Below are 72089 nucleotides of genomic sequence, written 5' to 3'. Positions count from 1 at the left end.
ACAGGCAAGGCTCTGGATTAGTGCTGCCCCGTAGAAATAACAGTGATGATGGAAATGTTCTATAATTGCACTGTTTTCAGGGCATCTTCCACTCCCATGTAACTAGTGAGCGCCTGAAACATGACCAGTGTGGCTGAGGATCAGACATTTTATTTTCTTAAATTAATTCATAATTAAAATTAAATAACTACAGGTAGCCAGTGGCTAGAGGACCAGAGGACCTCTCTTTGTAAGCAAGATGAGCAAAACAAATGTTTTGCTGACTGCAGTCTACATCCTGAAGCACAGGACAAAGTAAATGGCTGTTGTTTTAAGTCACTGAACTTTGGAGTCATTTGTTTATCAGTTGGTTATCATCGGTTTATCAGTCAATAACCGATCCCCCATCTACAAGTACATAATTTTAAAATCTGACATTGTAGAAAAATTTATGTCTAATAATTATGTTACTTCAATATAAAAATCACCACTTATTCCATTTTTAGATTCTAATTTGAAATCCTATAAATTCTTACATAAAGGAATTTATTTCCATCCTCCTGAAACTTTACATGCTCTCCTGAAAGTCAAATGGCACCCACTCTTTGGTCAAACAAAATACATTTGGTCCAGAAAGCAGCAATGGAATCTAGGCAAGAAACTTATGATCAGAGCATATTCATTATTGAGAAAGCATTAGGACCGCATAGTCATAATCCCAGACCCATCTCTCATAGCTTCACACTCCAAGTTTAACATCTTGGAATCAAGTGCTAAAGTGAAAATAAAATGAATATAACTGTGAAATGAGATCATATACAAGGTAAATAATTAAAGCATAAAATTCAGGTGGAAGACTGCCCAGCAGCTTCTGTATAGGACTAAGTCATCTGAGCAGGGTTGCCTGCAGATCTCTGTTCTCTCCCGGCTCCCAGGGGGTCAGCTACTGATGTTAAGCGAGAGACCCATTCAAGGCACAGAGACCGTTCTTCCTACAGAATCCTCTCAGGACCACTGCACAGCAAGTGGAATGAAGCAGACTGCCCCTGCGGCAACCAATCCTCAGGAAGGGCTGGCACAGAACATTTAACAGAAGGCTTTCTGTATTCGTCTGTTCTCATGCTGCTAATAACAACATACCCAAGACTGGGTAACTTACAAAGGAAAAAGGTTTAATCGACTCACAGTTCCACATGGCTGTGGAGGCCTCACAATCATGGCAGATGGCAAGGAAGAGCAAAGGCACATTTTACACAGCAGCAGGCAAGAGGGCATGTGTGGAGGGACTCCTCTTTATAAAACCATCAGATCTCATGAGACTTATTTACTATCACGAGAAAAGCACAGACGACCCCACCCCCATGATTCAATCACTTCCCATCGGGTTTCTCTCACAACACATGGGGATTATGGGAGCTACAATTCAAAGTGAGATTTGGATGGGGCCAGAGCGAAACCATATCACCCTCCATCCATCAGCCCATCCTAAGCTGAGCTGAGGGAGCAGTCCCCAGGGTCAAGAGCCACAGGAACTGGGAGGCACCTGGCCTGTGGGTGGGGCACCTGCTCTGAGCCTCAGTTTCCCCATTCATAAGGTGGGAGGAGGCCTCATGCCTGCTCATCCATAGGTTTGCCTTCGGGTTGAAAAGGGAAAGTGAGCAAATGCTTGAAAGTACAGTGTGTTTCTGCTTTTTGAGATCCCAATCCAAGGCAAGCCCCAAAGGGCAGGACCAGGACCAATGTCAGGAAGCCACAGGCAAATTGAGTGTGTGTGACTCAACATGAGGAAGAACTGCCTTTCCCATTGTCTCATGGATAGAAGGAATAATGTTTTCTCTGTCAGGGGAGGCACTGAAGACACTGGTGAGGATCAGCCTGGCCCTTATAGTTAGATAAAACATAAAAATAATTCTTACAGAGAATTTGAAACTTGACTTTGGGCACTCTCCAGGGACACTTTGGTCGTAGAGGTAGTCGGTCTTCAACTCAGACATAAACATCTTCTTGAGTGTCTTCATGGCTCTTAGGGGATAATATCAGTCACAGACATCAGATAGGGCCACAGGCTGTGGCGCACAGCTCGAGGGTGCATGCGTATGGTGCCCCCTAGAGTTGTTCTAGCCACAACTATCAACAATAATAATTACATCCAAGGGCACAGCTCTGAACCCACATTTCAAACATGCACTGTAGTGCCGCCTAACAGGATGCCAGAGAGGGACTCTCACATCTGAGGAGAACTGGATCAGGCATTCTTGGACCTCTTTCATCTCTAGGAGTCGGTGCTTGCACGATCACTCACACGTGGAGCCTGGAGCCTCACTGTGACTCACAGGTTCACCTTCTGATGATGCATGTGGAACTGGCAGGTGTTCTTGATCAGGGAGAGGAACCTGATTTTCCCAGCAGCGCTAAGCTGTGAGCAGTGACAGCTTTTCTAATGTTCTCAGATAGCATATCTTTCCTGGCATTTGCCTCTGAAGAAGGGCTTGGAAAGGAGCAGTAACATCCCAAGCACCTGCCGAGGCCTGAGTCAGTCTGGCTGACCACCTGAGGCTGTGGATAACACACGCATCACTCAGAGCAGAAAGGCATGGCTGTGTGTCATAGCTAATTGAGGCTAAGAGAGAACATGCAAGTTTCAACAATGGAGCTATGTAAATTGGAAAATACCTCTGGCTTTCCCATTAATTATTCTCTTTGCATTTCATGGAATGTGGTAGGTGAAAAATCCATGTGATCATTGAGCCACAGTGCTGGAAGAGATTGCCCAGCCCATGCTGGCCAAAATCAAATATAGTCATGAGCTGAGTAATGACATTTGGGTCAATAACAGACCATATTTACAATGCTACAGCCTAAGTGCATAATAGGTGGTACCACTAGGTTTATGTAAGTATACTTTGTGACATTCTCACAATGACAAAATTGCCTAACAAGGTATTTCTTGGAATGTATCCCCATCATTAAACAACCCACAACTGTACTACTGTATGCACAGCTACCTGTGTGTGAGCTAATCATTCAGCAAGAGCTGTCCAAATACGTTTCAGAACTAAGCCTCTTCTCCATGACAGATGGTGCAAAACTTCAAAACTTTAATTACTGCAATAATTAAAAATGTAATAGCCCCATTTCCCATTGCATAGATTATCAAAGATTTCAATGCCTCACCTTTTTATAGTATAGCCACAAGTTCAATTAATCAAATTAATTTAATTTAAATTTTATTTCTTTAAATTTAATTGAAAGAAAATTAAACAATTTTCTTTTGTTTGTGAAATATGTTTTCTTGTGAAAAAGGAAAAGACTATTGTGAGTAAATACTCTTCCAGATAAGACTTCAGAAAGAAGAGTAATTTTTCCACAGACTCCCATATTGAACTAGGAGTAAATAAAAATAATTGTACTGCTTTAGATAGAAATAATACAAATACAATTTTGGGGGTAGATGTTTGTATAAATGTGCAGACAATATTTATTCAGAGTTGAAAGGAAGCAAAAATGATTCTGCGGTTGTGCTGGCCGTCCTGCCCATGCTCCGCACAATGCTGTTCAGCAGCGGCTGGTGTTCTTTCTATTGACATCAAAGTTATTCTCATGAAATTGTTCTCAAACTTTAGCTATTTAAACTGAACAATTAAATGACTTTTATGATTTTGTTGGACTAGCGATGTTCAATTATCTCACTGTCAAAAACTCATATTCTTTCATACATTTCATTTAAAATTTTTTCAGTTTATTTGAAGAAGTGAAATCATTCTTTAATTCTGAAAAAAAACCTCACAATCCATGTTGACTTTTTATGTGATTCGTTGAGTAAAGCCTTTATACTTCTAACTAGTTTTAAAAATATCTTCAGCTATGGAATTATGTAAATTGAAAAAAAGGTAGCACTTTTATACTTAAACCTGTTGAAGGTATTAAAGAAATAATTGAGGAATAATATATCACTCTAAGTATCAACAATAGTAGTAAAAGGGACAATATTACCTATAAACAGAAAAAGAAATTTTGACACAAAGTGGATAATTATTATGGCATTTGCTGAGCCTACCTTTGAAATGGATTTCACACCTTAAGAATTCTTTACTTTTTTATGGATGTGACTAATACTCTTCCAGCCTGGAAACAAGGAGACCATCACATGCAATGTTGAAGATAAAGTGAATAAAAGTCGACATGGATGCTTTCTTTTTGGCAGTGGGCAACATTTTTAAAAGTTGAATAAGAGATGCAATGTAATCTCAAAGAATGGAAAAGCAACTTATGTCATAGAAAGTGATATTACACTCCTCAACAAATCAAATCTGAAGAGCAGTTTTCAGAATTGGTAACTTTATGCCAGTGCATGGACAGCATACAGTTCATAAAGCTAATATTGATCATTTTCTTAGTAATGCATAGTCATTAGGCAAAAAAAAAAAAAAAAAAGGAGACAAAGGTGGACTTGATTGCCTCAGAAGATACACTTCAATGGAATGGAAAACACACTGTTTCTGCAAGGAATTTTATGAGTGAATTATGCAAAAAAAAAAAAAAAGGAATTGATAAGGGAAGCCAAATCATGAGGAAGATGTAATTAAAAAGGTAACAAACATTTATAATTTATTTCAGATAGATAAAAGTAATTGTGAGTATAAATGTGTCCCATGCAATATATGTTTAATCTTAATGAATGCCTGCATAAGCAATGCTCCTTTCCCAGCTCCTCAGGCTTACCTGCTGCCCTTTGCTCTCTTTCTGGTGGGTCTGCCTGGGACGCTCCACCTGCGAAGAGCTTCAGAATGCCCTCTCTGGTCTCTTTCAAGTATTTGCTCCAGTCTCATCTTCCTATGAGAACGAATCAGATCATTTCTAGCAAATGTGCCTCCCTCCAGCCCAGCCTCACTCATGGACTAAACCTCTTATCCGGCTCTATGTTTTCATCTTACCCTTTCTTTTCCTTTTTACTCATCTGTTCTAAATACCATGTAATTCCTTCATGCATTACTCTGATGATTTGGGGGCATTTTTCCCTTGTTAGAATCTAAACTATAAAAAGTGGGGATGACTTTTGTTCAATAATGTGTCCCATGTGTTGGAGGCTCCTCCAACAAGGGCTTTTATAAAACAGGTTCTCAGTAAAAATGTGTTCGAGAACACATTGATGTAACAGGTAAGATATAAATGCAAGATCCCAAGCTTTAACATCAGCCCACAATTGAGTGGGTTCATGTGGGTGTGCAGAAAAGGAAACCCACAGTGCCAAGACTCTGACATGCTGCATCACTGCCAGCAGCGACGGGAGACACCGACTGATACGGTTTGGCTGTGTGTCCCCACTCAAATCTCATCTCTAATTGTAATCCTCACATGTTGAGGGAGGGAGGTGATTAGATCATGGGAGTGTTTTCCCCCATGCTGTTCTCGTGATAGCGAGTGAAGTCTCATGAGATCTGATAGTTTTAAAAGTGGCCGTTTTCTTTCTGCGTTCTCACTTCTCTCTCCTGCAGCCTTGTGAAGAAGGTGGCTGCTTCCCCTTCCGCCATTGCCGTGCCTGTAAGTTTTCTGAGGCCTGCCCAGCCATGCAGAACTGTGAGTCAATTGCAACTCTTTCCTTTATAAATTACCCAGTCTTGGTAATATGTGCACAATGAACTAATACATTTTATAAATGTATAAACTTATGCATTTATGAATCGCCCACCTTGATAGGTGTGAGAATGGACTAATACACTGACAATAGCGATGCCAGGGCTCAGGGTCTTTCTGTTACTCAGTAAAGATGAAGCACGGTTGCTGAACACTCATGCACCACACATAAGGTCAACTTCAGCATCTCCTTTCATGAAGTGTGTGCTGTGGACCTTTCTCTCTCACTTTCTCCCACTCTTCAGAGCGTAGGAGTGCCTGAATGTTTTAGAGTAACAAGTGAAGAATGTATTAGGTGAGGGAAAAAGTTTCTTTCCTGTAATTGTTCAGGAATCTACTTCCTGGGTCAGAGGGAATATGCATTTTTGTAATACTGGGTTTTTTTCTTTGTTTTATTATAATAAAAATGAAAACATTAATTGATTGAATCACAAAGAACTCTCAAACACTTGCCCATGTCAAGAAACAAAGTTGAGTTATACCATTTTCTTTCAAATTTTGCAGAAACTTTAATTCCTTAAGAAATTAAATAATATTCTGGTTTCTGACCAAGCAGAGGAAACATAAATGTCAGTCCTCCCCCAGAAAAGCAGATTTGGCTTTAATTTGGTGTGCTAATGGCAAAAATCCCATGAGCAAACCTGTTTTTTCTTTGCCCTTTTAGAGCAATCAAAACTCAAAACAACAGCAGACTTAAATCTTGATGACCTATATCCCAGCCCAACCCCTAACCATTGACATGCTGCATCCAAATCTGTCCTTTCTTTTCATGTGTCCAGGAAGAAGATTCCAAGAGAAGACCAGATGTCAGATAGAGAGATTTATGAGAACTATCGAGAGAGAGCTATGATCACCAGTCTCTTAATAATTCACAAATTAATTGCAAGCCTAAAATGTATTTATCTCGACTTGCCTATCAGGCAACTGTGCAAATAGAGATAATGGAAAACAAAGTGGGTTATACTAGTTTCCAAGAAAATACCACACTTTTCCCTTCTAGCCCTGATGACCTGTGAGTGCTGAAAAGAAACCCACAGCAGTGTGGACAGAAGAAGTTCAGAAAGAAGGCCAAGCAGGGAAGCACAGACAGGAGGACAAGGTGTGGCAGTTGGGACAATAAACCCTAAGACTGGGTCAAAGCAAACTAATCCCTCCTCACACATGCACATAGACTCCACGTTGGCAGAAGAAGCAGGTAGGAATCCGATTTCTAGTCAAGTTGCTGAGCAAAGCTGGAGGAAGATGGTGGCAGATCCTGATAAGAAGCTGGAAGGAGCTGGACAAGGCTGAGCAGCCACCCAGGAGGCCTTGCAGGAGCAGAGTCCCTTACAGTCATGCTGTAAGCAAGTCCAGGAATAACTGGCCCTGCTGTCCTCCCATCACCAAGAGTAGGCCATTACTTTTGTAAACATATCATAGACCCACCCACATCTTTCCAGTCCTGGTCTGGGCCCTTGCATTCTCTTGTATGAGCAATTAACAGCCTTTGAATGGAGCCCCTAACTTCAAGGGCCCCCAACTTCAGATATCCCCTCCCTGCTGTTTCCAGTGTCCATCCTTCCTATGCACAGCTACTAAAGCCATTCTTAAGGTTGACCTATGTCAGAGCCCAGATTCCTGACAGTCCTGTAGACTCCACAGGCCTGGGGAGGGGCCCAAGAACTGGCATTTCCAAAAGGTTCCCAGTTGAGGCTGATGTTGCTGGACTGGTGACCACATTTTCAGGAGGACTGAGCAGCCAAGAGACCAAACCATCAGCACAGAGTTCAGAGAAAAGATTGAGGTCCTCAGGATGCACATACCCAAAACCCAATCCTAGAGCTGACAGCAAGGTCAATGTCCTAACAGGAGCAATAGCAGGATCGATGGAACATAGGGTCCACCCCAAACCAATCCATTTGTTGAGAAAATAAATGAAAGAGGGATTTTCTGAAATGAATTGGTGGTAAATAAAGGTAATCCTATTTCTGATGGAGAGCATGCGAGTCCATTGGGAGAGCAAGTCCCTTGCTGGAGCCCAAGGTCCAGGAAGACCCAGCTCAATGGCTCCTGGGCTCTGAGGATCCCTCCTGCCACTTATTCTTCATCATGATGTGTTGATGTTTTTCTGCCTCCTTAGACTTTGAGTGTGAGTGAGCAGAAACCATTTTGCATTCACTGCAGAAGAGGAAGATGATGTAAAGATGGATGAGCCCAGTCACCAGGGGACCATGGGTGTCAGGCTGGCAGCTATGAGCCAGAGTGCTTCACTAGCTCAGCAAATATTTACGTAGTTCCTACAGTGTGCCAGCTGCCTTTATCCTAAGTGCCGGGAGTACAACAGTGAACACAGCAAAGTCTGCACCCCAGTTGGGAGGAACTCAAGATCACATGTAAAAGAAAGCATGACAGCAGATAGGACATAGAGAGGAAGTGGATGGGATGGGGCCTTGATGGACGCTCAGACATGAGGACAGACACCTCCTTGACTGACACAGAAAGAAGGCTGAGCTCATCTGCAATAAAAACACCAAGAAAGAAAATACGAAGGTCACAGAAGGATTATAAGTTTGCATCTGTCCGTCTGAGGTAGCAGCAGAGCCACTGAGTCCAGGACCAGGACTTGGTGTCCCTGAGCTGGAGAGTGAGCAGTGAGGGACAGAGTCAGCCTGCTGCCACCATCCCACCCTGACAGAGAGTGCCGCTCCATGGAAACAAAGGGTATGTATGTGCTTGACCCCAGGTGGGAAGAGGCAGAATCAAGCAGCTTAAAAAGTCCTTGGGAGCAGAATTCCTGCACTTGGCTCCTGTCCCAGAGTTACTTCTAAGCTGGGCCACTTTCACCAGGTGCATGAATCCACATCAGGAGACCAGGGGATTCCCCATAAAGAGTATGCTAAACATATTTCTCTAGCTGACACCCAGAGCTTTCTCCAAATAGCCAGCATCTCTATGTCAGGAACTGCTGGGCTTCAGCATCAGTGGGGATTCAAGTTCTGGGCTCGCTGCATCCTGGCATCACACCCAAGCCCCACCCGCACCCACCTCATCTCAGCTGCCCAGCGCTCACTACCTTGGCTGACTCAATCCCTCTTCCAGAGACAATGCATCCCTTAATGAGACAGCCAGGTGGGGAGGGGTCCCCAGAGAAACTCCAACCAGTCTGTGCACTAGGGAGGAGCCACAGAAGTGCTGTGCTATCTGCAGCAGGGAGAAGCCTGGCCCCTCCTCTTCATGGGTGAAACCTGGGATTCAGTCTGTGAGGTGGGAAGCGCACAGGCAGAAAGCACACCGTCTCGCTTCGCTAAGAGTATCTGTTTCCCCCCGTTTTTTTCCTTTTTGCCCAATAAATCCCATTTTTCTCACTCTTCAAATCATCTACGAGCCTCAATGTTCCTGGCTGTGTGACAAAGACCCTGTCTTTAGCTGAGCTAAGGAAGTCTCGCAACATTAGCATTCCCTCCAAATGTGCCTGTGGATTTGTACATTCTGTTTCTCTTGCCATGATATCCCTTGTGCCTAACTCTGCCTGGCAGGGAGTGAGTGTTTAATAAATAGATAAGAAAAAAATTTTACAGGAAGGGAGAGGGGAAGGAGGGATGACAAGCTCACTAGCATTCAAATAAAGTCACAGCAAGGACTTGGTGGGGTGTTGTGAGGATCCAAGCCCATTGGATAAATGGATACAAGATACGAATGTTCCCTTCCAGCCTCGTTTGTTACATCTTTGACTTAAGCCCTAGGTGTTGAGCATTTTTCTGGCACTCTCTCTGGAGAATTGCCTGCAGATTTGGTTGCATGGCAGATTCAGCAGACTTCACACACTGAGCTCTGTGCCAGGACCTGGCTGTTTTCTGGCTCAATCCTCTCAGCACCCCTAGAAGTGGGGTTTGGTATTCCTGCTGTGAAGATGAGGAAACAAGACTCAGAATTTAGGAGATGGCCCCAACCTGGCAGCTAGTGGCACCCAGTCCTGAGCTCCTTCCTGCCCTCTGGGCCCAGAACTCCTTTGGTGCCTGTGGTGTGACTGTGATTGCCTTGTGAGGTGGGGCTTACTATGTAGAAAGAGCCAAAAGTATTCAGCGAGAGATCTATGGTCCAGCATGGTGACTATACTTAATAACAGCATACTGTGCATTTCAACATTACTGAAAGAGTAGATTTGAAAAGCTTTCACCACAAATAAATGTTGACTACGTAAGCTAATGTATATGCTAATTAGCTGAATTTAGCACTTCCACAATGTGTACATATTTCAAAACATTATTTCGTACACCATATATTTATACAATTTTACTTGTCAAATACAAATAAGTAATAAGAACAAAAGTTTTAAGAACCGTCGTAAAATGAAATCAAGCCATTTCTGCTACCGGACAGACTCGCCTTCCACGCTCCATGCCTCTTCTTTACTCCTGACTAAAACTAACTCCCTGGACTCAAACCTTGGCTCCTGCGACCTTCACCGTACCCTGCCCATCTGCCCTTGGTGGCCCCTTCAACAGCAGGGTCTAGGCCATCAGACCCTCGGCCTTCCTACTGTGACCTCTGCCTGCCAACTTGTCCTGATGTCTCCCAAAGTGAAAATGCTCATGGGCCGAATTTGGCCCCAGTCCAGGGCCTCAGCTTGGCAGCATGAGCAGGGCCAGAGCTCTGGGTGCCCGAGTCATGCGTCATCCACAAGCAAGGGCACTGCTCATGCTCCCGTTGCCAGTGGGCAAGCCAGGGCAGGACTCGATGTTATTTGTCCCATTAATCATGATCTTGGAGAAAAAAAAAAATCTTGAGATGGCTATTTCAGCACACCACGTAGTAACTGAATGTTAGTCACATCAATCCATTTTCAGACAACAAAGGAGGCAAATTTGAAGAAGCAGAGTAAGTACTTTGCACCATGTGGCTGTTGTTCACAGATAGCCAGATGTTAATTAAAGAAGGAAAAGACTGAAATCACTCTATTACTCTGATTAATCCTTCACTCCTGTTTGCAGATTAAATGGTCAATACATTCTATCACTGCATTGATTCAAACTATGGGTCCAGGGACCCTCTTCCTCAAGCCTTCTAGACAGGATTTTAGTCATCTAAATTGTAACTGAATTTAGTTTGTCTTGTATCTGTATTTGTTCTTTCTTCACTCTTGGCAACCAACATAGACCTTGTTCTTAAGGAGTGAGAGGGGGCAGAACCTTTTTTTTTTTTTTTTCTCTTAGTCAACATTGTATTCCCTCAGGTATCAAACACATAAAGTGAACACAAAGGGATAGTACAGATTTTGGAATTAATTTTTCAAGTAGTGTTGATAATGGAGTGTTGACACTTGGTGAATTTAGTTCTTCTCTATTGCAGCAGACAAATCTAAGAAGGAGTGGAGTCCTCATCCACGTCGTGGAAGTCTCATCAGTGATTTCATGCCAAGTCAAGGCCAATGCAGAGGAAGTAACTGTGGACCAGCAATGAGAGATTTGGCTTGTATCCCTGTGCCATCCTGACTCCCCTGTGACTTTCCCCGTCTGTAAATGGACTGGCAGTCACGATGGTTATTTGAGCAGAACCCTTGCAATGTGGCGTGCTTTGGAGAAAAGAATCAGCATGTGCTAAGAGCCGCTGAGGAGCAATGATAGCACTGCTCCCATTCCAGATGAGGACACTGAGGAAAAGAGTGACTGCTGTTCCTCTTGCTGGTGCACCGTTCTCCAATGACACTGGTGGAGAGTCAAGGAGTGAACTGTGAGAGGAAGCAATTGTATTGGAAAAATATCACCTAACCAGAAGAATTCCCCAGAAGCCCAATGTGATAGTCAACTGCATGTGTCAAATGTGCTGTGCCACAGAGCCCAGATATGGGATTAAATATTATTCTGTGAGTGTCAGTGAGAGTGTTTTGGATGAGATTAATATTTAAGTTAATAGGCTGCAGGTAAAATAGACTGCCCTTCCTAATGTGGGTGAGCCTCATCCAATCAGTTGAAGTTCTCAGTAGAAAAAATAAAATAAAATAAAAATAAGACTGACTTCTCTTGACCAAGAGCAAGTTCCCCAGCAGATAGCCCTCAGGAGTTGAACCATAATATGGAGGTCTTCCCTGGCTCTTCAGCCTGCTGGCCTACCTTACGGATTTTGGACTTGCCAGCCTTTGTGATCATGTGAGTCAATTCCTTAAAATAAATTTGTTTATGTGCACACACACATGCACACACAAACAATTGGTTCTGTTTCTCTGCTGAAGCCTGACTAACACACCCAGCCAGTGATTTTAAGGTTTTCTAGACCTGATCAAATGTACTGATATTCCATAATGTCAGGCAGAAGCGGCTGACAATATTCCAGGCTGGAAATTGCCTCTCTGAGGTGCAAATGGTTCCCAATCCCCTCGCCAAAGGCAAGCACTAGGTTAAAGACTGTTACATTCAGTGCTTACTAATTAGTTGCTGTCAAAACCCTGGCCTCATACCCCAATCAATGAGGTTGAACATCCTACCGTAACCCCAGACAGTTGGGCTGTGACCAAAACCTATCCCCACGGGAGCCTGTAAGACACAAATGAGGAAACCTCAGCCTGCTCCACTTATGTTCCCAACGGGGCACACAGGAAGGGCAGCCCCACCACAGGGCTTAAAACTGGCCCTTAGACCTGCATCCTACCCAGGGAACCTCTCCTTTATTATTGCCCCTCAAAACTTGATGCCAGTTTCTCCAATGTTTGATTCAAGTATTAGAAAATGCTTCTGAATATCCATTGAAAGAGATAAAGGCAATAATAACTCTTCATTAAGCATCTACTATATTCACAGCACTGTTATATCCATGGGACAATAATGTAATAAACCTTCATGCTGAACTTTCCCATGCATCTTACTATTTGCTATTAACAACCATCTTGTGAGAAAAAGAATATAAGCGCATGTTGTAGATAATGAAAATGAGTTTTAGAGGGTTCAAATTGAGTTGTGCAATGTGAGGCATGTGGAATTTGGATCCAGGTGGGCGGTTCATCCTAACCTTGGGAGTTTTACTACCATGAATCTGTCTTAGAGGAGGAAGCATCACTGACTTCCCTTGCATATTCATGGACTCAAATTCATCATTGCTTGGTCCCCAGACACCTCCACCTCTATATTGGCCTGCAGCTTAGGGGAATTTTTTTTTTTTTTTTTTTTTTTTTTTTTGACAAAGTTTCACCCTTGTCTCCCAGGTTGGAATGCAATGGTGCTATCTGGGCTCACTGCAACCTCCGCCTCCTGGGTTCAAGCAGTTCTCCAGCATCAGCCTCCCATGTAGCTGGTATTACAGAGACCTGCAACCACGCCCAGCTAATTTTTGTATTTTTAGTAGAGATGAGGTTTCACCACATTGGCCAGGCTGGTCTCGATCTCCTGACCTCAGGTGATCCATCCGCCTCGGCCTCCAAAAGTGCTGGGATTACAGGTGTGAGCCACTACACCTGGCCAAGGGAGATTTTTATATGACCATTTGGAGGAAAATTCTGTAAGCAATATAATTTTTATTTTTAAAAATTACATTTCCCTTATAATTTATAAGAAATATGTCAGTCAGGAGAAAGAGGCAGAGAAAAACCAATCTAAGTAATTACTGGTCTTCTCAAGTGTCAATCCACAGTCAAAATTAAGCCTGCTCCATCTTTGTTGCCACACTCGTAATCTATGAAATATTTGTCACTGCATATGCACTTTGCACAGTTGAATTTATCATGAGTGAAGTGTTTCATTTGCTTTCTCAATAAGCTAGCATTCTACATTTCTGCAAGGGTAAGTATGCAAGTTTTGCATGTTAAAATATATACAGACGTCTCATTAGTAACTTCAAAATATTCTCAGGGCAGTTTCTGAGGCAGGAAAACATTTCTCAAGGGTCTGCTAGGTGCCAGGTGCTGGGATGGGGCCTTCACAGTAACAGACCAGGGGCTTCTTCACAAGGCCTTTTGTTTGGCAAGGTAGGGAAATAAGTAACAAATAAACAAGAAACTGCAGGACTATTATGATTGGAATGAAGAAAGCAGCCATCTCAGGTAGTCCTTCAAGGCTCCTTTAGATCAGGGGAAAAGAAATATCCCTTAAGGAGATGGCATTTGGGCTGAAATATGAATGTGAGAAGGAGCCAACAATTCACACTGCAGACATGCTACGAAGAGCCTTAGGCAGAGGGACAGGTGCAAAGGCCCAGAGTCAGGGATGCACTGGGGGCAGGACGGAGGTCAGTACAGCAGGGATGCCATGGTTCCCTAGGGGGATGCATAATTCCTTTTATAACTAAAATATAATGAAACTATACAATAAGGTTTAACCTCACAAGCAAGTGCTCCAAGTCATAGCCAAGACAACATCAGATTACATCAAGTGGAAACTTGATTTGTGGGATTCCAGATGAAAAAGAACCTTAAGATTTTATAAAGAAAAGGAGTAAAAGTCAAATTAATAGGGGAAAAAATGGGGAGACAGTTCAGAAAGCACAGATGCACGTTAGGACTTGCGGGAATCATTTGAGAAAAGATACAAAATATACAGCTTTGCGCCCCACTTAAAGCAGTAAACAAATTCATTCCATACTTGGTTATACTAATTTCTATTTTACCCTAATCCTCAACAATGCTAAGGGAAAAGTCCAAAACAGCAGAGCATAATGCTCTCCGGAGATGGAAAGCCATTCTTAGGCAATCATGATAAGGAACACGTGCTTGTCGTCATTCATCGCAGCAGAGGAATCTCTGAGGAAGTGTCGTAATTGGTGGTAGAAACCTGAACAGAACCCCCAAAAGTTTTGTTTAAATTATTTTTAGTAGATAAATAATAATTACATATATTTATGATGTCCAGCATGATGTCTTGATATGTGTACACACTGCTGAATGATTAAATGAAGCAAGTTAGCACATCCATCACCTCGCATACTTATGTACTCTTGTGGTGAGAGCATTTACAATCCACGCTCTTAGTTTTTTTCAAATATACAATATATTGTTATCAACTGTAGTCCCCATGCTCTGTAAAAAATCTCCTGAACTTATTTCCATCTAACTGAAATTGTATTTCCTTTGATCAACATCTGCCCCACCCTTCCCCACTCCTCCCCACTCCCCCCGGCCCTTAGCAACCAGCATTCTACTCTCTGCTCCTGTGATTTCAACTTTTTAAGATTCTACATATCAGTGAGATCGTATAGTATTTGCCTTTCTGTATCTGGCTTATTTCACTTGGCATAATGTTTGCCAGATTTATCCAGGTTGTCACAAATGACGGGATTTCCTGCTTTTTTTAAAACTGAATAGTATTCCATTGTGTCTATAAACCACATTTTCTTTATCCGTTCACTCAGTGATGGACATTTATGTTGCTTCCATATCTTGGCTACTGTGAATAGTGTTGCAATGAACACAGGCATGTAGCTATCTCTTTGACATACTGATTTCATTTCCTTTGGGTATGTGAAATTCTATGCATGTATCTTTCTAGTGAGCAGGTCTCAAACCTGTCTCAAAAATTAATTAGCTAATTAAAAGCAGAATAAACTACAATGCTGACCCCTATTTTATTTTGATCAAAATAAGAGATGTCAACCCAATGTTTTAATAAGTGAACTCTTCAAGATCTTCCCTGACAAATATTACTATTTGCTTCTAAGCAATTTCCTTTTGCCCATGAGTTGTAGTCTATGCTCTGTCACCACATTTCAGAAGTTGATGAACCTAGCAAACTCTGTCATCAAGACATGGTCCATGTTCCATCTTTCCAAGGAAGCTGTGAGAATGGAGCCATCTGTGCACTCTTCATGGAAACTGTAGCCATTTGCAATGGCTGCCTGGGGAGAGCAAGTTCAGTGAGTCAGGAGGTTCCAATTTTGCTCTACCTGTTTCAAGTTATCTAGTAAACTGCACTTGCCTCTGCTCATAAATTTCAGCAATCCCATTTTGGCTCCCAGATTTCCTGCAGAAGGGGTTATAATGATGTTATATGATTTAGTGATCTGACAAAAGCTTTGTCCCCACAGCTACAAATCTTAGGCAATCATCTGTTCCAATGTAATGCTAACCTTATGGGTCCCCTGAGTGCAATTTTCATGGCTACCAGAGACTCCCTTAACTGTTGTCTAGTTACATGTTTCGAGAAGCATGTCTTTGGTAATTTTTTTTTTTTTTTTTTTGAGATGGAGTCTCGCTCTGTCACCCAGGCTGGAGTGCAGTGGCCTTTGGTAATTTTTAATATAAACATTGCAGATATATCATGCTAATTGATACATATCTGCACCCTGACCCAAGGAGGAAAAATTGGCAAACTTCTAGACAAATTGGAGAAATTTTCATAAGATGAGCTTGTTTTAAAGCAATATCTGCATTATACATTTCTGAGACTATGTATTTTCAAATGAAATGTTTAAATTGTGGGGTATTTTTTCTTCTTCACTGGAGAAGAAACTGTCATTTTTGGAGAACAGTCTATTCCACTTAACTATTTTGGAAAATCTTAATTATGTTAATTAGTCTAAAAACATCATGTGTGCATGTGTTTGTGCACATAAGTGTGTATGTTTTTTAAGGAATAATGTTATGTTTTGCAGAAAGCAAGGCAGAGAAGAATGATCATCCTTAGCAATGAATCCCTGGAAACATTACAGGTTGACATTTTCATTGCAGTGTATTCATGGTTCATGGAACTATCAAACTGCAAAGTACTCACATGTCATTTATTTGAACAAGCCTAAGCATAGGTGTCCAAAGTCCCTTAAGTGACACCCACAGAGACATGCTCCTGTGCCTGATTGACTTTGCTAACAGTGAAGAAATATCTATCTCTTGGGTTTAATACACAGTGAATCTTACTGGCCACCCCTAACCAGAGGCTGGAGGGCAGGGGACCCAGAAATAACACTGGTAGAGGTCAGCCTGATAGGGAGCACAGTAGGGCAGAAAGGGGGGCAGAGGAGGTCCTTGGGGCCAGTGGGGAACATCTGGCACACACCGAATGTTCCTCTAGTCATGGGATGGCAAGAATTAAACAGTTCTTTGTAGTTCTCATTCAGAACTCTTAATCTCATGAAAAGGGATCAAGACCTAGATGAGAAAAGTGACCTCCCCAGGACGCCCAGAAAGGTAGCTGTGGGTTGTCAGCAAGAAAGTTTTCAGACTCCTGGTACACAACTCTTTATTCTGCTAGGTGGACTTGTCAGCTCCTCTCAGGGCAGAGATGATAGTCTGGTTGTGGAAGAGAACAGTGAAGTATCCCCCACCTGGAGTCGACCCTGAATTCTAGCTTGAGGAATCTTGCGAGTTGTCTCCTTGGGATAGTCACAGACCACCCCTGCATGCCTGAGATAAGCGGTCTCGACCTGAGGGGCAAGAAAGCAAATAGTGCTCCAGAACAAGTGAGCTCTTTTTACGAAGCCGAAGTTAACATTCTTGTAATCCTTTTTGGCTTGGAAATGGAAAAAAAAAAATACAATCAGGAAAATGAGAATTAGATTTGCAAATGATATTTTTATAAAAATAAGATAATGCAAAAATCTCATTTTAAAATTTGTTTAAAATGTATCCATTATGTTTTAATGATAACTCAGAGTTATCCCTGAAGAGGCAATAGGAGGAGGCAGAGAAATGCCCCAACTTTTGAACTTGGTATGATGTACATGGATGGCAAAGTTACCCAGAAACATGTGTCCTAAGCAGAAGGAAAGGTCACTGGTTTATACAAACTAAACATCCTAAGTAGAATGTCCCGAGGAAGAGTGCACAAAGCGGTCATCTCGTAACTGCGAGCCACTACTCTAGGGTCCTCTAAGGGCCTCTGACATCAGTTTTTGGCCTTAACTTCCCCCTGGCTACGATTGAGACAGGATGATCTTGTGGTGTAAGAACCCTCTGAGGCTGAATCCCTGCCAGGTGATTCAGGGCCATGCAGAAAGCACTACCCTGCTTAGTAGAAATTCCTTCCCCAGAATCCTCGTTGGCTTGCCCTCAGGATCTTAGTTTACTTTGTTTTACTCAAAGGTGATATCACCCAAAAGGTGGGGAAGGCATTACACATTCTCTCCCCACTCCATTTGGAAATCCCCTAACAAGCATTACTAAAGCCCAGCCCTGCTTACCTGGTGAAATCTCATTAATCTCTTGCCCAGGGCACTGCAATTCCAGTGACTGGTCCACGTGGAGAATTGCTAAAGGAGGTTTCCATGTGCATTTCAGCTGCCTTTGTAGAGACAGCTCAGCAGGTGATGCCGCCAGGCTGCCCTCAGGAGAGGCAGGTGCTTCACAGCTTCTGCTCTGCAGGCTCGACATCAACATGTGACACTGCGGGAGGAGCGGGCACCTCACCCTCCACAGTGCGTGGCTAGAACAGTCATCCAGCCCACACAGCACTTTCTGTTCCACAACCAGCCCAAACTGCCTTTGCAATGCATTGGAAAAGCCACCCTTCCTCCAGCCAGTAGCTGCTATCTGCTGCAACACAGTTGTCAGAAACACGTAGATCTACAAGGCCTGTTTGTGAAGAGAGCCCCACGATTTGACACCCTGAGTGGTGGGTGGACCAGGGAACATGACACCCCTTCACAGTTGTGGGACCTCAGTGTCAGAAGCACCAAATGATGTGTCTCACTTTGCACTACCTAAAATGAGTTAGGTTTAGTTCCGTGGGCTAAAAATGGAAGTGAGAAAGGAAAAACCAAGACTTAACACCACAGCCAGCTGATAATGGCCCGAATGTTCAGGAGAAATGACAATGTTTTAAGAGAAGAGCCATCTAAAATGTACTAAGAACAAGCAACCCTTGCTTATGAAAAAGTGGTTAATAAAAGTGTGAACTGGCAAAAGGAAAAGATGATTGTAGCTAAATCTCCAATGTGACGCACACCTATTGGGTGCTGTTATATCTGGGAGTATTAGAAAGAGACAGAATTAGTCTTCCACAGATCAGTGTTAGGAGGTTTGTCAATAAAATGTCTCTCACCCAAGATTGTCAGGGACTAAAGTCATAATGTCTAACATCATTAATTGTCAGAAAAACACAAATGCCACCATACACCTTATGGAGTGGCTAACATTTAGAGCACTTACCACACTAAATGTTGGTGAAAATCTGGTGGGAACATAAAAGAGTCCATCTCTTTTGCACAAGGCTGACCATTTTCAGTAAAGTTCAGCACATACTTACCATGTGACCTGGCAATTTGATTCTTGACTATTTGCACAAGTGAAATGAAAAAGATGTCTTCAGAAAGTCTTGCACAGAAATATTCAAAACAAACTTATTCAAAATAGCAAAAGATGAAAACCAAAGACATACCATGCCTATATGTATCCTTAGAAGGGTTTTGTTTTGTTTTGTTTGTTTGTTGCTAAAGTCTCCAAGTTTTTCTTCCCCCTAACACAGACAGATACACAGGAGTACCTGCTTTTCCTTTTAGATTTTCACCTGACTTTTAGGGTCACATGTATGTGAGCTCAATATGCTTTTCTTAGAGCCATTGGAATTTGCAAGAAGAGTATGTCTACTGGCATTAAAACGAAAGTATTGCCCAAAATGTCAATAAAAATTTTCCAGGAAAGTTCAAAACTTATTTTTAATACACACACTCACATGCACACACACACACACACGCCCATACACACAAACACACAGATTTTCACACAAATAATTGTCTATACCGAAGCCTTATTATTGGGTTCCCATATTTAGGTTAAAAAACTGAAAACAACCCTAAAACAAGCACGTGTGTCCACAGTTTTTTATGTGTCTACACAGTTCAATATTATTCAGCAATAAAAAGAAAGCCGCTACTGATACACACATGAATGTGGGTGGGTCTCTAAAACAAGGCTGAGGGAAAGAAGCCGTGAAGTCTTTTCTACATGTATGCATTGGTTGGTTGGTTGGTTGGTCGGTCGGTCGGTTGGTTGGTTGGTTGGTTGGTTGGTTGGTTGGTTGTTGGTGCTGACAGGAAGCATGTTGTTCTGGATCCAAGACAGACCTAATGATTCACAGAGCATCTTGTGTCAGCTCCCCCATGCAGCCCCTCCCCATGGGGCAATGCAAGAAGAGCAGTGGACACCTATGCATGTGGTTTGGTTTGTACTACAGGAAGGAGTTCCAAATCATAAATCTCGCAGCTTATGTGGGTGGCTGGTACAGCTGCCTGACTCCCCTCTGGAGGAAAGAGAGAAACCTGTCTTTTTTTGACATAAACAGATCCTCTCGGGTGGGAAGGAGAAGCCTTCAGGTCCATTGCCCTTTGGAATGTAAGCTAATGGCTGCACAGCAGATGAACCATAGTGTCTCTGGAATAACTCCCCATCTCTAACTTCTTAGACATGGTTACCATCAATCATCCTTCAGCCCAGGTGGCCAGGACCTTTTGCTCAAAAGCCCAGATCACACAAAAACTTGAAAATATTCATGGAGTGTTGTTTTTTTTGACAGAAACCAGACATTAAAAACTCCATATGGTATAATTTTGTGTTAGGAAATACAAAACATCGAAGTGAATGTGTAGTGATAGAATGCAATCAGCAGCTTTCTGGGGCTGGGACAAGTTGGGTGATTGACGGCAAAGCAGAAATTTCTGAGATGATGGGAATGCTCTATGTCTTAATTTTGGTCATAGTTTCACCACTGTCATATTTGTCAAGGCTTGTCAAACTGAACACTTAAAAGCAGAGCATTTACAGTCACGCTGGAATCCTCAGCAACATTGTTGATAAGCCCAGCTTGGACAGATTCCTTTGAGCTGTTTACATGGAGACTGCTGGGCAGCTTCCAGCCACACTGGTCAATGCTCCTACTTCTATACCCCTCTTTTCTTTCTTCGACTTACATACAAATAGTCAAGTACTGCATAATAATATTTTAGTCCATTATGGACTATATTATAGTGGCCCCAGAAGATGATAATACTGAATTTTTACGGTACTCTTTCCATGTTTAGATAAACAAATGTTTCCCATTGTGTTACAATTGCCTAGAATGTTCAGTATAGTCACATGCTGTACAGGTTCGTGGCCTAGGAGCAATAGGCTATACCATATAGCCCAGGTGTGTAGTAGGCTTTACCATCTAGGTTTGTATAAGTATACCCTGTCATGTTTGCACAATAACAAAATGGCTTAATGACACATTCCCCAGAATGCACATCAGTTTGTTAAGAGATGCGTGACTGTGTATGACTTGTGTACTTGGTTTCACTATATGCACGATATGTAAGTCAAATGTTCCTATAAAGTGAGGGTACCAAAAACTGGAGCCTCTCATTTTCCATTTCTTATACTCTCAAGTCTCACACCTAGCATATCATATGCTCTTTGAAATGATAATAATAATAATAATAGAATCTCATGTTTGAAAACACTGCCACTGGAGGATGGCTCCCCACTCTCAATCACTATATTAACAACATAAGAATGAGTCCAGTTTAGGGAGTTAAGGCTCTGCATCATGGTGTTACATAGCTAAGGCTTCATTGAGCTCTTCCTTTACGTTGGTGTGTAGAATACTCAGAAGTAATACAGCTTCTGTTTTCCTTTTTTTCTTTTTGCCATATGATATTAAAATTGATAGGAAAAGTGCAGCTTCTCTAAAGCTGCAACATGGAGTTACAGAGGAATGTTTAGTGCTTTTTTTTTTTTTTTTTTTTTTTTTTTGTCTTTCCAATAGCCACTGTTGCTAAAGAATGGAAATTAAGCCATATCCTTTAGCAACAGAGTGATACAGCTGAGCAAAATATTTTTAAAATAAATGTTTCTCTTACATTATAAAGATGACATGTTGTTGTTTGGGAACATTTAGAAGATACAGAAAAAGTAGAAGGGAAAAAATATCAGACTACACTTAAACTCTTGAAAATTGGTTTCTGCCAAAAGGCCCATAATTCTTTTAAATGCCTTTTCCTCACCCCAGTGATTGCTTCATTTCTCTGCTGTTTAGACTCCTCTATCTCATGAGCCCAGAAAAAACTCACTGCTCTTTGTGTTAGAAATCAACATGATTTAGAACTGTTGAATTAGAATCTGGTTATCCCATATTCCATGGAAATGACACATATTATAGGTTGAATCCACCTGGATAATTTCCTGTAATTCCTTAGTCTGGAAACCTCTTGTTAACCCCAGCCACCTCCCACTCATTTTCACACCCATCATCACAAGCTTTTCTTGTTAACAGAATTTCCAAGTTGCACCCACCTGTCCACACACATGCACAGAATTCCTTCTCCTAAAATGGCCCTATTTTAAGGAATCTAAAATATTCCTCAAAAAAATCATGAGAAAAATAAATTCCTTCTTCTACAATGGAAATAGGGGAGAATCAAATATTTACAAATCTTGTCTTTGTGGATTTACAGTAGGGAATGTAAGGCACAAGCACAAAAGCACCGAGCTGAGGCAGAAAGTAATGGTTAGCTTATAGAGTAAGCAGAAAAAACGATTCTGAAAACACTATACATGTACACTACAACTGAACAATTAAGTAAAGGAATGGCAGGTGGTAAGAGCCAGGTTTCTCACTGTCGGAGAGGCAACAAGCAAGAGAAGAGGCTCTAATGACCCATATGGTAATGGATTAGACTTGGAAACATCACCGTGAACTCATGTTTATCTTGATATAGAGATAGGCACACATAGAAATGTGTACACACACAGGTTGGTATGCATATGTATTTTCTTGCTCTGTCAGGTGAAAGTGCCTGCAAGCAACTATACCCCAGGCCCAGCAAGCACAGACATCTTGCACCCAGATCTTGGTGTCCAACATCATTCTCTGATGAAAGAAGCCAGGGGTTCTCAGAAAAATTGCTGATTCTAGGACTGGAACAGGAAATAGACAAGATGATCCTGAAGCATCTTACTGTGCCAAAAAGTGAGGAAGTGCTGAAAATAAAACCCAAAACAAACAAACATGACGGGGGCATGTCAAAGGAACACAGAAACCAACTGGAAAAGGTCTCAGTGGCCAAAACTGAAACAATTTGAAAAACAAAATAAAGTAACATTGGATGATAATTCAAAATGTGAAATAAATAAACATGAGTCCATACTGATCAAAATAAAACACTGAATAAATAAATAAATGGGGGTGAAGAGACAAATGTCCTAGGCGGGAGCATTCCAAATAATTTATGTAGAAACTCTGGCCTCTAGAAGATGGAGTAAACTCCTCACCCCTTAAGTGTTGATTGTTCATAGTGTCTTCCATCCAAAGAGTACAGTATGAAAAGAAAAAGAGTAACTTGACAGTGGAGAAACCTCACCAACATAACCTCAACCAGAGATCAGGGTCAACAGCAACAGGGCGAAGTCATGCTGACTGTGCTTACCCTTGACAGGACGTGATGAAAATGGTCCTCTATCTCTGTGGCCTTCCTCCCAAGAACCTATAACTCCAGTCTGTTGATGAGAAAGATGTTAGACAAATAACAGTTAGGAGACATTACACAAAACACCTAACAAGTACTCCTCAAACTGTCAAGATCATCAAAAGCAACAAAATTCTGAGAAACTGTCACAGCTCAGAGGAGCTGGAGGAGATACAACGACTAAATGCCATGCAATATCCACAATGGGATCTTGGATCAGAAAACGAACATAAGGTAAAAATTAAGGAAATCTGAATAAAGTACAGACTTTAGTTAATAACAGTGTTGCAGTGTTGATTCATTAATTGTGACACATGTACCATACTAATATAAGGTGTTAAACAGGTATATGGGAACTCTCTGTACTATCTTTGCAATTTTTCTATAAAATAGAATGAACCTAATGCCTATCAATCAATGATATACATATATATATATATACACACACACACACACACACACACAATGGAATACTATGCAGCCATAAAAAGGAATGAATTAACGGCATTTGCAGTGACCTGGATGAGATTGGAGACTATTATTCTACATGAAATAACTCAGGAATGGAAAACCAAACATTGTATGTTATCACTGATATGTGAGAGCTAAGCTGTGAGGACACAAAGGCATAAGAATAAAACAATGGACTTTGGGGATTTGGAGGGGAAGAGTAGGAGGAGAGTGAGGGATAAAAGACTACAAATGTGGTGCAGTGTATACTGCTCATGTGATGGGTGCGCCAAAATCTCACAAATCACCACTAAGTAACTTATTCATATAACCAAATACCACCTGTACCCCAACAACTTATGGAAATTTTTTTAAATTATAAATTAAAATTAGAAATCATAAAATTTATAATTATAAATTAAAATTACATAAATTAAATTAATATAAATTATAACATGATTGTTATAAAGAAACAAATTTTTCCACAAAATGAGATTATTCTAAAATGGAAAGTCTATTTAAAAACAAGTAAATAGAAAGAAAGATGGAGATTCAGAGGGAAGAGAAGTGAAGAAGCATTTTTATGTCTATCGATATGCATTTGATCTTCATGGCAAGAGTGCTGTTCCTATTTTAACTATGAAAAAACAGTAAAATTCAGCTACTTATCCAGTGTCACAGAGCAAATTCCAGTTGATATAAATATTTGGATGTTTATTCTGTACTGTTTGGTATACTTTTCTATATCTGGATTTCCTTACCAATAAAAGCACTCACTGCTGACTTAAAAGAATGACAGCAGAAAAATTATGGGAGGAATAAAAGATATCAAATCTCCATTCGCAATACATTCCTATAACTTGCCTGGTACTTGAGAGCTTTCAAGATGCTTGCACCAAAAGAAACTATCAACAGAGTAAACAGGCAACCTACTGAATGGAAGAAAACTTTTGCAGATTACGCATCCAACAAATATCTAATATCCAGAATCTATAACAAACTTTAACAAGTCAACACACACACAAAAACAAACCTCATTATAAAATGGGCAAAGGACATGAACAAACACTTCTCAAAAGAAGACGTACACTCAGCCAACAAGCAGATGAAAAAATACTCAACATAATTAATCATTAGAGAAACGCAAATTAAAAACCACAATGAGATACCATCTCACACCAGTCAGAATGGCTACCATTAAAAATTCAAAGAACAACAGATTCTGGTAAGGTTGCAGAGAACAGGGCTCACTTGTACACTGCTAGTGGGAAAGTAAATAGTTCAGCCACTGTGGAAAGCAGTTTGGAGATTTCTCAATGAACTTGAGACAGAAATACCCTTCAGCCTAGCCAACCAATTATAGGGTATATACCCAAAGAGATACAGATCATTCCACTGAGAAGACCTATGCGTGCATATGTTGATCACAGCACTATTTACAATTGCAAAGACATGGAATCAACCTAGATGCCCATCAGTAGTGTGAATAAAGAAAATGAGGTACATATATACCATGGAATACTACACAGCTATAAAATAACAAAATTATGTTCTTTCAGGGTAATGGCTGCAAGTCTAAGCAAATTAAGACAGAAACAGAAAACCAAACACCACATATTCTCACTTGTAAGTGGGAACTAAACATAGAGCACACATGGACACAAAGAAGGGAACAATAGACACCAGACATACTATTCTAGGTGGTGAAAATTTTCTGCATCTTGGCTATGCAATTGTATTCATTTCTCAAAACTCATTAAAATATGCACTTAAAAGTTGGTTTTTTAAAGTATAAATTCCTAAACCTCACCAAAACATATTTGCAATAAACATCTCCCCGTGCCTTGCCCCACAGACACGATATCATGCTGTTATAATAATAGTGTATATACAATTTTTTGAGAACTCTCTTCCCACTGGATATACTTTTTGAATAGCTTTCCCTGTTGCTGCACTATTGTGAGTCTGAAATGCTGCCATTCAGGATGGTCCTAGGCTCCACCCGCTGGAGGAAAAACAGCTAATCCAATGAGATCCAACATGTGATAAGACCAGCATCCTGAGTGTGCTTTCTGGTGTTGTGAAAGTAATTGACGTGCCACCAATCCCAAACTCACATTTTCTCCGTGAGCTATCTGGGGGATGCAATCGTGTCAGAGAGCTGGGAGGCATCAGAAGTGAGGCTGGCACAGACCCCTCTGAGCAGGCCAGGGATGCGTCTCTCCTCCCCTTCTCTCAGACACTCCCTAGTGTGAAGCTGCTGACTCCATGCCATGTGTACTTTTAGAAGTGAAATGCCCCAGCCCACTTCACTCTCGGCACCTATGGATTGGAGTGAACACTGAAGTTAGCAGACATCTGAATAAGAATTGAAAAGAAATCCAAATAGAAAAACCACATTCCCTTCCAGTCAAGTTAAAGCCATAATTTTAAATTAATCACTCACATTCTGTTCAGAGATTATTTTCTTGGTCTATGGCATAGTCTCCCAGGATATTCATAACTGGTAATAAAAATTATGAGGGCAATTAAAAATACCAAGACTCAGGTTCCCCACAATGAGCCAACCAAATGGACCATCATCCATCCCGAGGGCAACCATTAGGTGCCTTCTCTGATGGCCTCTTCCAGAGGGCTTCTCCAATTACAAAAGTCTGTGACTTGGGATGACATAATCTCCTAAAACCCCAAATCTTCTGCAGATTCCTCTAACTCCAGTAACCCCCAAAGCAGGGCAAACTAAATGGATAGTCCATTTCCTTCCCAGGGGATAGAGTCAGAGTCATTAAAAGTGGTCTTTAATGCGAGAAATTGAAAAGGAGTTGGGAAAGTGATAATAACTTCTCCAAGACCAGAAGAATGTCATTAAAGACATGGGAAAGCAGTGAGAACTCTGCTCACTTTGGGCAGTTACTGCTTGATGTTGAAAACATAAAGGAGTTCATGGGGAATGAGACAAAGCTTTCATGCTATGAGGAGTGACTTCCAGGGTAAGCAAGGTCCTGAAGGAGATGTACTCTAGGGCAGGTGAAGGAGTGGCCACTTCAAACAAAAACAACAGCATAAAAGGGGCATAGAGGGGAGAAGCGGTACTACAGGTAGGGAGGAGGGGAGAGGGTCACACCTGGGGCAGACCACAAACATTGGCAGAAAGAGGAGGGGGACAGAATAGAGCAGCCCAGAACCATGGGTGCCTTTCTTCCCATTGTGCAATTTTTTGTTTGTGTGTTTTTGTTTCTGAGACAGAGTCTCACTCTGTTGCCCAAGGTGGAGTGCAGTGGTGGTGCTATCTCGGCTCACTGCAACATCCATCCCCCAGGTGCAAGCAATTCTCCTGCTTCAGCCTCCCCTACTGAGTAGCTGAGATTACAGACGCCTGCCGCTGTGCCCCACTAATTTTTTTTTTTTTTTTTTTTTTTTTTTTTTTTGAGACGGAGTCTTACGCTGTTGCCCAGGCTGGAGTGCAGTGGCGCGATCTCGGCTCACTGCAAGCTCCGCCTCCCGGGTTCCCGCCATTCTCCTGCCTCAGCCTCCTGTGTAGCTGGGACTACAGGCGCCCGCCACCGCGCCCGGCTAATTTTTTGTATTTTTTTAGTAGAGACGGGGTTTCACTGTGGTCTCGATCTCCTGACCTTGTGATCCGCCCGCCTCGGCCTCCCAAAGTGCTGGGATTACAGGCTTGAGCCACCGCGCCCGGCCTACTAATTTTTATATTTCTAGTAGAGATGGAGTTTCACCATCTTGGCCAGGCTAGTCTTGAACTCCTGACCTTGTGATTCCTCCACCTCGGTCTCCCAAAGTGCATTTTTTGATGCTGAATAAAACTGAAAACTGTGCCCCAGTGGAAGGCTGTCATCCCACACACCTTACACTCATGAAGTTTCTCCCCAGTGCAAACTCTGATGCAGAACCTAGTTGATTTTTCAACTGGATGCTTTCCCACATTCCTGGCATTCATGAAATTCTCCCCCAGTGTGTGTTCTTTGCTGCACTGTGAAGCAAGAGACACAGGGAGCCTTTGCCAGCATTCCCCACGTTCACAGACATTTTCCCAGCACAGAATCTCGGGTGCTAAAGAAATACCCACCTCGGGCAGAAGGCCCTGCATGCTCTTTACATTCATAACGTTTCTCTCCCTGTAGACTCTGTGATGCTGAATCGGGACAAAGGAAGACTAAAACTACACCCACATCCTTTACATTTGTAGGGCTTCTCCTTGGCATGAATGCACACTCATGCACCGAAAAGCATGTTCATATTCCTTACATTCAAAGGGTTTCTCCCCAGTGTGGGTTCTCTGATGCTAAATAAGTTTTTCATTATATCTGAAGGTTTTCCCAAAGTCCTTACATTTCTAGGGCTTCTCTCCATTATGAAGTTTCTGATGTTGGAGGAGGGATTTTCTTCCCTCCTTTCTTTCCTCCTTCCCAATGCTCGATGAAGACATTGTCCACATGCTTGATATGAGTAGGGCTTTTTCCCAGTGTGGATTTTCTGGCACCATGACCATTTCAACCCATATCTGAAACCTTTCCCATCTTCTTTCCACTGTAGAGCTTCTCACGAGCAGGGATCCTGTGGTGCCCGTGAAGATCTGAATGTCAGTTGAAATATTTGCTACATGTATGGAATATCTGCATCCTAGCAATGCTCTGAATTGCAATGAGGTGTGTGCTGACTTCACTTTTTCCCAATTTCTTGGCTATCTCCTCTTTAGAGGGTGGAGGGTTATAATCTTGGGCTGTCAAAACCCTAAATTCTCTGCTCTTTAATTTTGTTTTCTTCCCCGTGTCGTACAGCTGCAGCTTCTCTGAACCGTCCCTGAGGTCAGAGTCCTGGGGAACATCAGCAATGCTGCCCTGGACATCTGACACTCAGGCTCCTCTGGAATGTTCAGCTTTGGACCTGGTTCCCACTCCCGGTCTTGGTTTTTCCACCTATGCAGCATCTCTCAGAGCCTCTTCATCCATGGGTGCCCAAGGATCAATGCTGTTTTTGTTTGTTTGTTTGTTTGTTTGTTTGTTTTTGTCTTTAGTTTTCTAAAGTTCAAGTAAGATATGTTTTGCTTTGTAATTATTTAGGCTTATCTTGTTTGGAGAACACTCAGCTTTTTTAAAGTGTTGCTTTATGTTCTTTGTCAAATCAGAGACATTTTCAGCCTTTGTTTCTTTAGGCAGTTTCTCAGCCCCACGCTTTTAGTCCCCTCCTTCTGGGACTCTGATGGTACAAATGTTAGATCTGTGTTACTGTCTCACAATTTCCTCACTGTTGTTCATATTAGGTAATTATACTGCTATATCTTCAAGTTCACTGATTCTTTCTTTTATAGTCATCCTGTTAACAAGCATATCCAGCAAGTTTTAAATTGCAATCATTGTATTTTTCAATTCTATCATTTCCTTTCAGTTCTCTTTCACAGTTTCTTTTCTTTGATTCCACTTCTACTTTTTAATTTGTTTCAGGAGTACTTGTAATCGCCTGATACAATCTTTAGCAAAAAGAGCAAAGCTGAAGCTGAAGACATCATACTACCAGACTTCGAAATACACTGTTGGGGTTCAGAAAAAAGTAGCCCAAAATGAAAGCCTCAGAATCAGCCTCAGAAACAAAAGTTTTTCTTTGACTTTTCATGCCTTCCTGTCTCTCAGTCCCATTCTTCCCTGAGGCTTGCCATAGAAACTAGAATTCCCATTTGCTAATGTGACTCATAGAAACCAGAATCTCTTTTCCCTAAAGACAGTCATAAAACCTAAACATAGTACTCTAATTTTTTCTCCACCTTGCTATGTAAAAGCTGGCCACAGAAAAAAGTTACCTGATCTACCTTGCTTGGCTATGGGTCATAAGACCCCCCATTCCAGAGAGGATCCTGCTCTGCACCCAGAAGGAAGGAATGCCGCTCAGAGAGGCTAAGAGGAATACTGGCAGACAGGCCTTGCTGGGTTTCCCCACTCCATCTATTAGCATTACATCATGCCCTTTTTGTCCACTCGTATTTCTTCAAAACTGTTCACACTTTGTTGAACCTAAGCACAAAAGTGGACAATTTCCCCTGAATCTTCATTCTGAAGAGGTCTTCATTCTGAAGGTCTCTGTTTACACATGTTAAATAAATGTGTATGCCTTTATTAATACACGTTTTGCAAGTTGATTTGTCAATGAATTTTCTGAGGGCATAGGGGGAAATCTCCCCTTGGTCCCTGCAATACTGCAAAGCTGTCATGGCCAAAACAATATGACACCTGCACAAAAACAGACACATAGACCAACAGAGTGGAATAGAGAGCCCAGAAAGGAATCCACACATCTAGAGCTAACTGATTTTTAACAAAGGTGAGGAAAAGGCAGTCTCTTTAATAAATGCCGCTGAAAAAACTGGATATCCACATGCAAAAGAATGAAAAAAATCAACTCAAAATAGATTAAAGACTTAAATGTAAGACCCCGAACTATGAAAGAACTAGAAGAAAATACAGGGCAGATGTCCATGACGTTGGTACAGGCAAATAATTTTTGGCTAAGACCTCAAAGGCATAAGCAACAAAAGCAAAAATAGACAAATAGAATTACATCAAATTGAAACACTTCTGAGGTAGGAGAATGGCGAGAACCTGGGAGGCAGAGTTTGCAGAGAGCCGAGATTGCGCCACTACACTCCAGCCTGGGCAACAGAGCAAGACTCCGTCTCAAAAAATAATAATAATAAAAATAATAAGAAAATAAAAAATAAAATAAAAAGCTTCTGGACATCAAAAAAATCAACAAAGTAAAGCAATTACTCACAAAATGGGAAAAAATGTTTACAAACTATAGAAGTAGATTATTTCAATAACCCTATCACTAAAAGGAAAATTGTGCTAAGAATTTTTTAATGAAATCTTAATTTAATCAAGATTTGACTTTCAAAACGAAATCTCTAAACCCAGACAATTTCACTGGAAAATTATACCAAAGTTTTAAAGAATTATTAGCAATGATTCTACACAATCTATTCAGGAAAATTGAAGAAAGGAGGTTCATTTGCCAGTTCATTTTATGAAGCTAGTATTATCATGATGCCAAAACTAAACAAAGACAAAACAAAAAAGGAAAAAAGAAGGCCAATATCCCTCACGAATATAGACGCAAAATTCCTTAACAAAATACTAACAAATAGAATTCTGTAATACATAAAAAGAAGTATACACTATAACTACGTGGCGTTTACTCCAGGGTTGCAAAGCTAGTTCAATATTCAAAAATCAATCAACACAATGCACCATATCAACAGGCAAAAATGGAACAATTACATGATCTTAGCAACCAAAGCAGAAGAAACATCTGAAAAAAAAAATTCAACACTTACTCATAGTGAAAGCTCTCAGAAAAATAAGAGTGCAGGTGAACTTCCTCATCTTGATAGGGACCAGCTGCACAAAACCTATAGCTCACATTATACCTAATGACGACAGACTGGATGTGTCCTAACGTCAGTAACTACATAAGAATGTCTCCTCTCATCACTCTTAGCCAACATAGTGCTAGGCATTCTCACTAGTGGAATGTAAAATATTTAGATGTAAATCTAACAAGACGTGTGTGTGACAGACATAACACATTTATGAGCTGGAAGACTCAACACAGTAAAGTTGTAAATTTAAATACTGATTTAATGAAATTGCTATTAAAATCTTAGCAGGAATTTTGTTGATATAGACAAGATTATACTGAAACTCATAAGGGAAGGCAAATAGAATAGCTAAAATAATTTTGAAAAAGAAATAAAATGGGGTAAACAAGTCCATTCAATATTAAGGATTATTATATAGCTATAGTAATCAGGACTATTTGATGCTGGTAGAAGGACAGACAGAGATTTAAAAAACAGAACAGAAATAAACATAAATAGGCCCAACTGATTTTTGACAAAGGTATATAAATAATTCAACAGAGCAAAGATAGCCTTTTCAACAAATGATGCTGGTGCAATTGAATATCAATAGGCAAAAGTAAATGAACAAATGTCAAGTTAGAGCTAAGTCTTATACTTTATATAAAAATTAATTAATGATGAATCACAGACTTATATGTAAAAAGTAAAACTATAACTTGTTTATAAAAACATTCAGAGAAAAATGGAGGCATCTTTGCTTCTATCTAGGAGGAGCTGAATGAGTGAATTACCTAAGCTTCCGTCTAGGAGGAGGTCTGTTAAACGTCATGTAAATACGGGAGACGATACATCGATGATAACTGAAACCAATGAAACAGACAACAACAACAGAGAAAATCATGAAGCCAAAATCTGGTTATTTGAAAAGATCAGTAAGTTGGCACAATTCAAGTCAGATTAATTCAATAAAAAGGACAGAAAACAAATTTAAGAATAAAAAAGAGGATACACTCACAGTTCTACAGACAGAAAAAAAATTAAGAGGATATAATTAATAAGATTTTGTCAATAAAACTGGCATTTTAATAAAATAGCAACTTCAGTGAGAGATATAAATTACCAAAATTGACTCCCAAAAATAGAGAATATGAGTGACTCTGTATTAATGAAATTTAATTTAATTAAGATCTGCTCACAAAGAAAATTCCAGATCTCAATGGCTTACCTGATGAAATCAACCAAACACTTACCAAGAAGTCACAGCAATTTTACACAAATTTCTCCATAAAATGTAAGAGAAAAGAATATTTCCCAGCTTACTGCAAAAGCTCAGCATTAGGCTGATACCAACACCAAACGAAGATATCGTAAGAAATGAAAGTTAGAGACCAGTCACTCTCATGAAAAAAGTCACAGTAAAATTCTTTGTGAAATATTAACCTATCCTCAGATACACCAGGCCCTGTGCCTGGTCTGTATTTTGAATGGGAGGATGGGGGACATGGAAAAAGAAAAAAGTATCAGCAAATAGAATTTATCAAATTATGAAAAGATATTGCATCATGGCCTAAAGACATTTAACCAATGAATACAAGGTCTAACAATGAAATTCACCATTTTAAAAAATAAAGGAGAAAAGTCTTATGATCATTACTACAGATGTGTGTATGTGTGTAATATAACATAACACATACATAAATATATGATACATACATGCACATATACATGAGCAATGATTCTATCTATTTACAGATAGGTAAGTTTTTCATAGATACCCTTTATCAAGTTAAGGAAGTTTCTTTCTATTCCTAGTTAGCCAAGATTTTTTAAAATCATGGATATGTGCTAACTTTTATCCATATCTATCTATCTCTCTATCTAACTACTTATCTATTCATCTATCCATCCATATATCCAAATATAGATGCCTTCCCCTAAAATTAGGGACAGAGGAGGCAGAATGTCTACTCACTGCTTCTATTAAATTGATGACCCAGGACAATAAGGCAGGACCAATTAATAAACGTTATATATATTAGAAAGGAAGAATCAAACTGTGTCTTTTAACAAATTACATGTTCAAATTCATAGAGAATGCTAAGGTATCTGCAAAAAAAAAGCTACTAGAGTTAACATATGAGTTTAGCGAGGACACAGGATTCAAAGTCAATACACAAAACTCAAATAAATATATGCACATTTATTTACATAATATGCATATATTTGGAAAGAACAACTGCATTTGAAGTTTAAAAACTAATGCCATCAAACACACCATATAAAATAATGCAATTTATTTCATAGAAATTAATTTAGCAAAATATGTGCATGGTATAAAACCTGACTCAGAGCGATGAAAGAAACAAAGAGATATACCATATTTATGCATTGGAAGGCTCGGTATTATTAAGATATCGTATTTTACTAATTGATCTGGAGATTCAAAACGATCCAAAGTAAAATTCCAGGAGTCTTTTTGTCGTTGTCATTGCTGAGAAACTGACAATTTGATCCTAAAATTAGATGGAAATGTAAAGGATATAAAATAACCAAAATAATTTTGAAAAGTTAGAACAAAGTTGCAAAGATTATATGTTTTCAAGACTGTTGGGAATATCAAATGGTACTACATTGTGAAAGACAATTTTGCTGTCTGTTATAAAGTTAAACATTTACTTACTACATAATCCGGAAACTTTATTCCTAGGTATTTACCCAAGAGAAATGAAAACATATATCCACATAAAATTTGCACACAAAAGTTCATAGCAGCTTTTTTCATCATGGCTCCAAACAGGGAACAACCTAAATGTTCAACAATAGGTGAATGGGTAAACAAATTGTGGTACAGTCACACAGTAGAACACTAGCAACTGTACAAAAAAAGTTATGCTAGAACTATTAAGGTCTGAATGTTTATGTTCCCCTAAAATTCATATGTTGAAATCCTAACTTCCAATGTGATGGTCTTAAAATATACAGTCTTTGGGAATGATTAGGTCACAAAGGTGGAGTCCTCCTGAATGGGACTAGTGCTCTTACAAAAGAAGCCCCAGAGAGTTCCTTCATCCCTTCCACCCTATGGGACACAGAGAGACTGCGTCGTCTGTGAACCAGGAACCCAACCTTCACCTGATGCTGAATCTGCCAATGCCTTGATCTTGGACTTCTAGCCTCTAGAACTGTGAGAAATAAGTTTCTGTTATTTATCAACCACCCAATTTTTAGTATTTGTGTTATAGCAGCTCAAATAGGTTAAAACAGGAGCACACACAACATGAATAAATCTCAGAACATCATGCTGACAAAGCAAAAAGCCAGACACAAATGTGTGCATGCTGTATAATTCCATTCTTGTTAAAACGGTAGGGGGAATGTAATCTACGGTGACAAGAAAGAGATCAGCAGTTGCCTGGTGATGGAATTCTGGGGGATTGACTGAGATGGGGGAAAGTGAACTTTTGGGGTCTTGGAGATATTTTTTATCCTCTATGTTGTGGTAGCTACACAGGTTTATGAATTTATTAAAACTCATCCAAATGTACACTTAAATATACTTTATCATATGTCTATTATACATTATATGTAGATGCAGGAGCTTCTCAAAGTAAACTGATATGGTTTGGCCATGTCTTCACCCAAATCTCATGTTGAATTATAGCTCCCACAATTCCCATGTGTCATGGAAGGGACCCAGTGGGAGGTAATTGAATTATGGGAGCGGGTCTTTCCCATGCTATTCATGACAGTGAACAAGTCTCACAATATCTCATGGTTTCATAAAGCGAAGTTCCCCTGCACAAGCTCTCTCTTGCCTGCTACCATGTAAGACATCCCTTGCTCTTCCACCATGATTGTGAGGCCTCCATAGTCATGTGGAACTGTGAGTCAATTAAACTTCTTTCCTTTATATATTGCCCAGTCTTGGGTATGTCTTCATTAGCAGTGTGAGAACAGACTATTACACAAAGGTTGAATTAGTGTGTGTGTGTGTGTGTGTGTGTGTGTGTGTGTGTCTGTGTAATGGAAATCAATATTAAGAAAGATGGGTCAATGATCCCAATGCATGTCATGGGCACAAACTTTCACTTTCATCTTGTGTTTGTAGTAGGGTGCACATGGGGTAGATCCCTAACCAGGAGACTTTCCACACACCAAAGAACATCCTGACAATTTGCAAGTAGCCTCGGTGGAGGGCTCTTGAAGAAACAGGAGGGCAGGTGCTCTGGGCTGACAAAGGGAAGAGCCATTTGGGCAACACAGGGTGCCTGTGCACACAGGAGAGGCCTGTGACTGGGGCTTCTTGGAGAGGAGTCTTGTTCCCAAAGCTATAGGCAGCCTTGCTCCAGCCCCTGACCTACCTCCTGCTGCCAGAGAGAAAGTCTGTGGGGCCAGAGACGTCCACACTGTGCCTGTGCCCCCTCCCTCCTAGAACACACTCTGGGTTCTGAGACCCCAGACACCTTCGCCAGTATGGACTGTACCCCTGTGTTTGCCCTGGGTGGCACAGGAAGTGGGGTTGGGGGCCTCCAGGAGCACTTGCCAGGCCCCAGTGGTACAGGATGGAGCTGTCTGGGGAGAGGAAGTCCAGAGCTGGGGCTGTGGCCATTGGTTCTTTTCTCCCTTTTGGCAAATCTTACGGTGGGGCAGCGGGGAAGGTTCCTTTTCCCTGTTTTCTCTGCCCAGGTGTGTGTGTTTCAGAATAGAGAGGTCAATACATATTTTTAAATAAGTTAAAAATATGTAGCTAGACAGACAAGTAGAAGGGTGGATAAACTAAACAAGCAAAACTGCTCCAGAGAGAAGAAAACGCCAGAGGTGCATGGTGGCTGACTCTGGACAGAGCTCCCTGATCTGTATGATTCCTGTCTTCCCCATGACACTGGCCCGGCTCAACCCTCTCCCATCCCACATGAAGGGATCTGGTGTCTTTTGTGTCCTCACTAAGCAGACGGGTCCTGTCAGTCACACTAGGATAAACCATAATTCAAGAGGAATATCTCATGGTTTCTCAGTCATGGCTTCTCAGCCTTTTGGCTAAGACCAAGGGTCAAGTGGCGTACCTGCTGGTGGGAGCTTGTTTCCTTCACAGGATGCAGTCCCACAGCTCACGTGGGGGCCTGGGAAGATGTTTCAGAAGTGAGTCCAGCTGGGAGACTTTGTGACTGGATGGGAATAACTCACAGCAGCTGGCGATGACTGAGCTTCCTGTCCCAGAGATGCCAGCCGTCGGACAGCAAGCAGAGCCTGGCTCTCCTGGGCACCTCATCATGGGAGCTTGGGGCTGACCTGTTGTGTAACAGGCACTGCTTTTTGTAGTGGCCACAGGTGCTGTTACCACGAAAAATACCAAATATTAGAAGAATATGAAATGTCTGGAACTAAATCGTCACAGAGGAGGAGGAGGAGGGGGAGAAGCAGGAGGAGGGAGAGAAGGAGGAGGAGGGAGAGAAGGAGGAGGAGGGAGACAGAGTAGGTGATTCCTTGCAGAACTTCCCCCTCTCTGCTCACTTTTGTAGTCATTGCTGTGATCCCAGTAAGGCAGGATCCTGTAAAATATTGACAATCGTTTCAAATCTTCCCCAAGGAAAAAGAATGAATGGCAATCTTACTGCTTTTAAACCAACTTGGTGTAGTTGAGTTGTGAGCCAACATGCTAACTTTGAAGGGGCCTCCAAAGCTTTTGACGAGCCTAAATGGAAAATCCATCTTCCTCCCAGGCGGAGGCTATGCCGCAGCAGTTCTGTATGTAAACCCAATTACCACGGAAAGAGCATTTTTGTGGCGTATCGACTAAGAAAATGATCAGGCTGCTCTTTCTTGTGGTATTGGAACTGAGGACAAGGAAGTCTTCCCAGCCCAATCCTCTTAAGCCAGCAGAATGATTCTAGAGGAAGAGAAATCTAAGACTCGGCTCAAGTCAAACACAGTCAGACAGCAGGGACAGCCTGGGGTAGGATTTAAAGAAAGAATCAAGGGAAATATAGCATTTTCCACCACAAAAATATTTAGGACGTAGCTATTTGATACCCTGACTGTTCTAAAGTTACTTTTTTCAGGAGGACATTAAAGCATGATATGTTATCAAATTGTTTTGTAAAGTGTGTTGCACTCTCAGAGAATATTATAATATTAGCTTACAAATTGTCACAGAGCAGTCATCACACACTTAAATTCTTTTTGCCTTTCTTCAAAGTTTTAGCCAGAGGAAGAACACTTCAAACATTTCACTTCACAGCCTTTCTTCTGTCTTTTCATTTGTTTGCATCTCAGCTTACTTAGAATGTTTAACATCTTGCAATCATAAACCTGAACATAACCAGTGTGTAAAAGTCTCAGCCACTGACCCAGTGTGGAGAGCAAGTGAACTGTGCAGCCAGCTGTGGCCCCAGCCCATGCTGCCTTCATGCTTCAGGTACCTCCAGACCGCACTACAGTGCTGACACAGTGTCCCAGCTCTGCGCTGCTTTCTCAGGCTGCAGCCACAGGGGGAGAATGAACACACAAACATGTGGATGGAAATCTCCTGTTTGAAAGCCTTGCTCTTCATGCAACGTTCAACATTCCTGTGGACTCTGGGATAATTAACCCCCTAGGAATAGTTCTCTGCACTCTCTAACACCCGGACTCCATACTGCTCAAGCTCACAGCAGGACTCATTGTGCCAGAATGTGCTTCCCTCTTTCTGGGCACCTGCAGGGATGAAACACATTTTCTTCATCCCATTCACACTGAACCAAATCCGTTTCTTCTTCCTGCTCAGCACACATGGCTTGGCTCAACCGCATGGCCCAGCCTCCCCAGCAGCTCAGAATGGCCAGGCCACCAAGTCCTGGCAGGCCCAGAACTCCTCATCAGTGTGATGGGTTCACTCCACACTGGCCCATACAAAGTTCCCAGGTGATCCTCCATGCCTTTTCCTTTCTGAGTGACAGAAACACCCAGGCAGTGGGTAAGCCACACATTGGAAATGAGACAGCAGCTATCACCACAGGCCTCTGAGCAACCACATGAGGAATGACTGCCTCCCAAAATGCTAGCCTTGGACTAAGAGACAAACATACTTTTTGGATTTTAAGCAACTGAAAACCTCAGATCCATCCATGAACCTCAGATCCACACTGTTGAAACACAAGAAACAGAGGGACATGCGGAGCAGGATGTCATTTACATAAAACTCAACAACACAAAAGGCAAAACAATGTTGTGCTTAAAGACCCGTGCGTATGTGATCAAACTAAAATATCAAGGAAAGATCAACCCAGAATGTAGGGAGGGAGTAAGGAAAGTAATTGGGAAGAACTATAGATGGGCTCCTAAAAACTCTGCTAAGGCTCTGCTTCTGAAACTAGACATTGGGTCCATTGGTTTTCATCTTATTATTATTCCATAAATGACACCAGTAGGTTTTACATACATTTTCATGTCTATTACATATAAAATAAATTAAAATAAAATAAAAGAGAAGATAAAAAAGAATTCAGTGGGATTTCCCCCACCCCTAGGATGAAAGCAGGGCTCCTCAGCATGATCCCTAGGACTTCTGATGACCCCCCTCCTTGTCATCCTCCCATGGGACTGTCCATCTTGGAGCATCCTAGTCTCTGCACTTAGTTCCCTTGGGAAAGCCCTTCCTTCTCATATACATTTGGTGAACTCTCGCTAGACTTTGGGATAACTTCAAGATGGAGCCACTTCAGCAGGTGCCGACCCTTCCTGGTGCTCTGCAGGAGCAGGTACCTGTGCTTATTGTGGCCAGAGCCCTGAGACCCCTCATGCAGCCTCTGCCTGATCCTGCCTGGGAGCTGAGACCTCAAGGTTTCAGGACTCCATCTCGTCCATTTCTACAAGTAAAGCTGTCAACAGGAAGTCATGTGAGCTTTCCTCAGTGAACACTTAAGGGGAAAAAAAACAAAGAGGGAGAGAAAAGGGGAGTAGGGAGGGAAAGAGAGAGAAGGAGAGAGGAAAGAGTGATTAAAGGTGAATCATTGAATATAAATCTTAGCAACACATAGTATTTTATCTGCATAACATTTATAATTAAAAATTATCTATGTAGGAAACATGCAGATGCCAAACACCAGGACCATTCTTTTCAATAAATATATTTCTGTATGATTTCTCTGTTAACCATGGTAATACATTAATATGTTATGTTTAAAACTTTGCTTTCACACTTATTATTTCCTTACCTTTTAGACCACTAATTAGCGGAGCATCTGGTAATTATATTCACACTCGCATCATTCAATGATTCTTCAAAGCAACTGGTACACATTCATGTTGGCCAGTGTCCAGAGTTGAAGGAGAGGTGGACATCTGTAGAACTCCTGGTGCCAGAAGGGAATATAATTGAATTAACATGTTTCCTTTCTCCCAGTTTCAAAGGTGCATTGTTGACTACTAATTTTTCCTGTGTTTTTTGAAGGTTATGTCTGCTTAAAATTGGAGGAGTTGATACAATGCAGAACTGTCTTAATTTTGATAATGAATAAAGTATTAAATAACAGAAGGGATTAATACAAGTCAAAGAGCAGCATGGGATCTGAGCCAAATCCACAAATTCATCTCCCTACTTTACACATGAGGAACAATGTGGCCCAGCAAACATCTCGCCAGCATCACCAAGCTCCTTTCTAATAGAGTGCGGACCAATTGTCTCTCAAGTCACAGTTTAATGCCAACTCCTTTCTACCGTTCTACCTTAAATAACAATGCTGTGAATAATAAAAAATAATAATTAGCAGGTAGAGAATGCAGAGTGCCAGGGGCAGATTTTAGTGTCTAAGGCATGTGAATTCATGGGACAATCCTGCTGACCTGGTATGGAACACATTCATAATGTCCATGTTACAGTTGTGGGAACAGAGGCATAGGGTGCATCAGTGCATTGACCCAAATCCTACTGCTGGCAGGAGGCACAATCAGAATTGAACTCAGGTCTATGTGGGAGCCAGACTGAACTCTTTCCTATGCAGGAACATAGTGCCTCCCTTACTGATACCATGCACCTAGGCAAAGCCTCACTTCGTCAGGGTGGCTTTCTCTGGGCTTCTGTAACCAGACTTTTTTTTTTTTTTTTTTTTTTTTTTTTTGGTTGTGGGATGTTTTCAAAAATAGGTCAGAGCAAGAGGTTCAGACTTCTACGTGCAAACAAACAAATAAACAAGTGCTGATTCCATCTAGAAACCTCAAGCTAAAAGCAACATCATCTCTAAGGAATCCACTTTATAGGCATAAGGGAAAATGTGTCATCAGATAGCAGCAATGAAAAGATGCAGCTGAAAAGGCCAGCCACACCTGTCATCTCTGCTTGCAAATAGATGTGCACATTTAAGATAAAAATAGGCCTCCAGAACCAAGTTTTTAATGGCTGTACATTTGAGGGCTAAGGAGAATCATTTGCATCTACCAGAGCCTGGCATAGTGGCAGAAACAGGAATGAATAATGGAATTGATGGAATGAATAAGTGAATGAATGAGGGTTGGAAAGAACCACAAAGACCATGTTATTTAATCCCTGCTTATGTGTTCTATTCCTGCCCCTGAGGTTTCTAACAAGTACCATAAATCTTGGCTTGAACTCTTCCAGGAACAGGGAGTTAGCTATTATCCAGTGCAATGAAATTATTGTTAGAAATTTAAAATTGATGTAAAAGCCTCTCCCCAGCTCTTTCTCCCTTCTTCCCTCTCATGCATACTGACTCCTTACAGAGTAAGTTTGGCATGTAAATGACATGGAGGCAATGGAATTATAAAGACAGAGGAAATGCTAGCTTTTCTTACCAGCATTAGAAGTCTTGGGTAAACACAGAAATAATAGGTGCAGGTCAACTAACTAACCAGTCTAATTAGTCAGGGCATGTTGTGAAAGTCCACACAGCCTCCATGGCAGGGTAAAGAGAGACACTTACCTTTTGCAGCTACAAGGTATCTTGTACTTGCACTGAAAGTCAGACCTGGGATTTAATTGCAACGATAGCATTGGTACAAACAGGTCTGGATGCATGCTGTTGGCAGATATCCTATGCCAAGGTCTTCCTACTAGGAAAAGAGTTGGACCCCTCGGTCTAAGACAGGGACATTAGGTGGTTGACACTAAAAATCTTTCTAATTTTATGTTGATGTAAATGTTTATGTATTATAATGTATGGATATTAACTATCCAATTAAATGTGTTTTGGTAAATGTGTACACATGTATAACCCATGCTCCTATCAAGATATAGAATATCTGTCTTCTCAGAAGGTTCTCACATGTCCTCTTCCAATCAATTCCCACCTCTCATAGGCAACAAATCTTCTGGTGTCTATTACCATAACTCTTTTTGTCTGTTCTTAATATGCATACAAACAGAATTATAAAGTTTCTGGCTTCTTTTACTCAGTGTGTTTTTGAGAATTATTCATGCCGTCGCATGTATGAGTAGTTCATTTCTTTTTATTGTGGAGTAGCATCCTATGGGATGGACATACCACAGTCACTTACCAATTTTCCTGTGCAACATTTGGTTTCATCAGGTTCGGGGTCATTACAAACAAAGCTCTTGGAATGTTCTTGTACAATTATTTTTGAGAAAATGCATTTGAATTTTTCTTAGTAGAAATATCTAGGAGTAGAAGCACTAGACCACAGAATTATATTTATAACTTTACAAGAAACCACCAGACCTTTTCTCAAAGTGGTTGTTCTATTTTATGTTCTCATCTACAATGTAAGGGAGATCCAGTTGCTCCATATCCTAAATCTGGCTTGCCAGACTTTTTAATTTTAGTCATTCTAAGGATGTAAGGTAGTATCCCACAGTGGTTTTAATGTACATTCCTCTGATGACTAATGATGCCAAACACATTTTCATGCAACTTACTAATCATTCACATGTCTCCCTCTTAAGTGACCATTCAAATTTTGTCTATTTTACATTAGACTGTTTGTTTTCCTATTCCTGAGTTGTAGAAGGTATTAATATATTCTGGACACACATCTTTGATATGTGTGTTGTGAAGGCTTTCTCACAGTTTGTGACTTGGATATTCATTTTATTAATTGTGTCTTTTGAAAACAGATACTTTTAAATTCAATGAAGTCTAATTTATCAGATTTTTTCTTCTAGGGTTTGTAATTTGGTGTTTTATCTAAGAAATCTTTGCTTACCTCAGGATCATAAAGATTTTTCTATTTTTTTTCTAAAATTTATTTAGTTTTAGTTTTTTACATTTAGGTGGATAACTGACTTCAAGTTCACTTTTCTACTGTGGTGTAAGACAAAAACATACTGAGGTATGTTTTTCATACAAATATCCAGTTGTTGCAGCACCATCTATTGAAAAGAATATTCTTATCCAAATGAATGACTGTGCCACTTGTGTTGTAAATCAGTTGGCCTTATGTGTGAGTCTATGTCTAGATTATCTATTCTGTTCTATTACCACATATGTCTATCTTTATGTCAATACTACACTTGATATCCACATCTATATATCTATGTCTGTATTTCTGTCCCCCATTCTCTCTCCCTACCTCTCTCTCTCGACACACACATGCGCGCGCGCGCGCACACACACACACACCCCCCTTGTGTCTATATATTTAAAATAAATTTTTCTTTTTTGTTTGTTTGTTTGTTTGAGAGAGCATTTGTTTATAGACAGAAGCTCTCTAGAGCACAGGGCTATAAACCCACCCATGTTGGTGGGGAGGAAGGCCCAAGAGAACAGGGGAACGAGGATTTATTTTGTAAATTGTTATCTGTGCAATATGAGATGGATTATCAGTCCATAACACTGTAAACCTCAGTAAAATCTGTTATTTTGACTAGTAACTTCTTTTTATGGACTGACCAGGGAATGTTTTACCAGGCAGACTTGCACAGATCAGGCAGAGAAACTGAAGAAAGAGAGAAAATAACAGTAGCAGAGGATCCTACAAATAAATTAGCACAGTTGAGATGAGGAGTTGGAGCTTCCCCAACCATGAAATTTATGTTTTAGGGATCTGACTGAGCTCTCCCAGGCCAGAAGACCAGAGAGATTCAGGCATCTGGATGGTGCCTGAATATTAGTATACATGTTACAAAGCACTTTTGCATAGAGTTTCTCAGCTGATTCTCATAAAAAACTTAGGTGAGCTAGGCTGGGTAAGCATTTTCACTCATGTGCAGAGGATGGAACCTGGGAGATCACCATCAGACCATGCTGCTCAGGTTTCAACAAAAATTACCAGGCATGTGTAAAGGCCAGAAAAGAGACAATGCAAGCATCAGAACCAGAGTAAGAAGTGGCAGAGATTTTTGGAATGATCGGATGGGAATTAAACTATTATGAATGTGTTAAGGACTACAATGAGAAAGTAGAATGTGCAAGATCTGAGACATAATGTAAGTAAAGACATGGAAACTCTTAAGAGTCAAAAGGAAATGCTACAAGTCAAAATAAATCATGGAACAGAAATGAAGAGTGCCTTTGATGAGTTCATCAGTCTAGACTTGGCTGAAGAAAGATTTAGTGGTTGCGAAAATGTCAATGGAAACTTCACAAACTGAAATGCAAAGAGAAAAAAGAGATTAAAGAAAAATAAAAAAGAACAAAACATTCAAGAAGCATGCAAAAATAGCAGAAGAAGTAATATGTAGCCAGTTGAAATGCTGAAAGTAGAAGAGAGAGAGGAGGACAAGACATATTTGAAGAAATAATGCCCGAATTTTTCAAAATTAATGACAGACACCAAATAAAGACCATATGCAACAAGCCCACAGGTTACATCATACTCCATCATAATGGAGACAAGTGGAAAGCTTTTCCTCTAAGAGAGTGAACAAGACAAGGGTGCCTTCTTTCACCACTTCTATTCAACATAGTACTGGAAGTCCCTGCCAGAGCAATTAGGCAAGAGAAAGAAAACAGGCATCCAAATCAGAAAGGAAGAAGTTAAATTCTTTCTGTTTGCAGATGGCATGATCTTATATATGGAAAACTCTAAAACTTCACCAAAAAACTGTTGGAACTAATATATGACTTCAGTAAATTTGCAGGATACAAAATCACCACTCAAAACTCAGTAGTGTTTCTAAATACTAACAATGAACCATCTGAAAAAGAAATCAAGAAAACAGTTCTATTTACAATAGCTGCAAATCAATACTTAGGCATAAATTTTATCAAGAATATGAAAGGTCTTCACACTAAAAACTAAAAAACATTTATTAAAAAATTGAAGACAAAAATAACTGGAAGATATCCTGTGCTCATGGATTGTAAAAATTATTATTAAAATGTTCATACCATGCCAGCCCAAGTGATCTATAGATTCAATGCCATCCCTATCAAAATTTCAATGACATTTGATATTGTTTAAGGAAATAGAAAGAAAATCCTAAAAATTGTATGAAATCACAGAAAACTCTAATTATCCAAAGCAAAAAAAAAAAAAAAAAAAAAAAAAAAACAGCTGAAGGCATCACACCTACTACCTACTAATCTCAAAATCTACTCCAAGGCTATAGTAATCAAACAGCATGATAATGGCATAAAAACAATACACACAGATAAATGGAACAGGATAAATACCCCAGATATAAATCTATACATTTATAGTCAATTGATTTTTGGCAAGATTACCAAGAACACCCAATGGGAAAAGGACAGTCTCTTCAATAAATGGCATAGGAAAAACGGCATACCCACATGCAAAAGAATAAAACTAGACTCTCATCTCATACTATACACAATAATCAACTCACATGGACTAAAGACTTAAATATAAGAGCAGAAACTGTAAAACTATTAGAAGAAAACATAAGGAGGAAAAGCTCCATGATATTGGTCTGGACAATAATACTTTTTGGCTATGAACCCAAAAGTACAGACAACAAAAGCAAAAACAGACAAGTGGGACTACATCAAACTAAAAAATTTCTTCACAGCAGAGGAATCAATAGAGTAAAGAGACAAAATGTTTAGGTTAATATCCAAAACATACAAGGAACTTAAGCTACTCAACAGCAAGGAAATAAACAACCCCCTTAGAAAATGGTCAAAGGATCCAAATAGACATTTCTCAAAAGAAGACATACAAACAGCCAAGAGATCTATGAAAAAATGTTCAACATCACTAATCGTCAGGGAGATGAAAATCAAAACCACAATGAGATTATCACCTTACATCTATTAGAATGGCTACTATAAGAAAGATGAAAGACAAGAGTACTGGAGAGGATGGGGGAAAAAAAGGAACCCTTGCACACTGTTGGTGGGAATATAAATTAGTAGAGCATTTGTGGAAAACAGTATGAAGGTTCCTCAAAAAAACTAAAAGTTGAACTACCATATGACATAGCAATTCCACTACTGAATGTATAGCCAAAGGAAATGAAATCAGTATGTTGCAGCAATATTAGCACTCCCATGTTCATCGCAGCATTATTGAAGATGGCCAAGATATGGAATCAACCCAAATGTCCACAAACGGATGCTTAAGACACACACACAAAAAATGTAGTCTATACGTATAATGGAATACTATTCAGCCCCTAACAAGAAGGAAATCCTGTCATTTGTGATAACATGGATGAACCTGAGGGACATTTTGTTAAGTAAAATAATCCAGGCACAGAAAGACAATCCACATAATCTCATTCATATGTGGAATCTAAAAAAGTGGAACTCACAGAAGTAGAGAGTAGAATGGTAGTTATCCTAGGCTGAGGAAGGAGAAGATGGGGAGATGGTGGTCAGAAAACACAAAATTTCAGTTGGGAGGGGAGGAATAAATAAGTTCAAGAGATCTGTTGTAAATTATGGTGACTTCAGTTAACAACAATATACTATATATGCAAAAATTACTAAGACAGTACATTTTAAAAGTTCTCACCATATAAAAAATGACAAGCATGTGAGGTAATGCATATATTTAATAGTTTGATTTAGCCTTTCCATGAGGTATAGATACATCAAAACATGTTGTACACTATAAATATGTACAAATTTTTTCTTGTCAATTAAATAAATATTTTTAAATGACAGACATCAAATCAGAGACACAGAAAGTTCAAAAACGCCAAACAAAGTAAATACCAAAAAGTCTACACTTAGGCATATGATTTTCAACTGTAGAAATCCAAAGGCAAAGAGAAACTCTTTAAAGAAGACATTAAAAAGTAAATTTTATGTATACAGAGACAAGGATAAGAATTACAGTATGCAAGCAAGAAGAAAGAAAGTGGAATAAAATATTTAAAATGTTGAAAGAAATAAAGAAAAAAACACCAACTTAGAATTCCATATCCAGTGAAATTATCTTGCAAAAGTAAACAAGAAATAAACTGTCATAAAACAAACCTGAACAAAAGTAGCAAAAATAGAAACCATATAAGGTATGTTCACAGGCCCAAACTGAATTAAATTAAAAATCAGTAACAGAAATATTCCTGGAAATTTTGCAAATGTTTTAAGATTAAACAACACACTCCTAAAGAGGACATGGAAAAAAAGATATCTCAAGAGAATTAATCCAGCATCCCACTTAGGGAATTAGCAACAGGAGAACCTTTTGAGACGGGTTCTTGTCTGTCACCAGGCTAGAGTGCAGTGGTGCAGTAAGGGCTCACTGCAGCCTCAAACTCCTAGACTCAAGCAATCCTCCCACTTCAGTCTTCTGAGTGCCTGGGATTATAGGAATGCACCACCATGTTCAGCAAATTTTTTATTTTATTTCTTTGTAGAGACAGAGTTCAACAGAGTTCCTGTTGTTTTCTATATCCTCACTAACATTTTGTATTGTCATTTTTTTAAATTTTAACTATTCTAATACTTTCTCTGTTTAATGGTCACTGAGTGTGGTTTTAATGAGTGACCACTATATTGCCCAGGCTGGTCTTCAACTCTTGGCCTCAAGCAACCCTCTAACCTCAGCCCTTCAAAGTACTGGGATTACAGGCTTGAGTCACCACACGGAGCCAGGGGATCATTTTAAGCTTAAAGAAGCAAAGGGGAAACAATACTAAAAATTAGAGTATAAATAAGTGAAATTGAAAACAAAGCAATGGAGAAAATCAACAAAACTGAAGGTGGTAATTTGAAAGGATAATTAAATTGATGAACCCCTAGCCATGCCAATGAAGAGAAGATATAAATTACCAACATCAAAAATGAAAGAAAGATCATCACTAATGACTTTATGGAGATTAAAGTAATAATCAGGAATACTCTGCACAACTCTATACCTACAAACCTGATCATCTAAATTAAACAGACCAATTCCTTGAAAGATGCAAAGTATCGAAATTCACAAAAGGAGAAATAGATTATCTGAATACAACTGTATCTATTTAAAAAATTAAATAAAAAATTTAACACTTTCTGAAAAGGAAACCATCAATGGTTACACTGGCAAATTTTACCAAGAAATTAAAAAGGAAATAATATCAATTCTCCACAACATCTTCCAGAAAATAGAAACAGAGAGAATATTCCTAACTCATTCTCTGAGGCCATCATTACCCTAATACCAAAACCAGACAGACACATCAAAAGAAACAAAAACTACAGACTAATATCCCTTAAAAGATAGGTGCAAAAATTCCCCCCAAAATTCATACCAAATCCAGCAATATAGGAAAAAATTATATTCCATTGCTTAGTGGGATTTATTCTAGGTATGCAAGGTTGGTTCCGCATTCAAATACTAGTCAATGTAATCTACTACGTAAACACAGTTTAAAAATTATATGTCGGCCAGGCGCGGTGGCTCAAGCCTGTAATCCCAGCACTTTGGGAGGCCGAGACGGGCGGATCACGAGGTCAGGAGATCGAGACCATCCTGGCTAACACGGTGAAACCCCGTCTCTACTAAAAAATACAAAAAACTAGCCGGGCGCGGTTGTGGGCGCCTGTAGTCCCAGCTACTCGGGAGGCTGAGGCAGAGAACGGGCGTGAACCTGGGAGGCGGAGCTTGCAGTGAGCTGAGATCTGGCCACTGCACTCCAGCCTGGGCGACAGAGCGGGACTCCGTCTCAAAAAAAAAAAAAAAAAAAAATTATATGTCATACCAGTTGACCAGAAAAATAATTGAACGAAATCCAACTCCCATTCATGATAAAACTCTCAAAAAAAGAAACTAGAAGAATAAGGAGAACTTTCTCATTTTGATAAGGAATATCTACAAAACCCTGCAGCTAACACACTTAGTGGTAAAAACTCAGGACACTTTCCACCTGAAAACAGACACAAGACAGGATGTCCTTTCTTACCACTCCCATTCAACATCATATTGTAAGAGCTAGCTAGCTCATAGCAAATAAGAACAGAAAGTAAAATAAAGGAATAAAAGTTGAAAAGCAAGACATGAAATGGTTTTTTTTGTAGGTATCATGAATTTCAATGTACCCACTCTCACTGCTCTTACTCAACATCCGACTGGAAGTCCTAGCAATAGGATAAGAAAAGGAAATAAAAGGCATACAAATCAAAATAGGAAAAAATAAAATTGTTCCTATTTTCAGATGACTTGATTGTCTACCTATGAAATCCCAAGAATCAACCAAAAACCCTCTAGAACTAATAAGCAACTTCAGTAAGGTTGTAGAATAAAAACCATCACACAAAAAATCAATTGCATGTGTATACACAAACAACAAACATATGGAAACCAAAATTAAGAAGCAAATATCATTTGCTGTAGCTCAAGAAAAAAGAAAGAGAAGGGAAATAACTAGAAGTCCAACAAAGCAAGTACAGGACCTGTATGTTGAAAGTTACAAAATACTGATAAAAGATGTTAAAGAAAATTTAATAAATATAGAAACATACCAGGAGCATGGGTTAAGAGAGTCAATATACCAAAGATGTCAGTTCTGCCCAAAAGGACCTACAGGTTTAATACACTCTTATAAAAAATCCCAGTGATAGTTCTTGTAGATATAGACAAACTTATTGTAAAACATAAATGAAAGCCAAAGGAACTAAAATAGCTAAAGCAATTTTGGAAAAAAAGAAAAAGAATGGGCTGGGCGCGGTGGCTCATGCCTGTAATCCCAGCACTTTGGGAGGCCGAGGCAGGCGGATCACAAGGTCAGGAGGTCGAGACCATCCTGACCAACATGGTGAAACCCCGTCTCTACTAAAAATACAAAAAATTAGCCGGGCGTGGTGGCCGGCGCCTGTGGTCCCAGCTACTCGGGAGGTTGAGGCAGGAGAATGGCGTGAACCCGGGAGGCGGAGCTTGCAGTGAGCCGAGATCGCGCCACCGCACCCCTGCCTGGGCGACACAGCGAGACTCCGTCTCACAAAAAAAAAAGAAAAAGAAAAAGAATGAAGTAGCAGGATGTTAAGATTTACTGTATTGCCACAATGATTAAGACATTACAGGCCGGGCGCGGTGGCTCAAGCCTGTAATCCCAGCACTTTGGGAGGCCGAGATGGGCGGATCACGAGGTCAGGAGATCGAGACCATCCTGGCTAACCCCGTGAAACCCCGTCTCTACTTAAAAAAAAAAAAAAAAAAAAACTAGCCGGGCGAGGTGGCGGGCGCCTGTAGTCCCAGCTACTCGGGAGGCTGAGGCAGGAGAATGGCGTAAACCCGGGAGGCGGAGCTTGCAGTGAGCTGAGATCCGGCCACTACGCTCCAGCCTGGGGGACAGAGCGAGACTCCGTCTCAAAAAAAAAAAAATAAATAAATAAAAAATAAATAAAAAATTAAAAATTAAAAATTAAAAAAAAAAAAGACATTACAGCATTGTTGGAGACAGTCACTGATGTGACTGTCAATGGAACACACTAATGAACTTATAAACAGATGATAACTGGGTTTTGACAAACAGACAAAAGTAATTTAATACAAGAAGGGTCTTTTCGATAAATGGTGCTGGAAAAAGTGGAAATCCATAGGCAAAATAAACAAGTAAGTAGATGATAGATAGATAGAGAGATAGAAAGATAGATAGATAGATAGATAGATAGATAGATAGATAGATAGATAGATAGAGGATAAATAGATAAGAGACAGACAGATAACCTCAACATAAATCTCACACCATCCTATGTACAAAAATTAAAAATATGTCATGAAATTAAGTATAAAATATAAAACCATAAAATGTTCAGACCTTTGTGACAGTTCTAGGACTTGACACCAAAAGCACAATTCATAAAAAAAATTGATTAGACTTCACTAAAATTTGACAAATTAGATTTCATCAAATTTAAAAATTTGGGGTAGGATAGGGGAGTAATGAGGATGATTCATGGGTACAAAAAATAGAAAGAATTGATAAGACCTACTTTTCGATAGTACAACAGGATGACTATAGTCAATAACAACTTAACTGTATATTCTAAATAACTTAAAGAGTGTAATTGGTGGTGTGAACCTGTAGTCTCAGTTATTAGGAAGGCTGAGGTGGAAGGATCACCTGAGCCTGCAAGGTGGAGATAGTGCCACTGCACTCCAGCCAGGGTGACACAGTGAGACTCTGTCTCAAAAAAAAAAAAAAAGAGAGCGAGAGAGAGAGACAGAATGTAATTGGATTGTTTGTAACTCAAAGGATAAATGCTTGAGGGGATGGAAACCCCATTCTCCATGGTGTGCTTATTTCACATTGCATACCTGTATCAAAATATGAACCCCATAAATATACAAACCTACCTACTATGTACCCACAAAAATTAAAAATCTAAAAATTTAAATTTGAAAACTTTGGCACCAGGAAAGAAAGAGGAGAAAAAGACAGGGTAGCGACTAGGAGACCATATTTGCAAGCCACATATTTAAAAAAGCTCTTAATCACTTTATGGATAAAAGGAGCTCTTAAAATTCAACAGTAAAAAAAAAAATACAGTCCATGTAAAAAGTGGGAAAAAGACATGAAGAGATACTGCATCAAAGAGTAAATACAGATGGCAAATAGGAGTTTATGTCTAGTTGTAACTAGTTCAAAATGTAACTAGTTCAAAATAGCCTTTAGGGAAATGCAAATTTCTGATAGTGAGAAATCTCTATCAGAATGGCTGAAATTTAAAAAAAAAAAAAAAAATCTTAATAGCACCAAATGCTGGTGAGGATGTGGAGAAATTAGACCTCCTAGGAAAGGCACTACATTCCCAAAAATAATAGTCTCTAAACAAGCTATCTGCCTTTGTACAAATTCCAACAAAGTAAAACATTATTTTTTCCTTTGCCAGCGCCTGACACACAAGCTTGATATGATCTCAGGCAATCATAGAACTCCTCTTACTTTTATTAAAAAGAGCAAAGAGATGAAAATCCTACACACATCATAAGATAGGAGTTCAAGGAGAAAATGAACAAATTCCCCCTTATAAAACAGACTTACTTGAAGAAACAGGAGAAAACTAGAGAAAGGCTTAACATTTTATTGAGATTTGGTGAAAACAAAACTATTGGACCATGAATTAATTTTTTTTAATGTTAGTGAAAACAAGCAAATTTCTCAAATGAAGTTGAGGTAGTAAAGAGCAGGTTAGGATATAGAGAAAAAGAAAGGAAATGCCAGATTACTAAATACACCAGAACAAAGAGAAAAAGTATAAACATTATAAGATAAATAAGTGTATAAAGAATAATACAGGGTGATCAGAAAGCCAACACAATTTATACAGGAATTTCAACTAAACAAACAAAAATACATAGTTAAGAAACAGTAATCAAATTACAAATATGGGAAAATAATCTCTCAATTGAAAATACCAGATTCAAAGGACCCGTCATATTCTAGATGGAATTAACGGGGAGTAGCCAAACCTAGATGTTCTTTAATTAAATATCCCAATGTTAAGGTTAAGTGAAACTTGGCAAGTCCTTGGAATATACAAATGCATTGATTCACTGGTCATTGAAAGTGACCTGCAAAGGAAAGTAACTGTATCAACACCATCATCCTCAAACATCAGACATCAAACGTCAGTGTCAAACATCCTCAAATGTGAAAGATCAAGGAGCAATACTTGAAGAATTTTGAAGCAAAAATACTTTTTAAATTTTCTTAAATTTCAATAGTTTCGGGGGCACAGGTGGTTTTTGGTTACACGGGTAAGTTATTTAGCGGTGATTTCTGGGATTTTTTAGTGCACCCATCACCTAAGCAGTGCAGTCTTTTTTCCAATGTGTAGTCTTTTATCCCTCATCCTCCCTCCCAACCTTCTCTCCTCAGTCCCCAAAGTCTATTACCTCATTCTTATGCCTTTGCATCCTCATAGCTTAGTTCCCACTTATAAGTGAGAACATACGGTATTTGGTTTTCCATTTCTGCTTACTTCACTTAGACTAATGACCTCCAGTTCCATCCAAGCTGAAGCAAAAATATTCTGATAAGTATTCTTAAATTACTTATTTGAGCCCAACAGGAAGACAGTTTTAGATATGCAGAAAAACTGAAATTATGTGTGCCAGTGTTTCACCCTGAAAAGAAAATTCTCAAACAAATTATCCAGCTGATGGTGAAACAAACTAAAATAATGAATTCAAAAAGATATTTTATAAAAATGGATAGTAATAAGCAAAACACAAAGTTCTACACAAATCAAAATGTTCTAACACAAGTAAATGGTCACAAATATGAAAAACACTTCTTGAAAGAGAAGACGCATGGTACACAATTTAATTAATTATTATAGTATTTGAGATAAATGCTACATAAATGCTACATAGAAAAATTTACAGAGTGACCAAAGTTGTGTTTAGAGAAAAATTGATCACTTTACTCCTTTTTTGGACTAACAAACAAGAGTAACTTTAAATGAATGAACTAAAAATTTTAATTTAGAATTTTTTTTAATTCACTAAAGAAATAAGAATTTTAAAACTAAACTAAAATAGTAATTAGTTAGAAAATGGAAAATAGATAAATCAATAGATCTAAGAACAAACTTGTTCAAAAGCACAAAAGTAATACAAAACAATACTATATCACAAAATAGCATGAGAACAATGGAAAACATACAAGTGTATAACATTGAGAAGTGAATAAGCAGACAACCAAAAAACCCAAAGAATATTACATACATGCATAGATCTCTACAATATAGTGCTGAAATATCAATTTTCTGATAACAAATAAAATTCTACATTCTCTTAGTACAATTTCCCACCTAGCTCGCTGTGAAGTAATATCCCAGGTGGACAAGAAGTGAGCTCCGTGGAAACCTTGGCAGACATGAGAGAACCCAGAGCAAATCAACATGAGTGTCTTTTCGAGGGCTGGGTAACTCTTACGTGAAGTGACCTGGAAAAATTGGGTCCTGCTGGAGCTGGCAGAGTTCCTGGAGTATTTGGGGCCTTTTCTGCTTTTCCCTCCATGGGGGAAAACATTATATTACTCCCCACTTTAGTGGGTTGAAATGTGACAACCACCCCCCACCCCAACCCCAGCAAAGACGACATGTCCATGACCTAACCCCTGCAATCTCAGAATGTGACCTTATTTGGAAAAAGAGTATTTGTAGATGTCGTTAAAGATCTCAGAAAAGGATCATGTGAGATTACACAGATGGTTCCTAAATCCAATGACTTGTGTCCTTATAAGAGAAAAAAAGGGAGATTTGAGACACAAGAATAAGGCCATGGGAAGACAAAGGCAGAGATTGAGGATGTGTCTACAAGCCAAGGAACCCAAAGGTTGCTGGCAGCCACTACAAAGTGGGAAGAAGCAAGGACGGATTTTCCCCTAGAGCCCCAGGAGCATGGCCCTACTAACAAGTTGATCTTAGACTTCTGGCCTCTAGAACCATGAGAGAATAAAGTTTCGTTGTTGCAAGCCTCCAGTTTGTATAATAGTAATTTGTTACAACAGTCCAAGAAAATTCACACACTGCCCAAAGCCAGAGGGCCCTGAAAATACCTCCCACAATGGCATGGGTATGCCCACATCTCTTGCATGGACTTCCTATGTCCATGGCTCATAGATGTCCTGAGCCAAATATGCACAAAGGACTGTGCAACCAAACAACTGGAGTGGAGGACACTAATGCCAAATGAAGCCTGCAGAGCAAGACTGGTGAGGGATATCCACATTTCCCTAAGGCCCAAGGGTACAGGGTCCCAAGGAGCCACCTGGAAAAGTGAAGCATCTACGTCAATTGCAGGGAAGCGTCTCACGGGAGTCAGGGAGGAAGAGGCCACGTATTTGGTATCTGAAGGGTTGTCCACATGGGGCGTCTGAGGCACAGACCCACCCAGTCCTCTGCACAACAGTGATGCAGAGCGGGCAGGCAGTCTGCAGAGGAGGGGCGCAGCCCTGGGCAGAGGCGCGCAGCCCTGGGCAGAGGCTCCTTGCTTCCTCAGGCTGGATGTAAACCTCTCTCTTCTTTCTCATTACTTTTATAGGAATCATGGGGAGAAGCTTAGTCTCACAGGACACAGCAGAAAAATGACTTCAAGTGGACAGTGCCTGGTAACAACAATACTTGCACTGGGATAACCATTTGCCTAAGAAATACAGTTCTCAACGGAAAGCCACTGAAAAATTAACAGACAGCACTGACTTCACCAGATTGCATTATTAGAGCTATTTGCTGCTGCGTTGGAACGCAAGTGGGAGGGAGAAGTTCGCATGGTTATAAAAGCAAAGTGATTTTCATCTTTTCTTGGCAGTGTATGTTCACACCTGCTACACTAATAGGCTTTAACATCTTGTTGAAATAGATACGTTTTCAGGGGAACAAACTTCCAAAATGTATTCAGAAAAAATATAGAAAACCCGTGACCAAAACTTCCAAAAATGTATTCAGAAAAATACAGAAAACAAGTGACCATGAAAGAAATTATACAATTTCCTCCCCCCCAAAAAAAAGAAAAAGAAAAAAAAAAGCTCTAGAGGCTCAATGATCGCACAGTGAACTTTAGCAGGACTACTGAGAACAGGTAATTTAAGAGATTCCAATTGTTCTCCTGCAGCACAAAAGTTGAATAATTTTCAAATAAACAGGAAAAAGGATCTCCCAGGAGAAAACCAGGCAATGGAATACGAACAGACAATTCACAAAAGAAGAAATTCAGATGTTCCATAACAATAGGAAAACAGATAAAAGACGAGTCATGATATTCCCATGTTGAAATGCATCCGTTCACAATAGGAGAGCCTTAATGTGGATGAATGTGCAGTCCTCATGGAGGGTTAAACACTAAGGACAGGACAGGAGAAGCATACATGAGCAGATCTACACCTGACACCCTCTGGGGATAGACTCTGTTGCAGGTATTGAATGGGCTCGCCCCTCTCAGAACTCAGGGGAGGAGCCTGCTGCTGCCACAATCAGCTTCCAGCGCCTCCTCCTGAGAGACCATTGCTGGCAGACTTGCTCCTGGGAACCTGACCCCACAGCTCATCCCAGGAGGAGGAAGATGCTCTAAATCTCACGATTCAACACTGCAATAATAAAGGCCCTAGAAAGGAAAGTTTTCACTCAGGAAACAAAGATGCAGCCGAGCTCGGGAGGGAATGCCCTTTACGCTCACAGGTGGATGGAGCTGACTGACTACAGGATTCAGGATCAGGCCAGGAGCTCCCTGGGGGAGGGGATGGCAGCGTCTCTGTGAGTGACAAAGAGGCACAATCATCCAGTTGCCTTCAAAGAGGGCAGGGAGAGCCAGCATGGCCACAAAGGGACAGCAGCCATCTCAGGGGCCACGTGTTCATCACACCGGTTCCCTCTGGTGCAGCTATAGTGGCCTTCTCCCAGACAAAGGGTCACTTGCCAACTTCATTCCTGCCTCGGGGACTTGACCACTTCCTTTCTCTGGGAACCTGTCTTCCCCACCCCTCGCAAGGATTACTCCCCACTTCACTGGGCTCTCTGCCGAAAGAGCCTTTCTCCACCCACTGGCCCTCCCTTGTGTCCTGTTAGCTGGTCTCCACAGTAAGGAGCCTGGCCAGACACTTATTCAGGTGTCTCGTTTCTGCGTCCCACCACAAAGGAGAAGGTCACTGGAGGCAGGAATCTGGGGATTGGGGCTATGCTCCAGCACCTCCTACACGAAGTTACTTGATACATATTTGTCAAATAAATCGATCAGTGAGTCCTTTAAAATGTGTTATAAGCACTTGGTGGCTGAAAATAATGTCCTGAAAATAATGCTCTAAAATAATATTATCTACTAATAGTTATACAACAAACATGGTTAAGAAATGCAGTGATTTTGTCAGCTCACATTCGCTAGTGGGAACATATACACACCTCACACAATTTATGCTGGGGGTGGGGGCTATATTTACAGCACTGGATTTTACATGGAGGAGTTGTAGAATGAAGGGCTTACTTCTCAGTTGCTGGCCAGGTGACTCCAGTGAGACTCTCAGCTCCCTGAGCCTCCTCACCTCTGTCATTTTTCATAGGGATAATAAGACCCAGATGAGATGAGGGCTGTGAGGCACCTAGGCATGGTGCCTGGCCAGTCTCTGCTCACTGTCAAGCTCAGTCCCCACAGACTAGTGGAATAGCCTTTGGGGATGCTGTAAGCTGCCCTTTGTCCTGCAGCTCAGCTTCCCAGGACCCTCTCAGTGTTCTGATTTGTTCATATGATATTTGTTCTTGTCTTCAGATTGCAGCTTCCAGATTGACCCTGTGCTTCTTGGGCTTCTGCATATTTGCCCTTGGAACCCTCAGAGATGCCATCCACAGCCCCAAATAAGAGCACTTTCAAGGCCCTCTCCCTCCAGGATCCCAATGGCAGTGGGGTTGGATACACTCCTCCCCTCTCCCTTGAGCATTCTTTTCCTCTTAAGCAGCATTTTCCACTGTGGGATCAATACTTCCATACACTCAACTGAGGCTAGCCTTCTCCCTGCACCAGCTGTACCCATTGCTCTCTGAACCATCCATTCTACCCTTGGAAATTGCAAAGAAAAAATTAGAAGGCAATGACTGCATTGCCTCACAAATTATCCTTCCAGACTAGACGTCTTCATGCCCTCCCAATGTTCTTCCAGTAGTAGGACTTTCAGACTGCTTGTCATAGTATCCAGTAAAGCAGGTTTGTGTTCACTAGTTGTCTTCTGAAATAATTGGTCTTTTAAAAAAATCAACATGGTCTGAATTTCTCTGCACATCTGAGGTCAGTCTAAGGACACTGATGACCCCACTGACTATCAGCGTCCGCATAAGAGGAGGGCTTAGCTTTGCTGTGGTGAGTGGTCCCCAGTCAAACCTGAGAAACGATGTGTACAGAACGCAGGACATGGGAGCTATTCTGTGAATATTTAGGAACACAGTAGCTCAGATATACAGGAAAGTGACTCTCTATGCACCTGATCCACTACCTTAGATTTGCTGTTTTGCAGAAATTTGCATTTTCTTCTATACACATTTATGCCGTACTTTTATATCTGAGGAAAGATGCTAGGCACGGGGTGATAATAAGGTTATTTGAAGATTAATAACTCTTTTGTGCAAAGGAAAAGGAAAGAGATTAAATGACTTGAGAAAAGTGCATAAAATTATACCTTACTTAAACCTTTAATCATACATTCAATGATTTAATCTCTGCCTGAAAAGAGGTTGTTTATTCTGACTCTCAGATTTTGTTCCTGAAGAAAGTACAAGGAGAGAGAGATTACATGTACTCCTCAACATTTCAAGATTCATTCTTAATTTGTTACTTTAATGGGTTGTACATATATATGGGAGAAATTCAGAACTACATAGCAGCCAGCACTGAGTTAAGTTTTTTCCATATCCTGGTCCTCAGCTTCTCAGGACAACATCTGGAAGCATCAATGACTGTCCGCTTTCTCTGTGTCCTTCAAGATATAGTCTAAGCAGAGACAAACAAGTAACAGTGCCCTTTCTGTTTTTAGGTCTCAAGCTAAATATTAGTACCTTATTGTGGCCTGTTTTTTGTTTGTTTAAAATCTTGGTGAAGATTCCATATCATTCCATAATAACTGCTTCACACTTTTTTCCCTGCTGCATAATACTATATAACATTATTAATGGCTGTTCCATTGCTTATTTAACTCCATGAAATTGACAGCAATGGTGCACTAGTATTCTTATGCATTTGTCATTTCAGACATGGGTTAAAAGTTTCTACAGGATAATCCTCAAAGGTAAAATTGTGGCAAAATAGGGATCAAGTTACTCTCCATAGATAATTTATCAACTTATACATAAATTTTTAGAGGATCTAATTTATTTTTTCTGAATATTCTTTTTCTCTACCAATTTCTTAGGTTTAGAAAAAGAAACAGTTTTTCTTGCTGTTTTGAGATTGAGCCAATTGTCAAGTACTTAAATGTTTCTGTGTGTTTTCTGCAAGCTGTCTGCTCCTGCTCATTGCACATGTGTCTGGAAGGTTTGTTTTTTCCTTTTCCAGGGGACCTTTTAATGTCTAGGAAATGCATTATTTGTCTGCAATAAGAAGTGCAAATGTATTTTCTGCATTTGTATGTGCCTTTGGGCTTTTTCTTTTACCTGTCAAGAAAACTTTTATTTTTTGTGTAGTCAAATTTATAAAATTCTTCTAGAATGGCTTGTAGGTGAATACATGCTATCTTCACTGCACAATTTTTAAACACAGTGTTTTTACATTGTTTACTTCTCGTACTCTTAGACCATAACTTGATATTTAAATTTTATTTTGTCACAAGACTAAGTGTCAACTCCTTTTTCCAACAGGCCACACGGTGGTCTCAATGTCATTTATGGAAAATCTCTTATTTCCCCACTGATAGTCCACACCATATATTTCTGTTTGTGTTGTTTATTTTGGACTTTATTCCATTCCATTGTTCAGACTACTTCTTCATGCATTTCTACCACACTGATTTAATTAAGTAACTTGATAATATGTTTTAATACTGGCGTGAAGTCAGTACTCTTTTTCTACTCCATTTTTCAAGGTATTTCTGAATATTCTTACTTATTCACTAAGCATGAAGTTTAGGACTAACTTACCCAGTTTAAAAAAAGTGGGGGAGGAGGGCAAACTAAGTGTATTATTGTGATCACAATAAGTATTTTGTCATATTAAATGTATAAGTTACCAAGGAAAATCTTAGGGATATTTAAACTCTTATATTCAAGGGCAGCTACACCATTCCAGTGTTGCTTTCTGTTCCTTCATATGGACATTACAACCTTATTTTTTTATTTTTTCTAGCTATTTAAAATGTGTTTTCTATTATAAATGAAATACATCCTTTTATACATTTTCTAACTAATGCATTTTATGCAGGAGAGATATGATATTATATATTAGTACTCAGCTACTTATTTATATTGTATGCTATATTTTACAATTGAAAATTAGTTACTGAAAGTTGGTTAAAATTTTCCATGCATACAATTATATCATGTACAAATAAATAAAATTTGACTCCTTTTCCAATTTTTATAACTCAATATTTATTCTAATTTATTTTTCTCACTAGCACCCTTAGGATATTTCTGACACATAACCCTAAGTATATCACCATTTTAAAGAAAAAATATTTATATTCTAATTTTATTAAAACTTTTGCTTCCTTTTTAGTGAAGAAGGGATGCATATTTTCACTGTATTTTCAGCATCTATGAGGATGATATTATTTTGTTCTACATGGTAAATTAGAACCACATATTGTATTGTCACATGTATTATGCTAACATATTGTATTATTATATTTAAATATTCCAGAAATAAAACCCTTTTAGCTTAGGATATATTTTTACTGTGCTATTGGATTTAGTTAAGTTTTCATAAATTTGAGAATTTGGATAGCAATATTACATTGATTTAAAAAAATTTTTCAGTACTTTCTTTTTTTTTTTTTTTGAGACGGAGTCCCGCTCTGTCGCCCAGGCTGGAGTGCAATGGCCAGATCTCAGCTCACTGCAAGCTCCACCTCCCGGTTTTACACCATTCTCCTGCCTCAACCTACCGAGTAGCTGGGACTACACGCGCCCGCCACCTTGCCCAGCTAGGGTTTTTTTTTTGTATTTTTTAGTAGAGACAGGGGTTCACCGTGTTAGCCAGGATGGTCTTGATCTCCTGACCTCGTGATCCGCCCGTCTCGTTCTCCCAAAGTGCAGGGCTTTATTTCTTTTTGATCTTATAATAATTTGAATACCATTAACATCGTCTGGTTTTTAAGATGTGTTATTACTCTGAGGCTTTTTAGGTGAGTATTTGATTTTTTTATCACAACAGATTAGTTCAACTTTTCTAACTCTTAAAGAATTGTTTTTATCTTTTTCATAAAAATAAAAAAAAGACCTAGGTTTACAAATATGTTTGCATAGAATTGAGTTTATATTTTTTTTAAATTCGCGGTAGATTTGCTTACTTTCCATTGACTTCACTAACATTACAAAATTGCTACTTTCTCCTTTTTATTCATATTTAAGTTCCATAAATCATTACTATTATTTATTTGCTTTTTAAAGAATTTCTCTTTTGTAACTCACTGATTTTCATTTGTATCTTTATTAATTTTTCCATTCTATTTTTCTTATACTCATGGTGTAACTTTTTTCCCCAACTTCTTAAGTAGAATTCTCAATATATTTATGTACATTTTTTCCTTTTACAATAATGGAAGTATTTAATAATATAAATTTTATTTGTGATATTGATATAATCCATATTTTTCATTATTTTGTTTGTTTAAAGAGTATTATATAAAATGATTTCATTCTTCAAGGAGTATTTCAAGACAGTAGTATTTTTAAATTAAGCTTTTGTTTTAAATTGTTTTATTAACTTGTGGTTGTATTGCATTGTGTTGAGAGAATATTGCCTGCCCTATTTATACAATATGGAATGTATTGATTAGATATGTGGTCCATTATCATGACTTGCCATGGGCTTTCTATTATCGAGCTGCATAAATCAATACATATATCAATTATAGCTCCCTTGATATGTTCATTATTTATTCAAACTCCTTATTCTTTTCTACTTTAACTCTGAATGAATTAAAGTCTTACACTTCTGCTATATTCTAATTCTCTTTTTTAATGAAGTTTAATATTTTGTCAAATAAGTGGAGGAAAAGGTACATAAGCCAAATAAGAATAATTATGTGTAGCAGGTAAATCAGTGTGAGAGGAAACTGGTGAGACAGAAAGTATAAGGAGGAGAATCATTAAATAAAACCCATTGTAAGCGAGATTGAGTGCTGAAGGAAGAATAGAAAAACAGAGGGATGTTATTTTCAGGCTAATACAAATGGTGAGATTTTTAGGTTTGTAAAGAGAAAAAGAAAGGTAATTAGAAGTGAGATTAGTTAGATGGATCTCCATCGCTATCAGGGAGGACTGAATCAAACCCATGTACCAACTTCTAAGGAGTTGGCATAGATCTCACCACATCTGAGGGCAGTCTCTGACACAGATGTCTTTTCCCTGTGGCTTTCTTTTGATGCTCTCCTGGTGAAACACAAGCATATCCTCTTCCCCACATTAAGTAGAATTAGAGACAATATTTAAAGGTTTGGGGAAATCCTATAAGGCAGTAATCACAGCAATTAACTCTGCCTTCTGAGCAGAAGTATAAGAGGTAGAAATAAGCTTGTCTGTAGGACCTACATAGCCAGCATTGCCATTACTGGAGCCATCAGTGAACAATGTAACAGCCTCAGGAATGGACTGATCTTTGGTTAATTGAGGGACCACCCAAGACGTCATTTTTATAAAATCAAACAATTTGTTTTTTGAATAATGATTGTCAATAACGCTAATAAAATCAGCCAAGTGAATTTGCCACAGTACCGAATGTTGAAAGGCAGCCTGATTTTCAAGCCGATTTAACGGAACTACAATTAAATTTGGATCAAATCCAGAAATTTGAAGTATTCTACACCGAGCCTGGCCAGTTATTATGGCTATTTGGTCCAGATAAGCAGACAAAGTTTTTGACACAGAATGAGGAAGAAAACACCACTCTACTAAATCATTATGTTGAACTATTAGTCCAGTAGGGGAGTGTAAAGAAGCGAAAACCAGAAGCTGAAAAGGCTGAAACGGCTGTACTCTAGATAACTGGGTGGTCTGGATTCTTTCCTCTATGAATTCCAGTTCTAGTAAAGCCTCAGGGGTGAAAGTCCTGGGACTGTGGAAATTGGAATCTCCCCGCAGGGTAGAAAACAAGTTAGCGCATAGGTCAGAATACGTAAAGTAGGTCTTAAATAATTAATGGTACCCAAAAGTTTTTGGAGGTCATTTAAAGTTTTTAAGGAATTTCTCGTAATTTGAACTTCTTAAGGTTGAATGCATTGTTTATCAACCATCATTCCTAAATATTTAACAGGAGTGGTCTGTTGAATTTTATCCTGAGCAATGTGTAATCCAGCCCCTGTAACACAGCGGCTCAAAATTTGATAACAGTCAATCAATTCTTTATCAGTGGGGGCAGCAATTAAAATATTATCAATATAACAAAGAATATAGGCCTGGGGAAATTGGGCTCAAACTGGTGAAAGCACTTGTCCAACATAAAGCTGGCAGATTGTGGGCTAATCAGCATTCCCTGAGGAAGTACTTTCCATTGAAAATGAGCTGCAGGCTCCTAATTGTTGACAGATGGTACAGTAAAAGTAATTTTTCACAACCCGATTTATGTAAAGCTATATGAAAAAAATCTTTAAGATCAATAACTATGAGAGGCCAATTTTCAGGTATTAAAGCAGGGGCAGGCATGCCAGGTTGGACGACCCCATAGGTTTAATTACAGCATTAATGGCCCTTAAATTCATTACCATCCACCACTTGCCTGATTTCTTTTTTACTAGAAACACAGGAGAATTCCAGGAGGAAAGGGAAGGTTCCACATTTCCCAGTTGTAACTGTTCAGCAACCAATTGAGGTAAAGTCTCCAGTTTTTCTTTAGAAAGTGGCCACTGCTGAATCCACACGGATGTGTCAGATTTTCATTGTAAAGGGAAAGGATCAGGAGGCATGGCAGTGGCCACCACTAAAAAGGATAACCTAAACCCACCCTGTTTTCTTTTATAGTAACTGGGAGGGGTTTAGTAACTCCTTCATGCTTTGGACCAAGACCAAGCCCAGGAACAAACCCCGTGTTTTCCATCATATGCCGACTGGGAGCACTATAAGAGTTATGTGGAATATTAATTTCAGTCTCAGTATCTACTAGGCCCTCAAAATTTTTTTCCTTGAATGTGTACAGTGTAGGTAGGCTGTTGTTTAGAAATTACATTAATCCAAGAAGCAATCTTTTCACCGCCAGAGCCCATCCCAAGGCCATGTGTCTTATCTCCTTTGTTTAAAACGATATTAGGTAGTAAAAGCAATTAAGTTTAACAGTAGTAAAAGAAACAGGAGCTTGGCCTGGGGCATGTAATTTATCCCAAGCTCTCATACATACCTTTGTTACTAGTTTTGTGGTAAGAGTATCAAAGCCTAACTGGATATAAGTATCAGAGAAACTATCGGAGCCTGTGAGCTAAGCCTGAGTAATTAGAATGCCATTAGTCCGATGTAGTTGAGCCTGCAGACAGGCCTCCTGTGCCCACCATGCTGAGATGGGGTTAGAACAGCTTTTGCCAAAAAGTGCCAGTCTAAAGGAAGCAAAATGACCTCAGTACAAAAAGTTTGTAAGACCATTTTAACATAAGGAGAAGTAGGACCATACTGAGTACAGGCATCCTTAAATTCTTTTAAAAAAGTAAGATTGAGCGGCGCATATCAACGCAGATCAGAATGAGTGTGAGAAAGGGGAATTGAAGGAGTAGAAGAAGCAGAAGTCTACTGGTGATTATGATGTCCATGTGTAAAGAAGGGTACAGAGAACTAGGCTAAATGGATGGCAAAGTGACCAGTTGAGGAACCAAAACGACAGGAGGGTGATGAGCTGAAGTGGATGGGGGAAGGCCTGCAGAATTACAGGTAAATTGTAGTTTGGTCCCGGAGCCATTAGGTGACACCCAGTGGCAAATGCTGCAAAGGTTTGAAGAGGGAAGAATTAGCACATCTATGGTCCCCAGGCTGTGTGAGTTGCAGCTGCGGGAGCTTATTTCATCCCTTCAGCTTCAACCATAAAAGACGCCGCCCCCATGGGGGCCATTCATAAGCCTACCATCAGGGGCGCATTCTCTTTCGCAGGGATGTTCCTTGCTGAGAAAAATAATTCAGTGATATTTCTCCTATTTGCCTTTGAAAAAAGAGAAATATGGCTCTGTTCTGTCTGGCTCAACCACAGTCAGACTCCAAAGTCTTATCTCCCTTGTTCCCTGTACATTGCTGTTATCCTGTTCTTTTTTCAAGGTGCCCAGATTTCATATTGTTCAAACACACATGCTCTACAATTTGTAGAGTTAACGCAATCATCATAGGGTCCTGAGGTGACATACATCCTCTTCAGCTTATGAAGATGATGGGATTAAGAGATTAAAGTAAAGACAGACATAGGAAATCATGAGGGTATTGATTGGGGAAGTGGTAAGTGTCTATGAAATCTTCACAATTTGTGTTCAGAGATTGCAGTAAAGATGGGCATAAGGAATTTAAAAAGCATTAATTTGTGGAACTAATAAATGTCCATGAAATCTTCACAATTTGTGTTCTTCTGCTGCAGCTTCAGCCGGTCCCTCCATTCGGGGTCCCTGACTTCCCACAACAGTAATTTGAGTCTTTTAAGAAATCAGTACATTTCATCTGAGTTACCAGATTTATGGCATGTAGATCAATAGTGATGATGTGTTTTACTCCTCATGTTGGAGATTTATATACTTTGTTTTTTCTTGATTAGTTTGGCAAAAGTTTTATCATGCTTATTGATGTTTTCAAATAACTTGGTTTTTAAGAATTTTCTCTTTATTCCTGTTTTGTGTCATTGATTTCTGCTCTAATTTTTATCATTTCCCTTTTTCTGTTGCTGTAGGTTTAATTTTACCCTTCATTCTCTGTTATCCTAAGATGGGTGCTTACGTTATCAATTTATATATGTCTTCTTTTTTAATATATTCATTTAATGCTATACATTTCCCTTTAAACCCTGCTTTAGGTGTAGTCCACAAATTTTGATAAGTTGTACTTTCCTTTTAATTTAGTCAAAATATTTTAAATTTGATACTTCATTAATTTATGTTATTTTAAAATGTGTGTTTTATTTTCCAAATTCAGCTAACTTTCTGTTCTTAATTTCCAGTGTGTTCTAAGAACAAAAGTTGTATGATTTCTATTCATTACATTTGCTAAGTTGTATTTTTGTAGTCCAAAATGTGGTCTATCTTGATGAATGTTTTACTTGTGTGTGAGAAGAAAGTCTATTCTGCCCTTTGATAGAGTATTCCCTGAATGTTAGTTCTCACATAGGATTTGAATAGAGTCTTGCTGGGTTTTTTGGATACTACTCACACCTACAGATCATTACTCATCTTTTAATTATTCCTGGTAAGGTTTCTGTAATGAGGGCTGTGGATAGGTGTTTCAGGACAGCAGTTATTCTTACTGGTTCAAAGTGAATTTCCAAGTTATGTTTCTGTGAGTTATAATTCCTAGTATCCACCATGCTAACCAAGATAGTTAACTTCAAGGTTAGTTTTAAATCAGAGTGGTACCGCTCTCCCCTATCCTTTCTTATTTGACTGCTCTTCACAATGATAACATTTCAGCTACCATTATCTCTTCTCCTCATGTCATTATCTCTTCTACTTTGCCTCTGCAGGCCACCTAGCAGTGCTTAGAGAAGATCAGAACACCAAGTCACATAATGTTTTGTCACTCCAGGTGCTAGCATACTTGAAGAATTATAGCCTGGATGTTCTTCTTTAAAACTGTGATCATCAGAGTCCTCTTTAGACATGTTCCTGCATTCTTGTTGGGGATCACATTGTTTTGATCTTTCTTCATGTTTTAGGGTATTTTTTTTAAAGAGAAGAAGATCTTCTATTTAGCTACTTTTGCTATCTAAAGAGCCTGGGAACTCAAGTCTGAACCCTGACAGAGGTCAACAGCTAGGGGAATGTGGAATAAACAGAGCTTTTGGTCCTTGAGAATGAAATGATGCAATTGTTGGCTGGAGGAACCTCAAACCTGATCTCTTCTTCAAGAATCTTACCAAAGCATGAAACTGTACACATTGAGAAGCTAAGTAACTAAATTAAAGTTATTTAGCTATTCTAATCTTTCAAAATTATAGTGGATATTCTCACAATGTCTTCTTCCTGAAGGGGACAATGGCATGCCAACCTCTCGATTGATAGCTCAAGAGGTCCACAATCTGGAATTAGAGTATACCAAAGGAAGACTGACGCTTACCACAGCTGCAATCCAACCTTCACTTTGTCTCCTCTATGATTTAATTAAGGTAATCAGGGAAATGGAAAAGTTATTTCTAGTAGATTATAATGTGATCTGGAACCTCTACAGTTTTTTTCTCTTAATATATACAAAATGTCTAGGTTTCAACAGAAAATTACCAGTCATGTGGGAGAAGAAAGGAGTATAGGCTAAAAAGGAGACATCAGAAGCACACCTGAAAGTGATATAGATATTGAAGATATAAAATAACTATGATAAATGTTTATTAAGATAGAGGAAAAGCAGGACAAATAGATGAAAAGTAAAATGCTTCATAAAAAAAGAATCTACAAAGAAAGAGAGGTAATTTGACATTCTAAAAATGAACAATACAGTACCCCAAATCATTAATTGGATATAACTTAAGATAGAAATAGTAAACTGGAAAAAGGGACAATATGAAACACCCAAATAAAGTGATAGGTAGATGAAAGAATGGTCAGGGAGTGGGGAGTAGGGGAATTAGAAACCTGTGGGATGTAGTAAAAATATTCAATACAAATATTATTGGAATCCCAGTAGGAGAGATCAGAAAAGAAGAAATACATGAAGATCTGATGCTCAGTAATTTTATAAATGATGAAAGTCATAAACCTAAAACCTAAAACATTCAGTGATACTGAAGAAGTAACAAACACAATGCAACTAAACTGAGACATATCATAGTCAATTTGGTAAAATTCAAAGATAAAAAGTTGTTGTAGAGAAAAAAGTACTGCCTTCAAAGGAGTGGCAAGAAGAATGATAACTGTCTGCAATAGCAATAATGGAAGCCAAAATCAGAATCCATTCATAGATCTCTGTGACTATGAGTGAGTTAGCTCTGCTACTTAGGAATCTGTAAAGCACTTGCTATCAGTCATGATTATTTGGAATAAAATATTCAAGGCACAGAAATTAACGTCTATATGTTAATTTTTACCTTTTCTTTTATTGCTTGTTTTTGTTGAATCTACATTACTAATGATCCTGTTCTCCCTCTTTTTAATCCAATTTCTCAAACATCCTCATAAACTGTCTCTGTTTATTTTTGAAATACAATGTGAGCATTCTTCCTTTTGGGAGGAAAAATATACAGTCTTCTAGTATTTCCTAGGATAAAGTTATCTGGCCAGCCAAAATCCAGCTTACTGGTTTTCTGAGCAGTGTCTGAAGATAAATGTGTCTGTTTTTAGAAACCTTTGAGTGCTCTCCTTCTACTCCATCTGTAGCAGATACTTTTGAGGAATTATCTCTTTTACTTCAGAACTAAGGCTTTACAGTACCAAGGCAATTTGTGGACAGAATTGCTCATGGGAATAAAACCTACAAATTATTTATTTTTCTTGCAATGTTGCTACTAAAGCTGTATTTATCTCTTATGAGAGCAAAATCTTCAACACCCATGATAAGATACTGATGTTTAAATATTTTGCACACTACCCATAAAGCATACACAGATTTTTATAGACTCATGAAATATGTGTTTAGAAAAATATTTGTGGAATTATGAAGTTCAATCATTAACTACAGGGTGGATCCCCTCCAGCACTCCCTTTGCATGTGGTTATTAGTCATATCCATACACATTATCAGTGATGAGGAACTCAATACTTAATATATTTTTAAAAGAGCTTTATTTAGGTATAATTTATATACTATAAAATGCCCCCAATTTAAGTGTACAATTCAGAGATTTTTCATAAATTTAAAGAATTATGCAACCATTGTTCAGTTTTAGGACACTCCTATCACCCCAGAGAGATCATTCATTCACATTAGTATTCATTCTCATTCCCTCTTTCAGCACCAGATCACCACTAATTTACTTTCTTTCTCCATAGATTTGCCTTTTCTGGATATTTCATATAAATGGAATCACACAATACGTAGTCTTTTATGCCTGACTTATTTACTTAGCATGTTTTGGGCGCTGTCTTTCTTGGTGGATGCACCATTTTACATTCCCACCAACAATGTATGAAGACTCCAGTTTCTCCATATTCTCAGCAACACTTCTTATTGTCTTTGTTTTTGATTACCAACATTATAGTGGGTGAACCAGTATTTCATCACAGTTTTAATTATAGTGTTCCTAATTACTAATGTTGTAGAGCACACCCCATGTGCCTTGCTTTTTAGATATCGTGTCTCTTATTTTGTGAAATGTATTTTGAATTTTGTTAATTTGTTCATTTAACCATACATAGTTGTTATATGACAATTATCCTTTATTGCATTTGTGATTTGCAAGTATATGGCTTGTCTTTTCATTTTCTTAGTGTTGTTTTTTTTTTGAAGTTCAAAAGATTTTCATTCTTTAAAAGTTTTATATTTGTACTCTTACATATGGGTTGAGATCTATTTGAGTAAATTTTTGTGTATGATACATCTTTTTGAGTGTAAATACAAAATTGTTCCAATACATTACACATAGAAAAGACTATTTGTTTAACTATTAAATCACCTTAATACTTTGCCAAATATAAACTAACTGAAATGTAAGGATTTCCATATGAACTCTAAACTTTATTCCATTGACCTATACGTATGTCTATCCTTAATAAAACATTTTGAAAGTGCAAATTCTTCAACTTTGTTCTTATGTCGCAAAACTCTCTTGCTATTCTGGGTTCTTTGTATTTCTATACATTCTCACGGGATTTTTTTATAGAGATTGCATTCAATCAATAGTCGGACTTGTCATCTTAACAGTATTGAATATTTCAGTTAACAACATGGTCCATTTTTTCATTTTTTAGATTTTATTTTATCTCTGCAGTGTTTTGTTTCTTTGTTTGTTCGTTTGAGACGGAGTCTCACTCTATAGCCCAGGGTGGAGTGCAGTGACACAATCTTGGCTCACTGCAACCTCTGCCTCCCAGGTTCAAGCAAGTCTCCTGTCTCAGCCTCGCAAGTAGCTGAGATTACAGGCACGTGCCAACACACCCAGCTAATTTTTGTATTATTAGTAGACACGGGGTTTCACCATGTTGGTCACACTGGTCTCAAACTCCTAACCTCAGGTGATCCACCCACCTTGGCCTCCCAGAGTGCTGGGATTACAGGTGTGAGCCACCACGTTTGGCCTGCAGTGTTTCCTGGTTTTCAGTGTGCATGACTTATAATTCTCTTATTTTCTAATTCCTTCATTCAATTTGATGCCGTCATGAATACATTATTTTTTCAATTCCATTTTCATATTGCTTATTGCTGCTGTTACATAGAAAGGTAATTGGTATTTATACATTGATTCTGTATATTCTAACCTTACTGAAGTTGTTTATTAGTTCCAGTAGTGTTTCAAAAATTCTTTAGTTCAACCACTGTGGAAAGCAATGTGGTAATTCCTCAAAGAGCTGAAAATAGAACTACCATTTGACCCAGCAATCCCATTACTGGGTATATATCCAGAGGAATATAAATCATTCCACCATAAAGACACATGCACACGAGTGTTCATTTCGGCACTATTTATAATAGCAAGGACACGGAATCAACCTAAATGCTCATCAATGACAGATTGGATAAAGAAAATATGGTACATATACACTACACTACACCGTGGAATACTATGCATCTGTAAAAAAAAAAAAAAATGAGTTCATGTCTTTTGTGGGCATGGATGAAGCTGAAGGGCATTATCTTTAGACAACTAATGAACTAATGCAGGAACAGAAAACCAAATACTGCATGTTCTCACTTATAAGTGGGAACTAAATGATGAGAACTCATGAACACAAAGAAAGGAATAACTAGACACTTGGGCCTACTTGAGAATAGCGAATAGGAGGAGGCAGGGGAACAGGAAAAAATTAACAATTGGGTACTAAGCTTAGTACCTGGGTGATTAAATAATCTGTACAAGAAACCCCTATGTTAGTTTACCCATATAGCAAACCTGCATATATACTCCTGAACCTAAAATAAACATTTTAAAGTAAATAAATAAATAAATATAGGGGAAACTATGTATGAGGTATATGGGAATTCTGTACTATCTTTGGAATATTGCTGTAAATCTACAACTGCTATAAACTTTTTTTTAGTTTTTTTTAAAAGAAAGAAGAAAAGCCTTGACTTTTCAAAATTTTTAAAAGGGTTTTCTGTGTAGAAAATTATGTAATAAATAAATAAAATCAGTTTTAATTTCTGTTTCTCAATCAAGATGCCATTTATGTCTTTTTCTTGCTCAACTGCACTCACTGGAAGCTCTGGCACAATATTTAATAGGGGTGGCAAGAGCAGGCATCCATGTATATTCCCCAGTCTTTGGGGGAAAACATTCAATTTTTTGCCACTAAGAAGTTAGGTATTGGTTTTTCACAGATACTCTTTATCAGTTTAAGACAGTTTCCCTTTAATTCCTAGTTTGTTGAAAGTTTTAGTCATGAAGAAGTGATGAATTTTGTCATATGTCTTCTATGTATCTATTGCAATGATTATGTGATTTTTCTACTAATGTGGTAAGTTATATTAACTGCTTTTCAGATGCTACATCACATGGACGTGGCATATAATCCTTTTACATACTGTTGGATGAGATTCTTTTATAATGTTTTGTTAAGAGTTTTTGCATTTATTTTCATGGTAGAAACTGGCATATAGTTTTCTTTTCTTGTGATATCTTCATCAGGCTTTTGCCTAAGGATAATATTGGCCTCATAGAATGAGTTGGGGTTATCTTTTTTCTTCAATTTTGTGGCAATTTGTTCAAGACTGGTGCCATTTCTTCTTTAAATGTTTGTTAGAGTTAATCAGTGCAGACATATGACCCTGGGTTTTTTCTAGTGAAAACTAATGAATTACTAATTCAATAATTTTTTTGTTATAGAAATATTTAGATTTGCTTTCTCTTTGGGGGTCAGTTTTATTAATTTTTATCTTTCTCAGAAATGGTGCTGTTTCATCTAAGTTGTCTAATTTGTTAGTGGAAAGTTATAAATGCCTTTTTATTAGTATTCTTCTATAATGATTTGATTTCTTCCTAAAGTTTGTCATGAAGTGCCTTCTTTCATACTTGATATTGATCATTTTTGTCATACTTCATTTTCTTCAGGTTCATTTTAGATAAACAGCTGTCAATTTATATCTTTTTAAATAAATCAGTTTTAGATTTATTAATTATTGTTTTTCTGTTTTTCATTTCACTAGTTTTCACTTGAATTTGTATTTTTCCTTCTTTTTTTGGATTTATTTTATTCTTTATTTTTTAGTTTTTTAAGTTGTACATTTGTTTACCAATATATTTCTTCCTTTCTGATACTGCAGTTTATAGCTATCAATTTCAGTTTAGGTACTGATTTAATTTTGCCTTATAAATTTTGATATATTGCATATTAAATTTATTCAGCTTGAAATATTTTATGATTTCACCTGTGATTTCTTCTTTGCCACATAGGTTATATAGAGATGTGGTGTTAATGTCCAAATATTTGTGGATTTCTGAAATTTCCTTCTGTGGTTAATTTCTAATTTAATTTCATTGTAGTTGGTAATCATAGTTTGCTTGACTTTGATCCTTTGAAATTTACTGGATATTGGTTCATGGTCTAACATATGGTTTATCCTGAAGAATATACCACATGGGACTTGAAAATAATACTTATTACAGTTATTGGGTTGAATATTATAATGTTAACTAAGGATGACAGGTAAAAATGGCAGAGTAAGAACTTCTGAATATCTACTCCTTCATAAAAGCATGAGAACACTGCAAAAAATAGTCAGAATCAACATTTTTGAAATTCTGAAATTTAATCAAAGGTTTGAAGCAATTAGGGAAAACTTATTCAAGAAAAGAACTCTCTCTAAGACGAGTAAACAATGTAGAGTTTTAAGTTGTATTCCCATTTTACCTTCCTTGGCTTTCCCATAGTCTTGAAAACTAAGAGCTTACTACCATAGTGAAAACTATGAGCCTGGTAGCCAATAGAGAAACCAGAATAGTTCTCAAGCTCCATCAAGGCTCTTTTACTAAAAAAACTTTCATTGTTGTACCTGTCATGGAATTCCCTGGAAGAACCCACTTAATAGGCCCTCATTATTTGACCTAATTTAAAGCTCAGCAAGGGCAAACAGACTTTTCCCCA

The 72089-nt window shown here is 39.1% G+C and overlaps 1 long non-coding RNA gene across 1 annotated transcript; it reads right to left on the bottom strand.

Annotated features, from left to right (window-relative positions):
- Positions 1–19269: 19269 nt before the first annotated feature.
- On the bottom strand, positions 19270–32144 carry LOC126950197 (uncharacterized). The gene is made up of 4 exons (XR_007724077.1): positions 32020–32144; positions 31561–31629; positions 22909–22978; positions 19270–19569 (listed from the first exon to the last, which is right to left on the bottom strand). It is a non-coding gene; the product is annotated as an uncharacterized LOC126950197 (long non-coding RNA).
- Between the last annotated feature and the right edge of the window lie 39945 nt (positions 32145–72089).

Source organism: Macaca thibetana, chromosome 3 (genome assembly GCF_024542745.1).
Source record: "Macaca thibetana thibetana isolate TM-01 chromosome 3, ASM2454274v1, whole genome shotgun sequence".
Classification (NCBI taxonomy): domain Eukaryota; kingdom Metazoa; phylum Chordata; class Mammalia; order Primates; family Cercopithecidae; genus Macaca; species Macaca thibetana.
The sequence above is the reverse complement of the archived record's forward strand: the minus strand, read 5'-3'. Positions and strand labels throughout refer to the sequence as shown.